We start from the raw sequence: 70,288 nt of genomic DNA, 5'->3' as shown, positions 1-70,288 counted from the left end.
ACATGTATGCGAAATGTGGGCATATAGAAAATGCCTATCATGTCTTTAAACATGTATCTCATTATAAAAACACCGGGGACTGAAACTGTAAGCATGATCTCCGGCCTTGCAATGCACGGGCTTGGTCATCAAGCTCTGGAAAATTTCCTTGACATGAAAAGGAAAGAAACCGAGCCTGATGAAATCACTTTCTTAGAATTGCTGAGTGCTTGTAGTCATGGAGGTCTAGTTAATGAGGGCAAGTTTTGTTTGAACTCATGCAGGAGAAGTACAAAATCATGCCTAGGATTCAGCACTACGGATCACTAGAAATTTTGACTTTACTGACAAAATGAATTTGTCGGTAAAGACTCTTTCACGACGAAAAAATTTGTCCACCATTTTGTCGCGCAAAGCATATTGTGCAAAACTCTATCCGACAAAATTCAACATTTCGTCGGCTATGAAGTGGTACTTTACCGACAAAACATAACCCCAACAAAAAATTTTGTCGAAAAAAGATTTTTAAGCCTACAAAATGCACCGTTTTGCCAACAAGATTTGTTCGTCGGAAAAGATATTTTGTCGGCACTACCTTACTCTACCGACAAAATTAGCTTTGTCCGGAGAGGATTTTCATTTTAAAAAAAATAATAAATGCTTGAAAACACAAAAAATAATTTCTAATAATGCTGCTTTCATTAGTAATATGTATATGTACAGTGGTTGTACAAAGTATTATATTATACAATAATCCTATCCTACTCTCATTCATCAGTATCGGTTTAGCAATAGCATTGCAATAATATCCTGCAAAAATAATACAAATGGTAATTATTATGTATGACAACATAAGAAAGAGCATCCTTAAAACCGAAACAATCAAATTGTAGCTAGGAATCTTTCTACAAGTAATAACATTATGGAGCTGCACTGAGTCACACTACATGATGAAAAAGATACATTCAATTGAAGATACTTTAGCACACAATCTATTAGAAAATGGGGATGGGCTGCAATAACACCATAGTTACACTAAACAAAGAAAACTTAACTAATTTGTCAACAAGAAAGCATGTAACCACGTAAGCAAGCATATAGTCAGACTTGAATCAAGACTTGAATTTCACTTGCATCTTGGATGATAAGGCATGTACTCATGTAATCAAGCATATAGTAAGTTTGATTAAGCAGAGGCATTTACCATACATATATTCTTAGAGGCCAAGACAACGGTTCTTCCAAACCTTGCAGTCAACATCTCAGACCACCTGCCATTTGAGAGGTGCAAATCAAAATGAATGAAAGAAGGTACAATAAGTTACGCAATAATAATTAAAAAAAAAAAAATTCAACTTTGGGATTAATTAGTAGCCCTCAAGAATACAAAGAAAATCCTCAGACTTAAAAAATTTCTCACAACTTGATCAAATTGTATTAATGACGACAGTTGTAACTCATTCGGGAATCAAAATTGCTTACACAATGCTCCTTGCTCATATCTAGCATAGACATAATCAAACTATTCGTCCATGTACTTAGAATAAACACAAGGCAGAGAAAGCAAAATATACAATATATTCCTAGCACAATCAAACTTACATGTACAAAGCTCCTTGCTCATTGTGTTCTTCACAATAGAGGGACAAAATATACAATATATTATTGGCATCAGCTAAATGGGAGAGTAACACAAGTTAGCAACCCACGAGAATACATAACAGAGGGACAATTTATACAATAAACTTGAGACAAAATTCACCATCACCAGCCTCATAAGCAAGTGCAACTACATTAACTTCAAGCACACTCACCTGGAATAAAAATAACAAGACTAATTTAATAGTATTATTATTATTATAATTTCGATGAAGACAAGAGTAAGTTAATATGGACTTGCACTTGTCAAACCAAGCTATTAGAAATCTTTCGAAAGAAGAACACTGGACTTGCACCTATTTTAGTTTATATAAAACCACATATAAGCCAAACAATGGACTTGCACACCAAAACCCCCAAAATAGTGCCAGAATTTTGCAATGTACAGGGAATCAAACAAAACTTAAACCACAGTCAAGCCCCATCTATGTAAAACAAAATAAGAACCCAATCACAACCAAAATCTCTAAAATCGATATATACCAAACCCCAAAATCCAACAATTTCAAATACTATGGCATCAATTGAGAGAGGAATTCAGAGAATATCAGATCGCAAAGAGAGATAAAAGGAAGAGCATTTCCTCTGGTGAGGTTCCCCTGAAAGCATCTATTGACCAGAAAATAAAAAAAGAAATAAACTCCAAATTACAGATTAAGCGAATATAGATGGATCGAACCTTAAAAATTGAAATTTCAAACAAGAGAAAGGCTATAGACTTACAATGATCTGGGTGTTGGCAACTGGGTTTGGATCTGGGTTTCTAAAAGGAGAGAGCATCGTATAAAGAACCAATATCAAAACTGCACCAGCAACGGAGAGCAGCTGACATAGTGGTAGACGAGAATCGTTGCCAAGATGGTCAATCCAAGAAGAGCAACTGAGAAGGGAGATAGCAATGGGATCCAAATCAAGGGTGCGGCAACATTTTTATTTTTTCTTGTTTAGATTAATTTTTTTTATATGGGTGCGATAGCCGATAAGCTTTAAAATTTTTTTTTTTTTTTTGGAGAAACTAGAAATGTATTAACCAGGGCAAGAGATGCCAAAGAGTACAACGAAAGCTGAACAACAGGCAAACAACCAAAAAACATACAAGAAGTACAAGGGGGTAGAAAACCCGACACTCGAAGCCAAGCTCAAAGTGTACCCCCTTGCACCCCGAGCACAAAATTAAGGCGGGTAAGGTAAACCATTATTATTTAGGACATGCACTCGTAAAGATGGGGGTCGATCAACCCAAAACACATCACACATCTCCACACATCTACGCGACGGCAAATGGTCAGCCTCCAAATTGGCTGATCTTGGAATCCAAGACCAGCGACAATTCTGAAAGGTTTCCCTAAGCTTCAAACACTTCACTAAAATAGGAAAAGTCTCCCATCTGCCATCAGAGATGGTTCCCCGCAAACATGAAATGGTTGCTTAAGAATCAGATTCAACAACAACATGGGTCAAACCCAACGAAAGACCCAACTCACAGCTACACTTCAAAGCCATCGCTTCAGCACTAGCAACACAAGGCGTAATAATCCTCTTTCTACAAGTAGCAAGGAAATTGTTACAAGGACCTCGAACCACAGCTCCTGCATATCCACCACTCATGGCAACATTCCAACTTGCATCAACATTTATTTTGACAAAGGGAATATTCAGCAGCATCTAACGAACCTGACCTGCACTACAAAATTGCGACGGCAATGTGCGGATGAAGGAAGCCTGCCTGGCATCAATGAAAGCAGCAACACTTGTGGAAATAGCAGATAGTACCTGGAATGGATTGACAGCTTTATGGTGGAAGATGAAACTACACCTTGTTTTCCAAATATGCCAACAAGAGAAGGCAATGAGAGATAGAACCCGCTTTAACTCAGCCTTCGAGGGAGCATTAACCTGCAAAACAGCTAGAAGCCAAGTTCCCCATGATGTAACATCTCGCCTGTTAATATGTTAAAGCACCCCCAAACCAAATAGCTTCCACCCACGGGCAGAGGAGAAACAAGTGTTCAACCGACTCCTTATGAACATGACATAAAGGGCAAAGCAGTAAAGGCGCTAATTTCCGTTTATAAAGTGCTTCCATTGTAGGTAGGGCACGATGCAAAGTCTTCCACATGAAACACCTTATCTTTGGCTAAACTGCCAATTGCCCCCTAAACTATCACTCAACTTTCGATTTCCCCCCTGAACTTTTTAATTGGAAAATTAAGGACTTCAACTAATTTTTTGGCCGATTTCCCTCCTGGCTACCGTTAGTTCTTCATAGATTTCATCCAAATTAACGTTAACTTTTATCATGTACACACCATGTAACTCTCATTTGTAATCAAATTGGGTTGTTTCCAGTGAGGCTTATGTTTTCATCAAATTAAGTTCAATCTTGTATTTAGTACCCACAACCTATGCACTGGCAAAATTTCTTGACGAAGAATTTGGCTGTCATTAAGCTTTTTCCTTCTTCTTTTTTTTTTTCATGTAAATCTTAGCTTGCTAGTAGGACTCATCTTAAATTTCTTCAAGCTTGATGGGCTATGCAGGTGCATTGTCTGTTATAGCAGCTAAAATTCTTATCAGTAGCCTGCCCTGTATCCAAGATGGTTAGAGTGTTCAAAGTCTAATCATGGGAGATAACCTCTGCATACGGTATGTGCGACATATAAACTTGGGTTGTAATTGGTTATGTGGGAATTTCAGGATCATCATGTGCTGTTTCCTCCATTGGGCATGAGTCACTGGTTAGTGGCTCATCAATTTCAACATCTTCCATCCTGGTATCGTTATTCCCCCATCGCAATGTTTGAACTATTAACATTCCTTTGAACCTTGCGGGTTTGCAATTGGTTGATTGGGAAATTTTTTTGAATTAGAATAGTTTTCTTGTTTTGGTAATTGATATAGGAGCTGCCCAATTTGCTACGCCAGATTGTCAATTGAATTTATTATATTCTGCATCTTTTAGGTGCTACTTTACATATACAACCTAATGGACTCTGCTAACTTAGCAATATGGTCCTCCGAATAAGGTTTCTGTGGTACACTAGGATGCTGAAAAAGCGTTTGGATTGCTTACCCACATAGAAGTAGGATGCTTTGCCCACCTTGGATTGCAAAATTTGTATAAGGATCATTCTTGTTTTTTGTGAGCTAATGTGCGAGCTATCCATCTTGCTCTTTAATTATCTTTACTGATGGCTTGGTAATTGGCATGCTACCAACAAATTGATTGACAAACTCTATCATTTCAACAAGTTTGTCTTCAAAAGGTCTTTGCAGTACACTTGGCTATTCAAATGGCTGTTGATTACCCATCCACATAGAACTAGGCTACTTTGTCCACCTTGGATTGTAAAATTTTGAGTAGGGATCGCACCTAGGCCTTTGAGAGTTCCTCATGTTGATGTAATTCTACCCAAATTCTGGAAAATATTTTCTTTGAAGACAAAACATAATATCATGGGTATATAAATTGCAAAGAGCACAAATTGTAGGTTCAAATCCAAAATAACCCCTTGATGTTAATGACTCTTGTAAAGGCAGTCCTGGTGGTGCTGTGAATCTAGGAAGTGCGAATCCCATCGTTAAATTGCTCTCAAAATTAACATACCATAACCTACAGAAATAAAAATAAAATCCAAAAGTAAATAAAATATATATTCACAAATAATTAACTAAGAATATGGTAAACACAAATAAATTAAAATAATCCCCGGCAGTGGCACCAATTTGTTGATGGGATTTTTACCACCTGCAAAAGTAGGGATAAAAACGTCTAAACTAGTTGCAAGAGAAACAAGGTAATCGTAGTATAGTCGGCTCAATTAAAGTCGTTTTCCACAAGGATTGAATGAATAATTTGTATTTAAAAGCAAATCTTAATTAATTATTTGAAACAAGGTTTTGGAAACAGTTGATCGTCATTCTAGCAGACCAACCAAGATGCCAAGGTTCTTGCATAACTTTCACGTAGAAGCTAATCTCCCGTCACGACCTGCACCTTCATCCATCTCCAATGTGGTCTCAAAATCAGGTACTTCACATTCCATTTCTCAATTTCTCTCTTATGACCATTTGTCCCCACAACATAAAGCTTTCACCATCTCATTATCCCTTGTCAAATAACCAACAAGTTTCATGCAGGCCATGCAAGATCCTAAGTGGCGTGAGGCTATGCATACTGAGATACAAGCTCTCCAAGCAAACAACACATGGACTCTCATGCCTCTCCCCACCGGCAAGAAGTCAATTGGTTGTAAATGGGTGTACAAACTGAAGCTAAAACCCAATGGCACCATAGAGCAATACAAAGCTCGCTTAGTGGCCAAAGGATATAAGCAAATTGAGGGCTCGATTACCATGAGACATTTGCTCCGGTTGCCAAATTAGTCACCGTTCGTGTGCTTCTTAGTGTTGTTGCTATTCAAAATTGGCATGTTCACCAACTGGATGTCAACAATGCGTTTTTGCATAGTGATCTTGACGAAGATCTGTACATGTCCTTACCTCCCGGATTCGGACAAAAGGGGGAGACTCGAGTATGCAAGCTTAACAAATCTTTGTACGGGTTGAAACAAGCCTCTAAACAATGGTTTTTGAAGCTCTCTACAGCCCTCAAAATAGCTGGTTTCAACCAATCAAAGGTGGATTATTCATTTTTCATCCAATTCCACAAAGGTAGTTTCACTACCATTCTTGTATATGTAGATGATGTAATTTTGGCAGGCAACAACATACAACACATTAAAGCAATCAAACAGTTTTTATCCAAGCAATTTAAGCTTAAGAATCTTGGTCAACTCAAGTATTTCTTAGGTATCGAGGTGGCCCGATCATCAAAGGGAATTTCACTATCTCAAAGGAAATATGCACTTGAGATACTTGAAGAATCTGGGTTTCTGGGAGCTAAACCAGCAAAGCTTCCGATGGATCAAAATCTGGCACTCACACAGACTAGTGGAGAGCTCTTGAGCGACCCATCAACATATAGCGCCTTGTGGGAAGATTGATCTACCTAACGATTACTAGACCTGACTTAGTTTATCCTATTCATGTGCTCAATCAATTTATGGACAAGCCACAAGTCCCACACCTTGAGGCAGCACACGGGGTTCTCAGGTACCTCAAACAAACATCAGGACAAGGCATTCTTCTGTCTGCCGCAAGCACAATGCAGCTAAGGGCATTTTGTCACGCGGATTGGGCTCATTGCAAAGATACAAGATGATCGGTAACAAGTTATTGTATACTGCTTGGGTAATCACTTGTTTCTTGGAAGATAAAGAAGTAAACTACAGTAGCACGTTTAACGCCCGAAGCAGAGTATCGTTCCATGGCTACCACCTGTTGTGAAATTACGTGGTTAAAGAATGTTTTGAGAGACTTGAAAATTCAACATGATCAACCTGTTACATTGTTTTGTGACAACCAAGCAGCATTACACATCGCTTCGAACCTAGTCTTTCATGAACGTACGAAGCACATTGAGATTGATTATCATTTGGTATGAGAAAAAAATCCATGAAGCCATGATACGAACAGCTCATATTCGAACCACAAATCAAACTGCAGATTTGTTCACGAAAGCACGTAATTCACCACAGTTTGGAGCTTTACTTGCCAAGTTGGGTGTCATCAATACACACTCCAACTTGAGGGGGAGTGTTGAAGATGATTCCAAGAAATAAGCTGAGGGAATATTGTAAATTGATTGACATTAGTTTCTTTCCTTTTATGTATGTATAGCAAACGTAATTATAGGAGATAGTCTAGGATCCCTATCCTATATAAAGATGTAATACTAGCATTGAGTTGATATAGAGATTTTATTTTTCACCAAATATTCTTCCTATACCTTTTGAAAAACCATATAATCTTTAAGACGTGTCGTCCATCCTAAGAAGTTACACATCTTTAGTCAATTAGGGGCAGCCCTTAGCCAAAATTGCATCAAATTACTTTTCTAAATTTCGTAGTGGTCGCGAATCACTAAGACAAATAGATAGTTTAAACCGGTGATTAACAATTCAAAACTTGCATGCATAAATTCATAAGCAAATTAAAAAGAGACAACATATTCTTGCTAAGGATCATGGCCTTACCCTAGCAGAGAAGATTAGTTATGCATATTCATAATAAAAATCACAAAGTCCTAGAATGAAAACACCTTAAAAGTATAAGTATTGAAATCTCTAAAGCTTCTCCAAAAATTGCATTAAAAACAAAAAACTAGGGCCAGCCAAAAGGCTTATTTATACTACTCTAATTAAATCCTCATAGTAAAAGGCCTTAGAATAAGACTAGGAAACCAAGTAAATTGAAATAAATTAGGATACATAATCCTAAATTGACTTCGTAAATTCGCTCAAAATTCTGCACAGCCATGTTTTGGATCTATATTAGCTCCAAAACCGGCCCAAAATAGCTGGATTAAAAGCTTGAACTATTCTGAACACTTCTCCAGAAGGCCACGAACCCATTTGAGATCATATTGGACTCTAAAAACGCAATTTAAGCCTAGAAAAGTAGCTTTCCAACACCGCGCATTGTTCTTGTATTCCATCGCCAGAAAATAACTGCTTGGTAGAAATTGCTGAAATTTTGACACTAACAAGCTAAGAAACACACAAACGTCCTCCAATTTGAATCACTCCAAAATTCATCCGTTTGATCATGTTTTTCTCCAGGGAAATCAAATGTCCTGTGTCGAAAATATAAAATAAAGTATCAAACTTCTACCAAAATAATTACCAAAACATACTAAGAATAAGGTGAAATATGTAATATTAAATTGGCTCATCAATATACATTGGAAACACATTTCCTAATAGCTTAAACTAGTAATTTGATTTATTCAGTCCAATGTAGTTCAATTTATTCAAATCTGATGTACAAAAATAATAAAAAAAATTTGTGAGAGGCTAGAAAGGATGCGTGAAAATTAGCTTCCCATAGGATTTGGATCATCTCCTGAGCCCAAGGAGAGGATCCTCCTGACCAAGCAGTGTGTGCCATTGGATTTTTATTCAACGGTTATAATTAATATAACTTTAAAGGGATCCCCCTCTTTGTAGCCGTTGAATAAAAATTCAACGGCTTACACTGCTTGATTAGGAGGATCCTCTCCTTGGGCTCAGGAAAGGATCCAAATCCCTCCCCATAATGGTAATATACTTTTAGGAAAACGTCATTGAGTAGTAGATAATTGGGACATGTCGGTGGATGACCCAGTAGTGGTTCCCTTAGAAATCATCCAATACTCCTCAACAAACGCCATGTAGAAATCATGCAGAAATTTTCGCAAGCACCTAATCCCAAGTAGAGGTACCTTTTTCTTTCCTGCCTTGCCTTGGAATAATTTCAATTTGGTTTTCTTGTAAAAGCTTACTTAATACTTAATTATTTAACTTATAAAAAAAAACAGATAATCATTTAATTTAATGATATTTAGTCCTTACTACGTTAATTGTTGACTTCAAATTTTATGGACGTTGTCAATTAAAAGTAAACAAACATAGATCCAATGAAACATTCTTGTCATGTTACCATGATACTCTAGGTAGTAAAGTAAGGTTATACAAAAATGGAGTAATTGTACTTGATTTTTTATTTTTTATTTTTTGTCAAAGTAGATAACTTTCATTAATTAAAAAAGCTAATACAAGAAATAGAAAGGCCGAAGGCAAACTAGATACAAGTATAGCCCAAATGAAAATAAAACATCAAGCCCAACGAAAATCTTCCATGTACAGAGCCAATGGAAAAGGTGAATAGTGATTTTAGTGTCACCAAGCTTCAACAAAAATAATTGGACAAAATGCCCCCAAGACCAAAAACTTCAAAAGCATTCCAAAATAATACATCAAATAAAGCAGGAGCATTTTCGTCATTTTAACAATGTTGTTTTAATAATAAATTTTTTTTTGTTTTTTTTTAATTAGTACCTCATAATAGGCTTGCAATAATGTGAATCAATCAGTTGTTCATTCAATATTATTTTCTCTATTTTTAAACACGTTCAAAACATCTTAAGAGGTGTGTAATGCCGGTTTTAAAAAAGATCTTTCGCACGCGGATAATAATGTGATTAAATTAGTTGTCAAATGATTTTTTTTTAACAAACGATATTTACACTATGGAGGAAGGAGGTGGGCTTCGCCTCACAATGGGCTAACAATAATATGATTCAATCAATTGTTTATTGAACATTATTTTCTCTATTCTTAATGTAAATTTTATAGAGACCGATTTTATTATGTGAATTCAGCTGCTTTAATTGGTTTACGAGGGGCTTCTTCTAGCATGATCTAAGATTATTCATTTACTTCAAATATTTGACTTTCTTTTTGTCAATTTGTGCATATAAATACATTTAAAACGTGTAAATCACGTATAACACGCCGTAATTTAAAAAATATTTTCTGTACGCGAATGAGCACGTGCATAAATGCTAGTACAACATAAAGCCCAAAGTGAGGTAGCCCAACAACAAAAATTCAATATATACTAAAAGTGAAAGACAACTGTATTACTGTTGATAAGCACAGTGTAGTTCCAACTTTACCCTTGCTTAGTTTGTGTTATTACAAGGCCGCCATTCATTCTGCTTGGTTCTTAGTTGTCGTTCATTCTCTTCGATAGCACAGCGAGAAAATTCAGTTTCCTCATCCATCTCTTCGTTCCTGCTCGACTTCAGTTCGAACCAAAAATTCTTTAGCAAGTCTGACTGGCTACACACTCCATCAAACCCAAAGCGGGAAAACTGTGTGCATGTGAAAATATATCTGCAGTAAATGCAGATGCACATGCAAATGCATATAAAACAAACAAAGGAAAATTTGAAATAGGTCCAATTTTATAGACTACTTTTTGAAATAGGTCCAATTTTAATGACTTTTGACTTTTGAAATAGGTCCAATTTTTAGATACTTTGAACCCATTTCAAAAAACCCCTATAAACAAATGACAGAGAACTGTTGGAAATATATCCTTGCACCATGAAAAAAAAACTGTCAAGTTGTGGATAACTTCTGTTACTTTTTGGATGATTAACTATGTTGAGCTTATGAATTCATCTTTATGAAATTAATTTACTCATGTCTTTATCAGATTGGTTTACGGTTTTTTTTTTTTTTTTTGGTAGAATTCTTCGTTCAAATTTTCAGGGTTTAGGAAAAAAAATTTCTAAAGTTATGGGTTCTTTGAATTTGATTTGATTTTATTTGAATTATTCATTCAATTTTTGATATGTTATATCAAATCTCCAGATTGACTCATAGTCATTAGGCCTTACAGATGTACGAAGTCGGAGATTACCCAAATGAAATTTGTGATTAAATTTTGTTCGATTTTTTTTTTTTAGTATTTAACTCTTATCACAAATTTCAGATTGACTCATACTCAGTCATTAATAACAAATTTCTTTGATTTATTAGTATTTAACTCTTCTCCTAATTCTTTCCTCTCCTTTTTTTTCGATTTTGATAATTACCCAGATGAAATTTGTGATTAAATTTTGTTGGATTTTTTATTTATTTAATTTTTGTAAAATATGCAAGAGGGTTCAAAGTCAAGGTGCGGCTATGCCTCTCAATCTGATTGTTTATAGATTTTGTACGATTTTTAATAAGGCTATCTATCAAATCTTTTGTATGCAAAATAGTATGTAATACACATCAAGTATTATCATTTGTATGCAAATAGTACTATATACAAACTTTTCGTACGATTTTCAATCCCGCATAATGGAGCGGGGCGTTCCTTGCTAGTCTTAAATTTGAAAAACAAATGCTCCACCATAGCAGATGCGCTGCCATCGTAGCACCACCACCAAAAGGAAGAACCCACAAAGAAACTAAATGAACAGAAAATGGGGATAAACGAGCCATAATCCTACCAAATAGTGCGATATAATATAAAACACATAAACAAGTTTTTCACTAGTGCTTGCAGGATAAGACAAAGACAGCAAAGGAGTTGATGAGTCTCTCCACAGTAGTCTAATAGTGCACTTTGGCAATTGGGAATTCGATCCCATGGACCTTAAAGATCCATTTCCTCATAATCAAGGTTCTAAAATATGCTAAGGGCTAGTCAGGCGGCGAGTTGGAGTCTAACGCCTAGGCGGTTAGGTGGGGACTAGGCAGGGACCTAGGCAGACCAGACAAATTTAAGTAAATTTATTATATATTGTATAAATAAGTGTCTATTTATACTTAAAAAACACACATAATTATACTGGTATACATAAATTACAAAAATAAAATGAGATATAGATTATTAAGTATTAGACCATATTGAAAACACGGGAAACGGGCGTATAATGAGTGTTTATCCAAGTATTCAATAAATCTCTTACATCTTATTGAAAAATTAAAATACAAAATGAAAGTTATTGATTTTATATGTCTAAGTGAGAGTCTAGATAGGCGGGTTTAGGCGGGTGTCTCAGCGGTCTAGGCGCACTTTCTTAATTTTCAAACGCCTAAAGACTAATCGGGGCTGTGGCCAACCGTCTAGCGATGAACAATGCTCGTAATAAAGGCTCTGTTCACCCATGGCAGGGTGATGAAGATAAACTGGTCCCGTATGAACGACAACGGTATGTTGTGAAGCTACCATGGATTAAGTACCATGATGTTGAAGATGGTAGTCATCTGTTGATTCAGGAGAGTGTTCTATGTGAAACCATTTTCCGGGAACTTGTGCTCGGAGAAGAACCTTTGTATGTTACATCTTTTGGTTATATTTTTGTTTTCAGGTTTCTTATGTGACTTGTGTATTTTTCATACAATTTTATATATACTGAATACTGCAAGAAAATTTCATAATATATCACATTGTAGCTTAATAATGCCAGTCACGAAATTTATTAATGAAATTTGAATAAAGTAGTACTATTTGAGCCATTATCATGTGGCACCCTTGTTTATTTTGTTGGAAGAAGTTTTGAGTTCATGAAAACAATTATTTATTTATTTTTTTAGAAATAAAGATATTCATTCAAATAACTTTGAGAATGCATAAAAGATGTTTACAAAACACAAATCTGAACGTAACTTAAAAGTAATAACACTAAATGGCTAAACTAAAAAAGACAAGATCCACGCAAACAATTAAAAACCCGTAACACTGAGTTCTAGCATAATAATAAATAAATAAATAATAGCTGTGTGTATTTGCAATGCTCCTTGTAATTAGGTCTTATCATGTGCTTAGAAATTAGAATCATGTTAAAAGTGAGGCACCAAAGTCCCACAAGCAAGAAACTATAAACGCAGGAATATTATGGTGCATGGGTAAACCATAGATTTAGGATTACTATTTAGAGGTAAAGAAAGGACGTACATTTTTTACCACTTGATATTGTCAACTGAGGGAACGAACACGAAACTTTGTGTGCAGAAGTAAATACTCTTACAACACCAATCCATTGCAAAAGTAGTTTCGGCTCTTGATGTTTTCTCGGAAAAAGTAAAGTCGCATGCTAACATCCTGCTAGAAAAATACAATAAAATGGTTTCATTTATTCGTACGAAATTATGAATTTAAGGGTGGTTCAATGATTTGTGTTTGGAAGACTGCTCCAAGTGCAGATAGGGGAGGTGGGCTCATCCTCTGTTTTCTTTTGTGTTTTAGCGGAGTTTAGAATAAGTGAACTTGTTTTGTAATTAATTTTAGAGATCCATACTTGGGTGACTTGGTAGTTAGAGTCTTCCTCTTCAACTCACGACGTCTCAGATTTAAACTCTCTATTTATTGGATTCTCGGAACTCAATCATAATTTCAGTTTGTATTAGCAGCAAGAAGAATTGCATAGAGAGAAAAATGGTGATGCAAAACTCGAATCCAAATCTCAGAGAGCATAAGTCATGCTTTCTGTGTTTGTATATTCTCATTCATCACATCAGTACAAAATGCCGTTAGACAATAGGGAATATAGGAGAGCTTATGAGCAGGGCCGGTCCTACGATTGGGGACCTGTGCAAGGCTTCGAGAGAGGCCCTTAAAAAGTATAGAATTTTGGTTGATACGTTTTCTTTTACATTTTAATTTTTATGATTATATATAAATTGAGATAAAGAAAAAAAAAATTGGTGTAGTGCTTAGGTACCAATTTGCATTCTAAGTTTTTGGGTTCGAAACTCCTTATTTTTACATACCTAAAAAAAGCCCTTAGAAGGTCTAACATTTTGGTTGCTATGTTTTCTTTTACATTTTAATTGTGATCATATATAATTGAGATGATCTATAAAAAAGAATCTTAGTGTGATGGCTACGTACCTATTTACATCTTCTATGTTTTTGGGTGTGAAACTCCATGCTTTAAATAACTAAAAAAAAAGTGAAAATAAAACACAACTCATGCTTTTAAAGACCCGAAAATTTGAAATGAAACAGAAAAGAAATTAAGATAAAACACAAAATAAACGCCATGCTTTAAATAACAAAATAAATAAAACACCACTGGGTAGTGTTAACCCCAGTTCATGGTCACACTACAAGAAGAATTTGGTTTATCATTGCAAGTTTAAATTTATATATATATATGGATAAAATAAATTGTAATCAAGGGTCCTAAATTAAAAAGCTTTATATAGTGACATCATTTGCACACCCTCAAGATCAGCTTTGCCTATGAGCTCATCCAACTATGAACAAACAAAGTCCTATGAGACCTTGCCACTTGCGCACATTTGAACTTAAGACTAAAGATCTAATCTTAACCATTAATCTCTAGCCAGCTATTGTCACATAAACAACTAAACAAATTAAAATTAATTATTCACTTTAGACCTTAACAACAAACACTCTTCACTCTCTCACTTCAGTATAAATTATTGCCGCATATCGCTCGTAATGAATAAAACGTTAACTCATTACATGATTTGAGAAATAATAATCCGAATTAGTTCTTAATTGGAAGTTTTTCTTGTATTTTGCGGTGCAGGCTGACAGCTAACATGTGCCACGTGGCTATACATCAGCTGGTTAGAATCAAATTGCCAAACTCACTAGGCGATGTGAGCTGGCATATGACAGCGCAGAAGCATCTAATTGCAGCAGAAGCAGAAGCTGCTGTTTCAATCTCACAAATGATTGGTAAATCAAAAAAATATTCTCAGCCCAATTCTTTGGGCTCTGCAAATTAGTCATTTGTATATCCTTAATATACGTTTTTATAATAATAATCACGCGGTGCATTTCAAATTTGTGTATCTAATCTTTTGTTTTGCCCTTTTAATTAATATAAGGTACCTACAAGTTTCTCATTATTTATTCGTAGGATTTTCATCATTTATAGTTTCCGAGAAGGAGATAAGGACAAGGCACCGAACATATTTTTGGTATCTCCATCTGTTATTAATAATCTCGACCTGCTTTTCCTATTCACTAGTGCAATACGTGCTACAGCAAGCAAGCCCTTTACTAGTAAGGGGCTAGTGCACAACAACTGAAAAGCCATCAACTAGTTAGGAGTAGGTTTTGGCTTGCTGCTATCCAAATATAGTGTGGGAATTAAGGTATCGTTTGGTATGCAGACGGGACGGGACGGGACAGAACGGAACGGAACGGGACGGGACGGGACAGGACGGAACGGAGCGGGAGCAAAGATGCCCTCGGATGGAAACAATGAGGAAGAAGAAGGAGACGGAAAGGTTGTAATTTTGTGTTCCACGGATGTGGAACGAGTCGTTCCAGGGGATGAGGTGGAACGAAAATTCACCCAAAAATTGTCCCGTGGAACAGCTCGTTCCACCCGTTTTAGGCGCACCAAACGTGGGACGGAACACCTTGTTCCACTCTGTTCCGTCCCGTCCCACGTACCAAACAGTACCTAAAGGATGTCAGCTTTACAATTGTTATCTAAATTAAATGCAAAAGAAATATAATAAACACAATGACTATCAAGAGCAAACCTTTTCACAAACAGAGTGACAATCAAGGTCAAGGTGGCGAGTGTGAGCAAGATGAACTGGAATAGTAGCAAGACAAGAGGCAGTGAGATTGTCGCAATGAAGCATATACCATGTAAGGGTAGTCGAATACCCAATTTATAGAGGAGGAAAAAAAAGATAAATAGTCTAAGAATAAATATTGAATAGTCTAAGGGGTGATTGATGTCGGCCAATGCGTCATCAAAGTCGTGGCTGTGGTCGCCGGAGTTAGAGCGGTTTTCGTCGGTGGTAGAGGAGAAAAAGAAAAGAAAAGAAGAGAACGAGTGAGGGGTAAAAATGGAAACTTAATGAGAAATATATAAGATGGAAACAGGGTGTAAATAGAAAATTGGTGGGGTACGTATAGAAATAAAATAATAGTAGGGGAACATTCAAAAGTATATCCAGGTAGGCTAAGAACTATAAAGTAAGGTAATTAACTTGTTCGCTGCCACTTTTCTGGATACGAAAGTAAAAGCCCATCAAGCTTCTGCAATTCCCAAAAAAAAAAAAACAAAGAAAAACGAAAAAAATGGAATTACAGTAATCACCGATTAATCTTTTGAAATCCCAGAAACCCAACAGAGAAAATCATGCCCGGTGAGTTTTCATTTTTTTGGTTTTTTTTTTCAATCGAATTTTTGGGTCCAAGAAATTAAATTAATTAGATCAAATTAATCTGCCATATTTTGGTTTTGGGTTTTCAGGGAAGATTTCAAAACCAAGCGATGTGCCTGGAGAAGCAGAAGAAGTTGCTGCAGCTTCACCAAGAATCAAGCTTGCAGATGGACGGCATCTGGCTTACAGAGAAAGTGGGGTCCCCAAGAGCAAGGCAAACTACAAGATCATCATGGTTCATGGCTTTGGAAGCTCAAAGGAAATGAGTTTCCTCGCTCCCCAAGTAACTACTCCTACTTTTGATCTCAGGGTTTTAGCAAATTCTGTGTTTAAATTCAAGTAGGAGATAGATTACAATTGAAATCAATGAAATGAGTGATGTATGCAACGGCATTACGATTCAGTTGGTTAAGAGCGTTCGTCCCTCGCTAGGTCTTTGAGTTCGATTTCCCTCTCCCCAATATCGCTTGTATCAAAAGACTATGAATCTTGATTAAGTAAGAAAGAAAATTGAATTTTTGAGTTTGGTAAAAATCTGTTCAGAATATTTGTATCTGCAAAAGTCAACGAATTGAAACATTTATGCTTGTGAATATCATTGGGTTTTCTTTGTTTATGAATTCAAATATACACTTGGTTTACAAGAAAAATTCCTAATTTTGATTATATGGTTCGGTTAAGGAAGCAGTTCTAAAGCATCAGTTTAAAGAAAAATGTCGAAATGGGTTGAGTTTTCACAATGCTTCAGTTTCCAGGAATTAATTGATGAGTTGGGGATATATTTCCTGCTCTACGATCGGGCTGGTTATGGAGAAAGTGATCCGAATCCAAAACGCTCGGTCAAGAGTGAAGCCCTTGACATCGAACAGCTAGCCGATCAGTTAGAGTTAGGGTCAAAGTTTTATGTCATTGGAGTCTCAATGGGATCATATTCCACCTGGAGTTGCATCAAACATATACCACACAGGTAAATTCACTGAGTTTTGGATTCTAGATTCATGACTTTCTGCTATTCAAGTTTCTTATATCACATTCGCTTGTGTAGGCTCGCAGGTGTGGCCTTAGTAGTTCCAGTTGTGAATTACCGGTGGCCTTCTCTTCCCGAGAAACTAATAAAGGATGATTACCGCAGGAAACTCATACATTGGGGACTCTTGTTTGCAGAATTTGCCCCGGGATTACTGCGGTGGTGGGTAACTCAGAAATGGCTCCCCTCAACGTCTGTCATGGAAAGAAACCCGGTATTCTTCAACAGCAAAGACATGGATGTCCTGAAAGTAATACCGGGGTTCCCAATGCTCACTCAGGTAAAACCAAGTCATAACGTTCACTCCATGGTGTGTGGTAGTAAAGGCTGCTTCCTATGAACCGATTTACACATTAGTCGTTTCTTTCTCATGATTACTGTAACAATATTTATGCATGCACACCTACAGGAGAAGCTACGACAACGGGTGGTTTTCGATACTCTGCATCGTGACTTCAAATTGGCTTTCACCCCGTGGGATTTTGATCCAATGGATCTCAGTAACCCATTCCCGCAAAACCAGCGCTCTGTTCACATCTGGCAAGGTTACGAAGATAAAGTTGTGCCGTTTCAACTCCAAAGATATATTTCAAGTAAGCTACCATGGATTCAGTATCATGAAGTTCCTGATGGTGGACATTTGATTGTGCATTATACTGGTTTATGTGAGGCGATTCTGAGGGCGCTTTTGCTCGGAGAAGAACATCCCCATTACAAACCTAATATACCCAAAATTGTTCCATGAGTGTGCCAAAGCTTAGTGCTGATTGTGTAAATGGTTAATTCATTGAAAGCATGTACATTACATTTGTTGATTTGTTGTTATTTGGAAGGAGACAATTTCTTTCTTTCATATATGAAAACGACACTTTCCTGTTCATAAACATATAGAAAAGGAATGATTAGATGGAATATCCTGTCAAAATACTCATTACCTTCTTGTTCTGAGTCTTCTGACTTAAATTTTGTTTTCGTGTCAAAGTGAACAACTTAATTTTTTTTTTTTCTGATACAACGATGTATGCACATGAAAGGGTGGAGGGAATAAATTGGTATCGACTAGGCGGTGATTCATGAAATTCGAGCATAAGACCCCTCAGTTGTAAGTGAAGATAAGTAATACTAGGTGGTAATACTAAGTCGCGACAACAACAAATTAAACTTTATTACTGACAATTTAGGATTGTTATTAACAACTCTAACAGCCAACAAGAGACCACATTAACATGTATAATCCCAAAGTTTCAAGTCACATTCCACAAACTACTACAAAAACTAACTTTTAATTTCTGTACGGTGGCCTCATTCTTCCAACAGCAAAGCTTGATCGAAACTGTAGAACTCGTCGTTCTCTTCACTGTACGGAAATTGTGTTAACCAGGTAACATCTGATATATCAGCAGAGTTTGCCATTCTCTCAAGTAACATCTTTTTTACCTAAGATAACCTTAGTAATGAAGCCGGTATATTGTGGTTTAACCTAGCTCCGTTACACACGGTTACTCTAAAGCTCAGACATTTTGCTAAGGTCAGTTACTACATGCGTGTAGATGATTTCTGGCCGGTGACAAAGTGTGGACTCCACATGGACCAACAGTCGGAAATCGCTCTTGCATGTGTAGGGGACTGGCCATAGCACTGTAATCTCAGATGCACCAATATAAGCTTTTAATTAGTAAACTGTTATCAGAAAGGATTCGGAGTGTGTTTAAAGCATGCTCTGTATTATGTACACAGGTGCATTAGTTACAATCATGCATAGAGAGATTGATATGTGCATCTCTTTTGGAAGTAACCACAAGTTCATACATCGAGAGATTGATCAATTTGGGTGCAACCAACATTCCACCACCAACAAAACATACCGAATTCGAATATTTGGATAATTTCAGCTGGCGGAGGGATACGAGTTTAATAGATTCTTCTGAACAAGCAAAGGATTCTATACTAACATCGTATTAGTCCAGCCGTTCAGGGCTTGGGAAGAAAAGTAACGGTAGTTTCCCTGATATTTTGGGACAAGCATGAATATCGAGCTCACGAAGATTAGGAAAAGCTCCTCCGCCTTCTTCTTACCTCCAATGTTGCCACTTCTGCATATTTCTGAATTTCAAAACCTCCAGAGATGTAAATGCAGGTTTGGTGCCTATGCCACCATAAAATTCAGAACCTACTGATTCCACTCCATTCAGCCCATCGATTTCAAGCTCTAAAGGGGACGGTAGCTGCCCTAATGCTGCAGCAATGGACAAACTACATTCACAATGCTCAAGTTGGAGAGTCTCTAGATAAGACAAAGAACCATCTTCGAACCAACTTGGAAATGTTATACCTCCATAAGAACTGACAGTAAGGTATCTTAGGTTGGTATGGGGTTGCAAGTTGTGCAGCACTTGTCGATCTTTTTGTGAGTCGTTAGTGCCCCTTCTCAATGCAAAATTAGTTCATGGAGCTGTGTCTTTTCCCCAAGTTTGGCCTTCAAAGCATCCTCCCTAACAATATTCTGTAGTCCTGAAATACGAAGCATTCGCTCCAACTGTTGAAATCCCTTCAACACTACAATGTTAGCCCGTCTTTTTGTCTAAGATAAAGTCACTTAATGTTTGGAGATCTTTCGACTTGCTCATCTGCGGGGGCAGGATATTCTTAATATTTGTACCTTGCATACCAAGATCCCGCAAATTGATTAGCCTTTTCAGATCGACTAGTAACTCGTCAAGGATGTACAAAAAGCCAGAAGTAGTGTTTGTAAATTTTTCAAAATACAGATCGTATCAGCTAGTTTTTGGGTTGGAGTCCCACTGAGGTTCAAATACCGTAGATGTTTGAAGTTTCTAATCAAATTAGGCAACTCCTAATGTTCTCCCCGGCTAATTTGAGCACCCTTAAACATTGTAGTGTTAGAAGTAGATCACAGCATACCTTAGGCAATGGGTAGAGGTTGCCTAATAAGAAGGTTCGCAAGTACTTATCTCTCCAACTTCCTTCATTGTTTTCTTCTTTTGGGGTTGTACAAGATCTTCAGCCATCCACTGCAAAACAAATTCCTGCTTGCAGAATTCGTGGTCTTTGGGGAAAACAGAACAATAGGCAAAACAACGCTTGAGATGGGGAGGCAAGTATTGGCAGCTTAGCCAAAGAGCAGGCAGAATTGTACACTCTGTATCCCAGATGTCACTCTTTGGTACAGTCTCCCATTCCTCTGCATCCTGTTCAGATCGTAAAAGACCTCCAAGCGATTTTGCAGCTAAAGGAAGGCCTCTGCACTTGCTAATGATTGGTCTTCCGATCACTTCAAGATTTGGATTTCCACTAACGTGTGCATTTTTTGAACGTATGTTTTGCAAACAACAACCAACAGTCATTCTCAGATATTTGCATCAGACGGTGGGCTTCAAAAGCACCCTTCACAGATGCAACACGTTCATTCCGGGTAGTAACAATGATCTTACTTCCACAAGTTTGTACATCAAATTCTTCCGAAACACAAACCCATGCCCGGAGCTCAAAATGTTGCCTCACTCCAACATCGTCGTATAAGAACTGAGCGAGGGTGGTCTTTCCGATCCCACCCATTCCCACAATGGGAATCACACCTATCTTGTTGTCAACATCATCGGCTAGCAATAATCTAATGAAGGTCTCCTTGTCCTCATTTCTTCCATACACATCAGAGTCTTCAACCAAAGAAGTTGAAGGTAGTGTTTGTGAGATTATGTGTCGAGGACCAGCTTCCAAGTTTAAAGAATCTTTCTGTTGTACTTCACTTGAGCTAGCCCCAGCTTGTTCTTCGGCTTCCATTTTGCATCGTAACACTTCTGTCTTGATGTAGTCCAACAAGTCCAAGGCATCAAAGACAGCCTCTTTAAGCTCATGCAACACTGCTTCACGTCTGAGTTACCCAGCTGCTTCTGCTCAGCATCACCAAAAACTGCATTAACTGACATCGGCTTGATCCTCAATTTATTTAGTAGTCAATCTGTCAGTTTATTTCCCACGGTAAAGTTCTTTACTTCGTGAGCTCCCCTAAGCATTGTTGAGCAAAAATTGAACACAATATCTTGACACAAATTCACCCCCGTTCATTTTTTCGAAGAGGGTTTTATTAATTTGAGTTCGACCCATTCTAGACTATACGTCTATTAATTACAATCCTTCGTTAAAAAGGAAAACCCCTTTGATTCTAACATGAATAAATCATAACTTAGGGATTTGGGTGTTTATTTGATTTTGCGATTGCACCTAGATGGAGCTCTAGATTGCCTATGTACCCTCGTTGAGGGATCAAGTTACTCGTAGTTCCTTATGTATTTGTTGGGGTTTGATACCTTATGCAGTTTCAGCTCGTGCAGCCTAAAAGCATTTAATGCCTTGTATAGTTTTAGCTCGTGCGAGCAAGGACTTAGAGTTATTGGAACTTTTGATGCCTCGGTGCAATTTTAGCTCGTGCGGGCGAGGACAAAACACGGCTTCGTGCCATTTGAGACTTGTCGTGGTTTCGTGCCATTTGATCACTACTACAAAAGCAGCTTATTGTGTCTATGGTTGGTGTTTGTTTTATATAATATAATGGCGGATAAGACGTTTTTGACACCTTCTTTACATGGTGTCAGAATTAATGTCGGCTATAACAGACAAAAATTGTCTATGTCGCTTATAACCGACATAGACTGTTAATATCGCTCATAACCGACATAGATTTTAATCTTTTTAAATGGTGGTGTCGTATAAAAAGAAAATCGTGTCGCTTTCAACCGATATAAAGTTAGTGTCAGTTTAAAAAAAGATCGTGTTGTTTCTAACCGACACTAACAATTATTTCTAATTTTTTTTTTAATTTCTAATTTTTTCCTACATCATTTCTCATATTTTTTTCACCATTCCATACTATCTTACCTCATTTTATTTCAATTATTCACATTCCATACTATAATCCTTTGGTCTTTGGTTGGAAACGATTTTTTGTGAAGGAACTAAAATGAGAACTAAGATCATTTGGCCATCGGTTAAAGATCGTAAGAAATACGATCATATATTATTTATTAAAATATTGATTTTTTGGAGAGTTGAAACAAGCCATCTGGCTGAAGATGACCTTAAGACTCCAACTGTTTATAATAATTTATTGCGTTAGTTTCGAGTGTTCTACCACCCCCTTGAAAAAGGTTAGAATCAAGTGCTTAAAAAAAAAAAAAAAAAAAAAAAAAACCTAGAACGTTCATAAAAAGCGGCAGAACTACAGAAGTAATATGCAACACCGAGTGACACACTGAGACAGCAAAACAATGGCGGCAGCAGCAGCAGCAGCACCACCAGACCCCAACCCATCTGTTTCCTCCATCTTCTCCCAAAAAGCCTCCAGACTCCCGGACGACACCGTCTTCTACGCCATCTTTCCCGACTCCTCCCTGACTTCCACCACAACCACCGCCTCCCTCCAATCCCTCCACCTCCAAATCCTCCAAAACCTCACTCCGCTCACTGCCGACTACATATGGCAGCACGAACCCTTCTCCCTCTCCCTATCCACGCTCCCAAAACCCTCTTGTCTCTGCTCCGCCGACCGCCACCTCCCCCACCTCCATGGCAAGCTCCGCGTCGCCGACAACTTCGAAGACGAGTGGTTCACCGTCTTTCTTCTCTTCCATATCTCCTCCACCTTCCGCGACCTCTCCATCAGAGTCTGGGATTCCGACGGCGAGTTCCTCCTCATCGAAGCCGCCTACCACCTCCCTCGGTGGCTCAACCCCCAAAACAGCCTCAATCGCGTGTTTATTCGCCAAGGCCAACTCCACATCGTCCCCAAAGCTCGAATCCCAAACCCAACCCTCACCGACTCCTTGAATTTCATTGTGAATTTCGGGCAGGAGGCAATTGCTGCTGAACCGGTTCAGCTTGCAGTGAAGAATCGGATATTGGAGTATCCGGAAAAGGCAAGGAGGAATATGCATGTGGTTAGGGTTAGGGTTCCCGCGGCGGTGGCGCAGGTGTTGAGTCAGGAACCGTGCCTGATTGCCTTGGCCGTTGAGGGTTTCTACGACCGTGATATCGATACTATGAAGTACGCGGCGAAAATGGAGAGGTTCTTAAGCAGAGGGAGGGAGGAGGAGTTGGTGTGCGTATCGGTGAAGATGTCGAGGGCAATGTACGCTCAGCTGGTGCAACAGGCGTTTCAGGCGCCCAAGTGTTATCCAATGCCGAATAGGAGCGAGGATGGGGCAGCGTTTATGGAGGCCGAATTGGGGATGAAGATTGCGTGTGGGATGGAGATGATGTATCAGCAGAGGAGAAAGGAAGGGTTGGAAGGGAAAGGCAGTAGTTGGGAGGCATTTAAGGAGACTTTGGAGAGGAGTGGGTACTTTGAAGGGTTGCTTCCCGGATCGAAAGAGTACCAGAGGTTGATGCAGAATGCAGAGGAGTATTATCGCAGTAGTGCTTTGTTTTCGAGGGCGAGGTACGCATGGTTTCATCATTGTGGTGGTAGTATAGTTGTTTTACGAATAGTGAATATGTTAGTAATGTATAAGCATTATGCTTCTGTCGATATTAGATGCAAAGACTTGGGTTGAATGTCATTTGCGTTTAGATGCCGTTCTTAATTGGATCTTCGGTGTTCTTATAGTGTTGGCAATTAACTTAGGCGTTCTCATTCTTGCAGTGAGATGATGAGTGCTCCAGTGAGACGCATAGATGAGATTCTGGCTTTACCTAATTCAGCAGATAATTTTAGGGGTCGAGAGGTTCCGCCTTCTGACGATGATTCTTGGCTTTACAATGGAGAGGATGAGTTGAACTCAGAACTTTTGGAGAGACAAAAGGAGATGGAACATTATGACTCAAAAAAGAAAAAGAAAAAGAAGTCAAAAGAGCAGGACGATGCTGGTCCATCATCCAGTTGTAACGTTGATGGTTTCAATCCGGGTGATATAGCAAAAACCATGCAGGCATTTGTCCAGAAGATGTCAAGCTACGAGGGAGCTGAGGTTCCTGAGAGCAGGTTAGTGTACTTGTGTTTCCATGTCAATTGTTCATGGGTTTGGTTCCCATTTTTTTCAGCAAACACAGAAATAAGATCACATTAACATTAATGAGCATATATTTCTAGTGGTGGCGGCTAATTTTTAAATGCTCCCATTTGCCATCATGTAGTGCAGTGACCTTAGAATGTATCACCTATCAAAGAAATAAACTCGCATCTCCTAGGTTTACAGTTGCAAAAAGTCTGCTTGCTGGATTCGATAGATTGCGTCATGAAAGTTACCTGCAAAGTTACTTAAAACTTAGTGTGGATTTTGAGCCCATGTAGCTCTTGCTTTGCTCAGTCTTACTGCTGTTGTAATCTAGAGTGAGTACGTGTAGTGACTTTCCTTGATGAACCAAGCTCAATATTAAGCTACAAGCTTGATTATGCGAATTGATTATTCCCAAGCTCTGGTTGTTCATGAATTTGATAAAGTTTCCTGGTCACTTATGAGTAGACTCTGTATTAAGTTAGTTTTTAGATGTTGGGGAGTTTATTAACTGATTCAAAGATGAGCACGCGGTTGATTGTTTTATATATTATAATCTTCTTTTGAAGGAACCTAAAAGAAGTGGACTTTGATGCGGACCGTTTCTATAAAGATCTAGAATCAATAATGAAGTTTGAAGGCAACGAGGATCCTCCTAGTGATGATGATAATGAGGAAGGGTCCTCATCCGACTTGGACTTCGGTAAGTTGTACATCTTTCTATCATTCCCTTAATAGACTTAATTTTTCAATTATTGTAATGGTCTCAAATTTGAAAACTTTGAGTAAATTGTGTGCACGCACCAAAAGGAAAAAAACAAGGAACAAAAAGAAAACCATTCCTAAGCACACAGGTTTAATTGAAAGCCTTTTGTGTTAAATTTAAACAACTATCTAATAAATGCTCAACATTTAAAATGTTCTTGAAAAGACATGCAGTCTTTTCTAGAATGCACAACAAACTGTTATAGGGCTTTCAGAAAAATCGATTTCAGCTTGTAGATGGAATTCTATTGCCCTCCCTCTAAAGGAAAGAGGCACAGCTTGCTGTCTAATTCCTTTCATGCCTCTATTTGTCTGCTCTCTATCATCTAATAAACTAAAGAAGGATGTTTGGCATAACCCTTGAAACCCCGAACAAAGAAAACCGAGTTATGTTGTTCATGCTCATGGAAATTGTGAAGCAACAACCAAGATTCTCCTTTCATCACTTGTGTAAAAACTGAAATTTCATGCAAAAAAAGAGAAGATTATAGTGATATGTCGCAAGTTTTATACCAATCTGAAGGACGACCCAACTTTGTTATCTGATGCTTTTTTTGATGGAGTGATGTTTTGATTTGAGGTTCATGATCATAATGTTGTTAAGCTGCTTGGTTTGCTATTCACAGATGAGTCCGAAGATGAAAGTGAGGATGGAGAAGATACTTTCATGCATTCTTATTCTGATGCTTTAAATGAAGAGTTGAAATCTACAACCCTCAAGAAAAGTTTTGTTCGTGCTGATGAACAAGCTCCAAAGAAAGATGAGGTATGGTTGAATTTTTTTAATTCTTATATGTTTGACCTCATATGGTTGCGTATGAATAAATAAATTTAGCTTCCCAAAGTTTTTTGTTTGTCACACGTGGTGGTCTCACTGAAAGTTTTCAGCAAGACTCTTCTTTGTGGCTATACATGTGATCTTACTGAAGTGATACGGCCTGCTTAATTCCTCGGACTAGCACTAAATCATGCACTTTTCTTCCAAAATGAACTTGGTTTTAATAGATAACCTTTTTGTTTGTGGGATGATAAATGAATTGAATTTGTGTATGCAGGGAACGTCGCATGCCACAGAAGATATGGAGGAGGATTTCACTCCTGTGGATGTGGATGTGAATCTCGTAAAGAGTCTTCTCGATTCATTTTCTAGTCAACAAGGCCTTCCTGGTCCTGCTTCCAATTTGCTTGGGCTAATGGGTTTGCAACTCCCACAAGGTGATAACAAAGATAAATGAAGGTCCCATTTCGACGTAAAACACAATTTTGTAACGTGAAGACTCATGAAGCGGGGGCCTCTGATCGAGTTCATGGGGAGATTGCCATCCTGTCTGAATGAAGTTCGTAACCTTCTGTTGGAACTTTGTAACTACTGCCCCTTTCTGCTCTTAACTCTCTTGTTGTTTTGTAGTGATTATGTAGCACGTATTTTTGTCTCTTTTTTTGGTTTCTTCGACAATGAATGGAGTTATCAGCTGTGTACCTTTCGTGAAAGAAAATGAAAAATGTTCCATGTTTTTACGTGCTATTGTTTTTCTATGTCCTATATATACAATAGATATGTAATAGAAAAAGAGAAGTAATTTTCACAAGCTTTTTTTAATTTGTTACATAACTTTGTTAATTTTGATGGTTGATTTCGTTTAAGTTATTCAATCTTATGATTATAAATAAAGTGGGGTCTTTGAAAAGGGGGTGAAAATCACCTTCTTAGAAAAGAAAAAAAATATAAAACATTTGGTTGTCTAAAATAGAATTTACGTGGAACGGGTCTATTGTTATTGTTGGGATATCATAGTGGCGATAAATCCGTTCTATGTATGTTATTCTCCTAAAATGAGCTCATGAGCCAATAAAAAAACGTGTTTGTGCCAGAGAATTTCAGTGGAAAAGAGTTTCGAGACCACAAAAACAAAGAGTTTTAAGGATAATCCTTGGGGCACAGGGCGAGTTTTGGATGAACAAGCCTTTGGGTTTGTTTTACACAATGCTTAATGTGTACGGATGAAGGGTTCTCACAATGCAATAACATGTAGAAAATTAGCATGTGAAAGATGAGATGAGTTCCTATGGTAGGGATGAAGAAGCTTTTCTCCTACCTGCCACCCCTATCACTACCATCATTGCCGTAACCGTCATCACCATCACTATAAACACAATGGTCATCGCTGCCACCACAACTATAACCATGACTGCCACCATGGTCGTTGCCGCCACCCTATCACCATTGTTATCTCTACAGCCACCATCACAACTATTGCCATGGTCACCTTCGTCGTCGTCATCACCCCCACTATCATGTCCATTTTTATTATTATGTACAATTATATCATGTTTACATTAAAATTTACCAAATGCTTTTATGCTGCTTTTCATTTTCGCAACTCTTAGTTTACCTAATACTTAGTTAATTATTCTTAAAACACAATAAAAACAGTATTAAAAAAATACAGCAATACCAAACCGGCCCTAAATGTGACGTCAATACAAAGTGTGGCGCGTGCTAGTCACCCAAATCAATCGTAAAGGCCACATGTAAAATTAGCATTTTCGAACTAAAATGTTGGCTGTTTATGGGATTAAAATGTTGATCACACCCAGGTGACTGACATGATCAAATGCTGAGCGTCTGACTCTGCCATTTTCCCCCAGAAGAAAACGGGCATGTGGCACCGAACGTGTCCAGCAACAGAACAACAATGCGGGGTCCACACAAGAAAAGGGACCCCACTTAAATATAAAAGTGGCAGTGGCAATTGCAATGGCAGTTACACTTGCAGACTCTCCTCCCTCCTCCCATTCAAGTCCCCTCCTGCCCTTCGCAGGGGATACTCTCTGCGGCTCCTTTGTAGCAGATCACCCTCAGGTACTTTTTTTCTTCTTCCTTTTTACTTACGTACTTGAAAATTCTGGTATTTGATTTCTTGAAAAAAATAATCTGGGATTTAATTTAATTTTGTGATATGAAAGGGTTCTTAGTTATTCATTTTAGCATGAAATTTTTTTTTTTGGTATTTTCTTGAATTCAATGGACTAAAAGAAGTGCATGCAGATTGCAGAGTCTTGGCTTTTACACGTCTCTGCATTTATCTTAATCGGACTCACGATCTCGGCTGTAGGGGTGAATGCTCTTAAAACAACTTTACACTCGCGCACACACAATTTAACCTTGGCCGTTGTTTCTATTTAATTTATTTAATCAAATGGCAAAACATGAAGTGGGGTGTGCAGAGGAGAAATAGGGTGTGCGGTTATCATTTCCCTGATGAAAATGCTAGCTAGAAAGAAAAAAACAACAAGAAAATGGCATAGATTTCTTGATTTATTTTTTAGTTAACTTTTGATTTATTTTTTGTTGGGGTATTAATATTATTTTGATTTGATGAAGTTGGAAATTTGTTTCCCTGAAACTCCACTGCATGCAGAGACTCAAAACTGATTTCTCTGGTTTTTTTTTTTTTTTTTTTGGGTGCAGGTGCTAATTCAGCCTTTATCGTCGTATATAAGCTTAAGATTTAAGCATCTGATCTTTAAAATAACATAACTTACATGATTTGCTCCATTTTATGATAAAATGGTGGTTTCTGATGAGTCTGGAAGCGTTGGCTATGATCACAATGGTAATGACAACATGGAACTTGATCCACCGCTAGAACAACAAGAAGGATTGTCGAAAGACAGCTCTCATCCTTCAATGAATAGTACTAAACAGAACTCAATATTCTCACTCACTCTTGATGAAATTCAATGCAAGAGTGGGAGGAATTTCGGGTCCATGAACATGGACGAGTTCCTTGCCAACATTTGGAGCGTCGAAGAAGACCAAGAACCAAGCAAAGGTGATCAAGATTCTGCCAATGAGAAGGACACAACTTTCCAGCCCAAGACTTTGTCTCGACAGGGCTCGTTCTGTATTCCCACCCCGCTTTGCAAGAAAACTGTAGATGAGGTGTGGTCCGAAATTGACCAAAGTCGACCACAATTCCATGACCCCAACGGCAGCATTGGCAATTCTGGTCCTTCTGGACCTCCACAGCGCCAGCAAACAATCGGAGAAATTACCCTAGAAGATTTCCTTGTAAAAGCCGGGGTTGTTCAAGAATCGCCATCCAAGTCCAAGCCTTCTGAGAAGAGAGTGGCAAACACCCCAATTCAACAGCATTGTGGTAACAGATTTGATGCAGATTTTGGAATTGGGGGGCAAGTGTTTGCCTCAGCATTTTTAAGCCCCCAAAACGTTATGGAAAGCGAATTATTTTCCGGAAATGGATATCCAATTGGTACTACATACCCAATGTTTGGTACACAGAGCATGGGAGAATCATCTTGTTTTAGTGACATTGAGAAATGTCATAGTTTGCCAGAATCGAGTAGCGGGGGTGGGGCAAAGAACAAGAAGAGGATCATAGACGGTCCACCAGAGGTAGTAGTGGAGCGGAGGCAACGCAGGATGATCAAGAATCGAGAGTCTGCAGCTAGGTCTCGTGCCAGGAAACAGGTACTATAGTCAATTATAGTCTTATAAAATGCATATGAAGATTGTAGATGAAACTTATGGTCGTGGCTTTACCAATATTGAATCCTTTTACAAAATAATTTGCAAGTAATATATCATGAAGAAAAATCAGAAACTTAAGATTTGCTGGAGTTACCAAGCAAAATGAACTGTCAAAGTACAAATAAAACTACAATAAAAACGAATATTAGCAAGTTAATGACACAACTAGAGCACCAAGACAGAAGGATATACTTTCCCAGGTGTGAAACACGTTGACAGTATATATGCCAAGAAGATTGATAAGGAGGATCAAACTTTGGGACATCTCTTAACAAAATGAAAAAGAGTATTCCACTAGAACAACAAGAACAATAGTTAGTCGGTACTCTTACATTGTTGTAGATGATCACTTTACAAGAGTCTAGTGGTATCCTCTCCGTTTGTAAGGGAGAGGTTCCAAGTTCAAGTCACATTGTTGCAAGTTCAATGCAGATTATGGTTGGCCCATTGTGTGGCTAACTCTACGTTGCTCCCCTTCACAAAAAGAGATGTTATTAGCACTCTAAAAAATCTTACACTTCTTACTATACATGGGGTTAGCCACATTGGCTATAGTAGATATGCTCCCCTATGCACCTTGAGTTCGGATCCCCACCATACATTGTAAATTGTTTTGGTAGATTATAGCTTGTGTATAAAAAGAAAATAAATACCTTACAATTAATCACACTATGGGGTGTAAAAATTTGTTTTGTAAAAGATCCTTGCATTATCCTTGCTATCTAGTCTAGTAGTATTACTTTTTCTAGAGTGGAAGTCTCGAGTCTCTTTCCTCCTTGACCATCTTCCATGATATGAACCTATCACTTTGAAGGTAGTGACTACAAGATCATCTTTGCAAAAATTCACTCAAATAAAAAAAAAAAGTGTAGTTTTCGAATTGTGACATCTTCAAAATGACCCAATATTGTCGATAAACAATGAAATGTTCACGACTGTAATCATATGGCTAAATGTTTCTGCTTCAAGTGAACATTTTGAAGGATGATATTTGATTGGTGACCTAAAAAAAAGAACTGTTCAGGTAGTTAATGATGGGTCCAAACGAGTAGTCAATGCCTTACTAAGTTACTAACTAGTTAGCGTTACTTTATATACACAATGAGGCCTGCTCCACATTATATATAATTAGTTTATGAGCTATCTATTTTTCAGTCTCCTTCGAAGGATCATCCGTAGAAAGAACTAGTCAAATTAAAAACCATATAGACCTCAAACTGTGATATAGATGAACGAACACAACATTTTTGTTAGTGAAACACTTAAATGATTATGATAATAATCAGACGGTTAAATGGTTTCCAAGGTGGACCGGGACCTAATAATATTGCGTACCTGAGGATCCTGTAGTAGAAGAGAAATGTATATGATTACTTGAATGGAATCCAAAATTCCTCTCTCCTTACATTAATCTGCATTATTATTACTACTTACAGGCATACACTGTGGAATTGGAAGCTGAGTTGAATCAACTTAAAGAGGAGAACACAAAGCTGAAGCAAAGTGTGGTATTATACACAAGAAAATTATTTCTCTTGCTTTGAATACAATTTTTTAAGTTCACTAATGAACCATTTTTCACCTTTATTTGGAATAGGACGAGTCTGAAAAAAGGCGCAAGCAAGAGGTAACTAGTAAAACTCTACGTTATGATTTTGGTCCCGGTAGTTTGGTGAAGTTGCACTTTGATACCTATAGTTTCAGTCCTCAGAATAATGGTAACTTAGTTTATTAATTGTTTCAATTCAAAGACAATAAGTTAGTATAAGACAATAAGTTAGTATCGTTGCAAATTTGATCAAAATTAGCATGTTAAGGGCACATTGTGTTTTTCAACTCGAAAAAAACCCAACTTATCCGCATATGTACCACCGACATGCTAATTTCGTTGAAAGCATGGATGAATTTAAGCCATTGTCTTTGAGTTGCAACAAGTAGCACAGTACAGGTTTAACATTGTGAAAATCTGAAAGGTGGAACGTCATTGAAATTACAGGACCAGAATCAACATTTAACTGTAACAAACCTTGTGTCATTTACATATGGCAGGTATTGAGGAGGAAGGAGATTAAACAATCCACAAGAGCACAAAAGTTGGCAGAAAAGTTGAAGACAATGAGGAGGGCTGTAAGCTTGCCGTAGTGAATGAAATTCACAGTGGCAAAAAGGGCACACAAGGTGGCAAAAAGTTGATCAAGAAAATATGTAAATTGTACTTGTAATATGTAGCAACAAGGGAATTGGTGTCAATTTTCATATGTAGGATATGGTTGTAGAAGTAAGTGGATGGTGCTGCAATAATAAAATGAATAAAGTGGGACTAGCCCAAATAAGTATTTATTTTTATCAAGAAATTCTATTTAAGTCGATAAATAATTTTATATTTCGTCACAGGTCGATGCATAATACATTATCTTTTTTAACAATGTTTTGAATGGGAAAAGTAGAGTCACAGTGTTGGGTTGTTTTTTATGTAAAACTAGCTATGTATATGAATAAAGTAAACCTTATGTTCAAAATTTCATGTACAAAACCGTTTAGTAAAGAAAATAAAAATGTTTAACTTGCATTTATGGTGGTTGGAGTAGTGGTGGCGACGACGATGGTAGGGAGTAGTGGTGGTGGCGACAATGATGATAAGGTGTTTGTGGTAGCAATGGTGGTGGGGTAGAGACAATCAATGTGGTGGTTCACTCTATTTATATAACCTTCAAGTTCTAGAGATGCTAAATGTGAAGGCTCTTAATTACCACATTCATCACGTCTCCCAAAATCAAACGACTAATTGACTTGCTGGGCGAGATAATGGTTTGTACTAGAAGTCTAGAACCAACGACAACATGCGACATACGCCTCTCTATGCCCATGCCCTATAGAAGGACATCCCCTTTCCCTTGTGAAATGTAACTGTTTTTTTACTGAGAAACTGTAGCTCTTGAATTCTCATTTATCAAATAAGTCTGACATAAGGATTGAAAAATAGGAAGAGAAATTAGATCACACCATACAAAATACAAAATCTTAGAGTATCTCTAAAGGAGATGTCAAATATAATATGTCAAAATTTTATTAGATGGCTGATGTGGCAAATTGAATACAAGTGCTAAATTCTCTTCTTTTCTAATGGATGTGTCAAATATTCATTTTATTATTTTATTGGGCCTAGAGTTACATTAACAATTAAAAAATAATCAAAATTAATTGTAGTTTTTATTCTATTGGTTGTTAATGGGACTCATGTATTAAAAAATTCAATTAAATATATTTGACTTCTTTTTTGTTTGCTGTAAAAAAAGGCAACTAGAAAGTAAGGAGTTAAATGACTCACATGCCACATCATATATGGCATATCCATTAGAGAAACACCTAAATGACTTTTAATCTTATTTGACATATCTAACATCTCATTTGGAGATGATCTTACGTATCTTTTTCTTTCTTGATTGCAAATACACAACAACCATTCTCCATCTTGTGTACAATTCATTTCTTAAACTAAAACTTTCCTACAAAATTACAAAAAATTTCAAAGTGAATTTTGTATTTAGTTTCTATTTTTCTGAGAATCGAAAATTGAAAACTTGTTTGATAATTACTTTTAGTTTTTCGAAAAATAAAAATTGAAAGCTAAATTTTGAAAAATCAATAAAGTAAATAGTTACCATACAAGTTTTCAGTTAAAAAAAAAAAAAAACAAAGGGTGAAGTACGGATAACTACCTAACTTTTAAGGATAATTCCAAATTGGTTTTAACCTTTTAAAAATAAGGATTCCAAATAACTACCTAACGTTTTAAAAATTCGGTATTCGTTAGGTCACAAGTGTTAGTGACGATCTGAACAAGTATTGATGTGGGATCTCACTCTATAGAGCTCTAAGTCTCCAAACTTATCTCTGTTAACTAGACAAAATTAGTGTTCAACTTTACTAAGAGGAGTTCATTTGCGAGTTTAGAAGTCAATAAATGACGTGTAAGCAAAAATTAGCTTTAGTATTTGTTCACATCATGACTTATCGAATTTGGTTAAGAAATGATTTAGTTACGAAATTTTGAAAATTGTCCAAATTTTCGACCAAGAGCTCTGGGACACTTAACGAAATTTTTAACGGAATGGCCAAAATAATGGATGATGAACAATCTCACGAACAATTTCTATTGATTTTCAATCTCGAAAACCATTTTGGCTAAAAAGCGTATTTTAAATAAAATCTAGCCCCAACCCGTGTTATTAGTTGGCAATCAGTATACGCTTTTATTATTAACGTGTGCGTATTTATATTTTATACAAAGTAAAACGTGTGTGTTTATATATATATATATATACAGCTCGACTTAATCTCTCCCGCTTTAATTACGTACTCCTCTTTCCCCGATTGCCGTGGTTTGAACTTTAATCTGGGCTTGACTTGCTTGAATCTCAGGTACTCTTCCAATCCTCCCTTTTCAATTTTTCTTCATTTCATATATTTTCCGTTTAAATTTCGCCTGAATTTAGCTCAAACCCTAGCTTTTCTATTTGTGGTCAGCTTAGGGCTCAGCATGCTGTTTGGATTTGTTAGTTTTTTATTAATTAATTCTTTCTAAGTCTCATGTATGTTTTTGCTGCTGGAAAACCCGGGAAATTAAGGGAAAATGTAAGTTTAAAATTCTGAGCCAAAGGGGCTTGGGTATAGTTGGATGGAGTTTTGTTTTATAAATTTAAATTTATTTTTTTGGAAGAATATGGAAATTTTAGAAGTTAAAATTTCGTTAAGTCGAAATGTTTGCCCTTGGAGTAATTTATGATTGTTTTTTTTTAATTTTTATTTTTTTTATAGCAAAATTTGATATTTTAATGTCAAAGATGTGATCAAAGTACAATGGGCTTTGATCCAACTAGACATCTTTCGCTTTGGTTACCCAGAGAGTTGTGGAAAAGGAAATTAAAGAACATCTGTATGTGTTTCTGATGACGTAAATTTTAACATTACCCAAATAGGCGAAAGGGTTTCGTGAGGCTCAATTGAGCTTGCATTCTTGGTTCTCTCAAGTGGGCATTTTGGATCTAGCTACCGGCATTATATGCTTGTTGAATAGAAGTTATCTTTAGGATTTTGCACTTTCATTTAGCGGATATTTTAGCATACTGCAGTGTAGTTGCTTGTTGACACAGGTAGGTACTTGATAAGATGCTAACTCCTTTTGTTGGTCATTATGTGATAACAGGTACTAATATATTCGAGTTGATTTAGGACAGGTTTAGAAGTTGCTTAGGTAAGGAACCGAGAGACTAATGCTAAATTCTGGGAATAATGTAAACCGCTGTAGTGCAACACTGTCATCAACTATGCCTTCTTTGCCCCAATGTTTGCCATTGGAGCCTATTATGTTAAGCAATCAAAAGTACACCCGCTCAGGAGAACTAAGTAGGGTTCTGGGCTTTCCTCTTGGGAGTATAACAGACGACCATTCTCTTGGAGTTGGCCATTCGAAACCTCCACCTCCGGTGGCAACTGAGGAGCTAAAGCACTTCAAAGAAAGTGTGCAAGATGCCTCTAGAAGGGCCAGGTATTGTCTGTTCACCCTACAACTACTACTCACTTTGACAGTTTTTGCAACTGAATTATACATCATGTCTCGAAAGTAATTAAGGATGTTTGCTCAATCAAAATGGTGCATTTGGTAATTGAAGTTGTGCTGCTTGATATTGTTTATATTTAAGTGTAAATTTACAGCAAACCATTTCCATTGATGTTGGTGGTAACTCATCTCCATTGATAATTACATAATTGTAGTAAATCATCTCTGTTGATATTTTGATTATCACATCGTTACATGAAATGATTATGTTCTAAGAATTTCGATAACATATATTAACAATCTTTTTTTTTCTACCAGGGACAGAGTAAAAATGTTGCGTGAATCTATTTTCAAATTGGATAAGTACAAAGAAGCTTTAAGCTCAAAGAAGAGACAGCGTAGTGATCTTTCATCAAGTGAGAGATCAAATGGAGTAAACATAGTGAAACTGGGAAGTCAGATTTATAAAAATCCTCATGAAAATATGACTCAAAGATTAGAAGACAGGACTAAGAGTGTTGGGTTCAACAAACGTGTTAGGACGTCAGTGGCTGATGTGCGGGTTAGTATTCAGATTTACTTGTGATTTTGTCCTACTTAATTAGGTCTGTGTTGCTTGCAATTTTTTATTTATTTTTTAAACGACATTGAATGCAGCAAAAGCTATATTTGATTTAGATTTCCCTTAGCAATTTTTTTTCTTAATGTTGCTCTACTTTAGCTTCGTAGTTCATAAAAAACAAACCCGCTTTAGTCTTTATATTTCAAGGAAAAAAAACCATAGACAAGTACAAAATAAGAGAAGCTTAGTTCAAGCATACTTTTAAAACCAGAATTCTATACTAGATTGATTGGCTAGTTTTCATGCATTTAATGTTTAAACTGTGGCTATACAAATTAATTGGTGAGTTTTCATGCTTTGTAGTCAGATTCCTGTCACGATTAATTGTCTTGATTGACGAGTTTTCATGCATTTAGCGGACCAGTATTCTATACTAAATTAATTCTTTTAATTTACTTTTTAGCTTCATGCTTCTTTAGGTGATGATCAGTGCAAACTTCTATATACATATCTTAAGATGTGCACATTTTCTTTATGATATCAGGCAGATGTTAGGTCAGCTGCTACCTCAAGGCAGCAGGTAGTCACAGACAAGGATGAAAAAATGCCTCAGGCTGTTAATGCGGCTTCTGTTAGGATTGAAGAAAAGACCCGTAGGTTGCTTGCTCGAGGTGAAGGGTTGGATCAAAAAGTAAAAAAGAAACGTTCGGTAGGAGCAGTGAGTCATAGAATTACAGGTGGCGAACGGGATATACAACGAGCTACGCATCCAAAGCTGAGTGGTGATCTTAAGCTACGCTCTTGTGATGTACAAGGTGTCAGGTAGACATATATGTAAAATATCAAAATAAGTTTTCTAATTTGTCATTCTGCTTGAGGTTCACAGTTTTTTACTATTTAGTATTTGAGCATAGAGAGACTTTTGGGCTGGGCAACTATTTTACTTTTCAATTTTTTGGACTAGTACGGTTGTTGCAGTTGTTCTTTATGATTATCCACATTTGGAAATGGTAAAAGGAAATGACAATGATTTTTCCTTTTTAATATTCTTTCTTTTCATATATTGCAGATTAAAAACTTCACTTGGAGTCGGGGGAATCAACAAGTCAGAACCATTTTTTGAGTCAAGTAATCTCAGCACTTGTACGGTACTCAAGAATGATCTGGAAAATGCTCCTGTTCCAAAAGACCGTTCAGTTGTGTTAGAGCAGAGGATTGTGAAAGGAGACATTAAGTATGTGTTTCGTTCTGTTATCATCCTATCATACTTTGAAGTCATTAGGAATTGTGTGATTAAAACCAGCACATAACCTTGACTCTGTTATTTGCAAGCTTCACTTTTAGAGGTTAAAATTAGGCTGTTGATTTTTTTTTTCATGGCTCTGTGCAGCAGGCTAAATATTAAGGAGGAGAACCCTGTAGGCAGTCTTAATACTGTGATAAAAGGAAAGGTTTCTAGGGCGCCACGAACTGGTTCCATCATGAATCTAGACTCATCGCCTAATGTTCACTCTCCGTCTGCACCTTGTCAAGGTTGGCAACAGCCTGCTGGTGAAAACAAAGGCAAAGTGGCAAGTGTTATGAGTAATCAAAAGCGTGCAATGTCGAGTGGTTCTTCTATACAACCTATGGCTCAGTGGGTTGGTCAGAGACCGCATAAAAACTCTCGCACAAGGAGAACAAGTTTAGTTGCTCCTACACCAAACAATGTTGAGGCTCAGATTTCCTGTCACAGCTCTGCAGCTTCTGATTTTAGTGCTAGAACTTCTTCTGTTGGGACCAACGGATCACAACTTACGAGCAGTTTAGATAATCACACCCCGAAATCTAAAAGAGAACTTACGAACGTTTCATCTCCATTTGGGTTATCTGGAAGTGAAGAATCTGCAGCTAGGGGAAACAAGTTGAAAGATAAGGGAATGGACAGCATTGACATTGCCTTAGCTGCAGATCAAAAAGTTGGGGCTCACTTATTCCCCTACAAGAAGAATAAGTCACCAACTAAAGAAATTGGGGATAGTGTGCGAAGACAAGGAAGAAGTGGAAGGGGTTCATCTTTGACAAGGCCTGGGAGTCCTCCAACTATGGAGAAATCGGAGAATTTACCAACCACGAAGTCTCTTCAAGGCCTGAAACCTATGTCCGATAAGAATAAAAGGTAACTAGAATTTGCCTTATCTGTCCCGCATGTATTGTGTTGTGTCAATGAATTTAGTATTTCGACTGAAATCTCATCGATATTTTATGGTACTCAGTAAAACAGGTCGTCCACCCTCAAAAAAGATTAAAGATCGCAAGGTGTTAACTTGTGTTGGGCCTTCAACATGCAATGGTTCGTCAGATTTCACAGGTAGCATTAAAAATGTTTTTGGTTTAAGAAAGTTGATTTTCTATTTTGTCTTTTGCATTTGAAATTCTTCAATGTACATTTGAAATCAGTATTTCAATTTTGCTTGCAAAACTAGATTTTCCCTTCGCCCCTTGATAGACTTTTTTTTTTGTTATTTTTCATTTTATGTTATTTTTTTGTTGGCATGCATGTTGCATAATTTAACTAATTCTGTATGAAATATGGTGGAAACACTTGTGTTAAATATAGAATTTGGGAATAATACCTTCTAATATGTGTTGCCATGTCCTTATCAGGTGAATCTGATGATGATCATGAAGAACTATTTTTGGCTGCCAATTCTGCTCGTAATGCTAGTAGTATGCTTCTTGACCTTTTAATACACACACAGAGAGTTCAACAGTTCTATCAAAAGCAGCATATTTGTGCTATACATTCATACTTTTGACTTAAGCTTGTGTGGTTTTTGTAGAATTTGCCTGTTCTGGTCCATTTTGGAAGAAAATGGAATTAGTTTTTGGTTCTCTCAGCTCAGAGGACATATCCTACTTGCAGCAGCAGGTATTAAATTGGCCACCTTGATGAATGTAAAATTTAATGAGTATCCTTGGGCCGGACACTTACAATTATTTTCCCTATGTATTTTGGTTGGATTGGATCAGTTAAGTTTTGCAGAGGAGCTTGGTGAGAGTTTGTCTCAGATGTTTAGTGATGAATACAATATTTTGGTAATATAATTAGCCATGGTTCTCGTGACTTTCATTTGTTTTTATGCATTTCATTGAATTTTCAGTTCTTTACAGTTTATTTACTCAACTAAAGCAAAGAAGAAAAAGGCTATAGAAATAGGTCGAACTTTTTTGTGGATATTGATTAGTTGTAAACTAATTCGTTCAGGAAGTTTTGATGCCTAGAGCAATCCCTAAGCATTCTGGGGAAAGAGAAGGGAGCCATTTTAGTCAAGATTCATTGAAGACTGATGCTTTATGTGAACAACTTGACATGAAAAGGTTGGATCCATTGTACCAAAGAGTTCTTTCTGCTTTGATTGAAGAAGGTGAAAGTGAAGAACTTTACCATCAGAGTGAAGGGAAAAATATACACCTGTGGTGTGCTACTGATGATTCTCATTGTGGTTCATGTAATCAGAATCATATTGATGTTGAACCCAAAGATTGGGACAGAATGGAATCCGAAATTGAGTCGAAAGTAGATGTTCCGACTCAGAGATTTTGCATGCTGGACAGATTTTCTTGTGATGGAAGCGCTAAAACTTGTACACTTGGTAATGGAAACACGTCCAGTTTTTTACACAGCCAGGAACAGTGGCATGGAGATGATGACCTTTCAGATTCTGATGCGGAGCAACTGCAACCTAGGAAACTAGATACTCCTAGCTTTCCTTCCTCTGACTGCCAATATCAGTTGATGTGCCTGGATGACAGGCTTTTTCTGGAGCTACAGAGCATTGGTTTATGTCCGGAGAGATTGGTAAGCATTCATTTCACGCCTTGATCTGTCTTATAAGTGTGTTGGAAAACTTTTATGCCAGTAATTTTTGGTGTTTTATCCAGATTTCTTACGTTTCTCCCTGTTTCTTCTCCTTTGGTGTGTGCCTTGCTGCAGCCTGATCTAACAGAGGGAGAAGATGTGATTAATCAAGATATAATGGGACTCGAGCAAGAGCTGCATCAACAGGTTGCCTTTTCATAGATATTCTTGTTTCAACTAGCTATGTGAATTATGAATCACTGTATTTATGCATCTTATTGACTTTCCACATTGATTTTTCTAATTATAAATCCCTTTCAATTTTTCCTTTTCTTGTTTCTTACGTTTCTTTATGTAACTAATAGATTGCGAGGAAGAAGAAAAACTTAGCAAAAATTGATAAAACTATCCAGAGAGAAAGAGCTACAGAAAGACGGTAGGATTGAGAATGCCTTGGCAGTTCTACTTATTGTACTATTTACCTTATTTTCTTAGTTCAGCCATGATTTTTTGGATTAATATGGTTTCGTATCACAGGAGAACTGAACTAGTTGCAATGGACCAGCTTATTGAGATGGCTTACAGAAAACGATTGGTAATTAGTTTCTATTTTCAGCTTTATTTATTCATTTTCAAATTATTCAACCGTTTAAGTTGTTTTTCACAAATTCACAAATATAGAACTTTGGAGCATAATCTGCGTTTATTGACAGATGTGAGCAAGGAAAGTAAAACATGAATTTTAATAAAGTTAGGCACAAATAAAATTAGGCAATGCCTACTTCTAAGTTTCAAACAAATAAGTCATTAATGTAGTAGCAATGGATACATTTGTGATCATATAGGTAGTGAACCTTGAATGTTACGGTTTCACTTTTCTCGATGTCTGCCTGTGGGCAAATTACTGCAGCATCTCGACCTATAAATGATTCATTGCACTTAACTCGTGTGCATGAAGAAAGTTCATAAAACCAATCAGCATTATGGGGAGGAGCCCAACCTTTTATAACTTATAAGCCCGTGCAAGGTTTTTCTTTTCACCAATGTGGGACTCTTTTACCTTCACATCCTCACATGCCCCTTTATGTGTGGCGAATTTTCAAGCCAAACATATAGACAACACGAATTGGGTGACGTGGAGCACGTGTGGCCGTTGGGCTTCACACGTGGACCAGCCTGCTCTGAAGCCATGACGAAAGATGGGGTTCCACCATAAAACCAATTGGCAATATGGGGAGTAGCCCGACCTCTTATAAGCCTTTGCAAGGTTTTTCCTTTTACCAATGTGAGACTCTTTTACCTTCACATCCTCATAGTGCACATGTTACATTGGTTAATTTTACCAGTCCTAGGACCCTGGATTGAGTGATTCTATTTCCACTTAGTTTTCTATTTCCCCATCCCCTTTTAATAATATTTTATTTCAAATTTGTCCTCGTAATATTAACAACAATATTGTCCACTGGGGATCACCATACTGACATCGCGGAAATCACTTGGAGTACTAACAGACAGCCCCCACAGCGATTCATGTCCTCTTTGCACTGGGCAATCCTTCTTTGTTCCCATATCAGATTAAAATCCGTAGTGCATGTGCCTGGCAATACCATCTTTCTCATTAGGCAATGGTTTAAGGTGGGTGTGGTGCTTTTTATTCTATAATTTTGTTAATGATGTGGGTACCTTGATTGATGTAGTTGGCGTGATAGATGTCTTTTAGGGTGGGGTGGCACAGGTTTGGGAAAATTTAGTGCCAACTTTATGTGAATGTTTACGAGGAATTCTAATGTCTGCCATAATTGCATGTAGAAGGTGAAATTTTAAGCAGACCAATGGTGAACCTTGGCATATGATAGATAACTGAACATTTTTTTTTATAAGAGATGGATTACTGAACATTTTCCATAAACTTAATGATTACAGGCTTCCCATGGGAATTATGGTTCAAAAAATGCTGTACGTAAGGTTTCAAAACAAGTAGCTTTGGCTTTTCTCAAACGTACACTTTCTAGATGTCGAAAATTTGAAGAAAGGGGCATTAGTTGCTTTAGTGATCCTGAACTACAGAAGGTTATGTTCTCTGAACCGTCATGCAACAGTGCTGCAAAATCTATTGATTGTGTTGGCTTTGGAACTGCTAGTAATACCTGCAATGGAGGTTCCCATCAAGCGGAAGTCAAGAGATCCGGTATGTTGACTAGACTTTTAAATACTTGTGTTATGATGTTCATAACTGCTTTTTATTTAATTTATATCCATGAAAGTTGCGAGTTTTCTTGCAGAGCATATGTTATATGTTTCTTTACCCTTTCCTTTTTTGTTCTTAGATGATTCCAGTTTTAGGGAAAAATTTATCTAACTTTATCATTCAGAAATTGAAATCAGTAATTGTTGTGGGGTACAAAGTAAATAGAAATGTAAGATGTGTTGTTCCATTTGATTTTGCAGGGGCAGCATCAAATGTGAGTGGGAGATATGATTCCCATAGTGATAATCTCGAAGGGGGTGATAATCTTGAAAGGGGTTCATCAGTGGCTCTTCCGTCTGGTCAAGCTTCTTCCAAGCATGGTTCAATGTTGAACTTGAACAAGGGGAAGAAGAGGGAAGTGCTGATTACTGACATTGGTGGAAGTGCCTCCTCAATTGTAACTTCAGCTCTTGATGACACTCATCACGAAGTAGAGGAAAAGAAAAATGAGAGAGAAAAGGGCCGACATTCAGATAATTTAAGAAAGAATTTGCCCAGTGAAGCTGGTCGCACGTCGTTGGACTCCTTTGGAAGTGAATTCAAAACACAAGGAAATTCCAAGCAAAAATATACTCAGTTACCAAGTCAATCAGTTGCTAATGCCAGCAATACAAGGAGTGGGGTGGGCCCGTCATTACCTTGTAATACTCGTACACCTTCGTCCAAAGAGGCGGATGAACCCACTGATTTTGCAAACCTGCAACTACCTGAATTAGATTCACTGGAAGAGAATCAAGATCTCAGTACTTGGTTGAACTTTGACGAAGACGGCCTACAAGATCATGATTCAATTGGCCTCGAAATACCAATGGATGATCTCTCAGAGTTGATGCTTATGTGATACAGTTTAAACTATTTGTTTCACCCTCTTCGCCTTCCTGCGGTTACACCGCAAATCCAATACTAATTCCAAGATTGAAATCATGTTAGTCTAACTACACCAGATTGTAATCGTTTAACGAATATCGAGGTAATTGAAGAATTTTGATTGTGAAACCCAGATCTGTTTTCTTTGATTGTAAAAGTTGGTGTTCTTTTCCAGAGAATGATACCAGGCATTACTCCCACTGATGTAATTTTGTGTGTGCATTTCTGGAAAGTGATTTGGTCTCACTTGTCATAATGTACGACTGAAACTAATTATAATTTGAAAGGTAGCTCTTATTTTGCATCTCTTCTTTTATGTACATACCACTGAGTTCCTCGGAAAATTAATGGTTAGATCTTGCACATAGTGATCTAATGGATCTTTACAACGGGTAGATCTCGTTTTAAACTAGAATGAATGTAACGATTGCAGACGTTAGATTGTACTTCTAGACTGATCCCAAAATAATAATGATCTGTAAATTGGATGCAATTCTTATAAACCCTAGTCTCTACTGGCAAGATTGAAGTATGGCTATTCAAATCCTTTCCAATTTTCTGAATCTCAAAAGGGAAATTCTCGGCGATGCACGTCAGACTATGACAAAAATATAGAAACATAAATACAAATATAACTTCATCTATCCACTTGTCATGCTCTAATTCATCTTTAGCTGTGGAATTTTTTTGGTGTGACAAACTAAGTTGTATTTTTCTCTAATGTAGTGTTTCGATTTAGCTGATTTCGCTAAAATATGTTATCATAGCCTTACATGTAAAAGCCCTAAATTTTATGTTGAAAATATGCAGAGTTTTGTTACGTTTGTGATACTCTACAAAAATCAGCTAAACCAAAAATCTTTAGTCACTTACTAATCAGTATCTTTCTTAAAAACTCAAACCATCATGTAAAATAGTTACATAATGGTTTTAGTACTTAATCTTTTAAGGTAGACCTTAAAAAATAGATGATTTAGATCATGGCCGTGTGAGCCCAAAAAATGACATGTACCATATTCTGTACACATGCTGAAAATGTTATTTTAGTAACCTTTGTCATGTTTTGTTAATAGACTATTAAAATTGATCGGAGCAACTAACGACCTGAAATATTATATATATTTTCATTTTCAAATAAAGTTGTGTTCACCACAAGAAAAGTGAGCACAACTTAAATTACAGTTGTAGTGAACGATCATTTTGAGTTTTTGTTGGCCATGTTCTCGATCGTTTTCATGGTATTGCTCTCTCACCCAGTTACTACGGCCACCTCCCAATTGCCCTTAAAGGATAACACTAAATTCCTTTGTAATTCCCTACATAATCAAATCAGTTGTCACGAAGGAAGGGGTTGTTGGGAATTTGCATTATTCTGTATGTTTCTTCCGGAAAGATCATTACGATAAACAAATATATGTTTGTATGATTATTAATACTTTATTAAATATAACTAAAACGATTGACCACATGTTTAAAATATATTAAATATTATACACATATAATATATAAAACCATCATCCACCAACTACAAGTCTACAAGTCAATAGCTTGTTAATTCTAGACGATAATATAAATCAATTGCAAACATTGGATTTGGTCTGCTAGACGAGCATTGTTAGTCAACATGCCAATTGCCAAAGAATCTCTAATATAAATTAACACATAAGATATATGTTTTAAAACCAAGATTAATTTATGCATAATTAATTCAAGTATTTTGAATCTGCACATTAAGTTTCATCAAGTAATTAGGTTTAATTAAGTTGGCTAGAACTATTTACTCAGCCCTCCACACTTGAGTTTTAATTTTCTTCTCCGTAGTTGAGATTAATTTAGTATATCTTTCATTTGTAATAAAAAAAAAAAAAAAACACGTATATATGTTTATGTAAATCTGCATGAATATCTAGTCTACCCTAATTGGATGAAGCACATATATATGTAATGCTTAATATTTTGCCTCCCACTTTTTTACTGAAAAGTAATGACGAATACAGCAATAAATCTTTGGTCGATCAAACCTAATCTAAAAAGACGTATGCTTTAAAGAAAGGAAGATATCTTTGACAAAAACAAAAAGCGAAGGAAGATAGGGTTAGATTTATAGCCTATGATATCCAGGGAATAACAAAGGCATGCTGATGGTGATGGATATTGCCAACCCTAGCTTGTTTATAATTTATTCCATGTCGACTGTGATGGACCGAAAAGTAGATGTAATACATAGTTTAGAATGCTTAAAACCTACTAATATGGGGCCTTAATTAGAGTAATTAATCAACTTCAACTACAGTGTACCAAATCTTCACAGAACGATTTGTAAAAGAAATGTGTCGGTATTTGCTTATTGTAAATATATAGGCTTGTTAGTATGTATGTGATCAGAGCCAGCCTTGAAATTTTTGGGACGAGCCACTAAAAAGGGTCCTTGAGTTCTCAACTCCTCCCATATGATCACATAGGGCCTTTTCTTAGGTTATTACTCAAAATATTTTTTTATATGTAATGATTGAGTAAATCGGATGTAACAAGAAAATAAAAGACCAAACAAAATTGTAAATAACGCGGAAACTTATAACTTCATCGAAACATCATACAATCAAGTTTCCTACCAAATTTTTTCCGATAACTAATCAAGTCATTCAATCCGTTCTCGTTTGGATGTGTTTTTTAAATGACTGAAAGCGCTTTTAGAGAAAATGTTTTTGAATTCCAAAAGCACTTTAAGTGCTTTTTACAAGAAACACCAGTTATGTGTTTCTTTTAGGAAGCACCTTATAACACTATGTTTGGATGAGGGAAATGAACATGGAATTTTGGTAAAAGTCAGAATTTATAAATTAATAGGCACCAATTCTTTTGTTTGGATTCATAAGCATAGAAATTTAGAATTTCCGCATGGAAAAAAAACTTGGAATTTGGGACCTCCAAATCCCAAGTTCAAATTCCATGTAAATAGGTGTCATTTCTCAATTTCAATGATTGAGGGTTTAAAAATAACAAATTCTGTATTCAATTCCATTGTTCTTTTAGGTTAACCAAACAAGAAAATTTACAAATTCTAGAAAATAAATCTCGTCATTTCAATTTCTGTCATTTTTAAATTCCTTAGTAATCTTAAATTTCTTTACCCAAACATAGTGTAAGTGATTTTCCAGGATTTATTGGCATTTTTACTAAGGATTGTTTTCAAAAATATTTTCACCAAAAGAGTTTACAGTTATTTTAAAAGCACATCCAAACGAGCTCGCTACCATTTGGCTTACCATTGCCTTGTACTGTGGTGAAAGTCGATAAGCAGATACGGAATAAGCAATAGCATACCTAATCTTCCCTTGTTGAATACCTAACTAGTGGCTTGCCACGATTCTGTCTAGGAGGCAAATAATAAGAGTTCTCAACACCAGGAGAATTAGATAAGGTATTAGTTTTCAGTCTTCCTGATACGAACTCGACGCAACTATTTACCCTTGCAACGGACTCGGTGCACTTCCGGACCAATATTTGTTTCGGCAAAGATAGCGCCTTCGGTCGTAGGTTGATGCTCCTCTCCCACTGCATGGTCCGCAACCACTGCCTCATTATCAAGATCACATCACTAAAGTTCTTCAATCGGTGTCTCACCCTGAAGAACATATAGGGGGTGTTAGCCATGGAGAAGAAAAATTCTTGCTCAAAGAATGTAACGTCCATGGTGTCATACGTATGGCGAGCAACTGGATCATAAGATCGATACCTTTTGTTGTGGTGCAAATCTAAAAAACAAACACAGTGGAGAGCACGAGGATCATAACATCAATTTACTATGTTGGTTCTTGTGAAGATGAACATAAGCTACGCACCCAAACACTCGTGGAGATAGTTGTAACATGGAAGACAAAGTAACATGGTCTGCCAAGACCGCCAAGGGAGTGCGGTAGTTATGAACACGGGAGGGCATTCGATTCACAAGGTACACTGCATATGTAACCGCATCGGCCCAATAAGACTGAGAAACCGATCGATGCTCCAATAAGTAAAGCTCGAGAAGTTTCCAAAATATGGCGATTTTTCTGTTCTGCAACGCCATTCTGTTTTGGAGTTCGAGGGCATGCAGTCTCAAGAACGATGTCGTTCTCATTAAAAAAAAATTGAGAGAGCTCTGAGTAAATATACTCACCACCATTGTCCAACCGAATGACTTTGATGGGAAGAGAAAATTGAGTGCGGATCATCTGGTAGAAATTCTGAAAAATAGAACCAACCTCACCATCATTTTTCTTCAAATAATCCCAGGTCATCCTAGTGCAGCCATCCACAAAAGTAACAAACCAATTCAAAAGGAGCATCTCTTTTATTAAAACTCAAAGGGTATGAAACATGATGACTTTTAGCTAAAGTGCAAACATAACATTTTAACTCGGAGTGTTGAATACCATAAAATAAATCAGGAACCAATTTCCTTAAATAACTAAAGAACGCATGTCCCAGACGCCTATGCTATAACCAAATCTTCTTAAGCCGATTGTTGTCACAACTGTGCGCAGCTAGTTGCCACACTATCCTTACAGTATCACGCCTTCCTCTTAGTGCCATGCCCAATAATTGCCTGAGTCTGAATATCTTAGAGCAAACAAAAAGAAGGAAACAATAGTACAATACAATCTAGTTGTTCAGTGACTTGACCAACGAAAGTGAGATTAATTGACAAGGTGGGTATGAAGAGAGTGTTCGATGCAAAGATAACGTGGGAGTAAGAGCAAACCTGCTCATGTAACAGTAACCACATAACCATTGGAAGTCACAACACTTTTTTTTTTGGAGGTGCAATCTATTACGCCCTGATCACAAGATACATCTAGGATTGACCTGTGACGTCACCAATTACCTGTATGTCTATCATGCCTCGCCTCCAAGACATGACCAAAAATAGAATGTAATGATTCGATAGCCGAGTAATTTCTATTTTCTTTCATGGCTGCATCTAACCTCTGTGTTAGACTGCCTACGTATCCTAAAATTGGATCAAGTCATTTGTAGTTTATCCTTGATTAGACTGACATTTCTCATTGTACGTACGTTTTCTAGCACAATACCGCAATCATTAACATATAACATTTCCAAGAATCAACGATGCACAATATTAATCTTTAACCACATTGATCAACTAATCTGATTGTGATAATATCATTTATAAACCATACTTTATAAAATTATAAACCATTCGCTAGAAATCTCGAATGAGTCACACCGACATTCATTTGCCTTTCTAATTCAACCACAAAGGTTCTCGAATCTATCGAATGTCCACATTAGCAATAGCATCAGCCACGAAGTTTGCCTAGACATGCTTCCATTTGATACAGAGGAAAGAGGAAGCCAACCATTGAATGTCCTCAATGATCGGTATTAGTCCCCAATTAAGGGATGCTGCACAAGTTCTATGAAATCAATGTCCTCAATGATGTAATTCATGTATTATTATAGTCAATTTAATCATATCTAATATTAAATTTTAGTATTATCATGGAGTCGGAAACAACTCATACTTAACTTGACTATGATATGTGACTAATTTGACTATTAAAAAGGAAATTGCAATCCGTGTCTGAATACGTAGTTATACAGAACGTAAACTGCAATGCATTTTCTGAAAGTCAGTTTGACATATTCCTAAACATAAAAAATTTAAGAAAGCGGCTGCTTGTCAGCTGTTACGTAATGGCATCAATTGTAATTATTGTTTATTTTAGGTACTCTAGTGTACCATAAAATTGATTAACTTAATTATAATTAGCATAAATATTGTTGATCTTTTGTAATTAATATTGTAACATTTTATTTATTTTAAAGAAAATGACCCAATAATTTATGTTGTATTCTTATATTAATAAAACATATTTCTACTAATTAATAAAACACTCATTGTTAACCAAAATCCTATGAAATTACCAATTTAACCCTCTAATTAAAAGTATTTATGAATAAGAAATATGAAGCAGAAATCTAATTTCACACAACCAAATTTTACTTTTTTTTTTTCAAAGCCGCAACTATACGTAATCCTAACATAACTCTAATTAAAATAATAAAAAAAAAACTTCTCATTCCCACAATCTCTATCACTTTCTTCCTATCTCCTTCTATTTCAAAAACAAAAATAAAAAAATTTTCTCACACACTTTGTGTGTACCCATATGCTAGTATTAATGGGAATAATTATATAACAAAATATTATTACATTTCTATTTAGATTTGGTCTCATGCCAACAATATGTTCTAATTGTATAACTATTAAAGTTCAACAGACCCGTTACGCTATCGAGTGAAAAGCTAAACACGAACTGCTAGTTAACGGATCACTAGCAAATTCACCAGTTATTCACACAGCCGGTTAAAGCTCAACCCAAATAAATATTTTTCATGCATGCTCGTTTAGTGTTATCTGTTTGTGCATAATTTTGCCAGGTATAGTTTGTATCTCAAATACGTATCATCAAATTATGGACAGACGCATTCTCTATAAATGAAGAGTAACAACCAAACTTTTCCTCTATGTATATCCAACTTTTGTACACAAACGATTAGGAAAAAGACAATCAACCCAGTTTATATTCTATCTCTACCCTCGTCGCTTCTACACTACAATACTCTTCTTCTTCACAACCACTACATATAAATGAAGTGCGTGCAACAACCATCTCCCTTTCTCTCTCTCTCTCTCTCTCTCTAAAAAATACAACCATTTTCGTTTCGAGAATTCCTTCTTTCGATAAAGATACTGGACGATGACAACATATTGAGTTCTCTCTTTGTCCTTCTCTCACTTGCCACCTTTCTCTCCTGGTCATCTATATATTATATATACATTAAAATTTCATTATGACAACAAATGAGTAAATAGTTTTAGATTGAATTGAGTCTTTTGCAAGGATGATCCATGAATAAAGACTTAAAAAATAAATGGTTTAAATTGTTGAAATTCGATGTATAAATGAGCCCCACAACTAGTCACCACATTTCTACTAAAATATGGGAATTCTTTTTTATAAAGGATAATATATATATATATATATATGTATGTATGTATATATATGCAAAAGTCGTTTAGGTCGAGATAATATTAGATATATGCTAATAGTGTGTAGATGAGGTTTAAATAAAAAACAACAAAATTTGGTTTTGTGAAATTACATGACTGGCCATAATTTTGTTGTTGTGATAGAAGATTGAATAATATTTTCACTCTTTTTTGGTTGACAAATAGGATTTTGTTAAAAGGTAGTTTAGCTATGTATGGTCGACCAATTATATATTTTGTTTCATCGTTTAATCCTTTTTTTTTCTTTGTTTACCAAGTGGAAGAACCTTCTCATGCACAGAAAATATTGAATTGCATTTACAAGATAACGTAGTTACATGAAGACATGAAAAGTAGAAAGTAGAAAATAGAAAATAAGAAAGAAAAAATTAATATGTCCTATCTCTTCTAAAGTAGCTCAATCAAGCTAGAAGCATCCAGCACCGGCAATAATGGACAAAGGACTTCTTCTAAAAAGCAGCTCTCTGCAGTCTACTGGGGTTTGATCAAAAGGATGCGAAATGATTCTGCGAAGGATGTAGCATTTGCAGGTCTGTCGTCGTTTGGCACGAGTTATCATCGCTTATCATGGTCCTGCATATGCATGGTATAACATAAACAGTAATTATATGCTATCGTTGTTAACTAGCACATTATACGTATAAAAGGAGAAAATTTTCTGATTTTATTTTATTTATTAGTCTCTATGATAAGATTTTGCATGTTAAAGATGTACTATAAGAATTTGCTAACTTTCGATTTTTCTGCAACAAAAACAATAATACTACAGTTTCCTGAAAAAAAAAAAAAAAAAAAAAAAGGAACCACAATTTTGTAGTTTTAAGTTACAATGTGTTTAAACAGAAAACAAATGAAAGAGGGGTGATAAAATACTGGCAAAAGAGAGTTGTACAGTCTCATCCTAAAGAAAAGAACAACTAATTTTCATAGAGTAATAAACCCTAGAAAATGTGCACATGACAAAGTCAACTTGAAACTGTCATGGATTTACCCAGCCAAGAAAAAGTAAACACATAATAAACAGTGATTAAAAGCTAACCCTTTGTCATTTAAGTTAAATAGAACGTGAACGGAAAGTAATGATCATGTTATGCAAATCTTACTCTCGGGGTCGAGATGCCCAAAGAGAACTAAGTGCTCTTAATCGTCCATAGTACTCTCCGATTACAAGAAAGCATCTCGCTGCCTGACGAACTGTCAATATCCGACGTAACTGATGAAGGGTTTGTTGTCTCAAATTATCAGCCTGAGCAATTGATCAACACAAATAATGAGAAACCTAATTCTTAAGAGTAAACACAATATAACAGACCCAATAATACAAAAAGAAAAGAATAAAACAAACATGTATAATAAAAAATAAAAAATAAAAGATTAAACAAGAACCATTATGTAGCCCTTCGAATGGGTCCCTAGTGCAAGGGAAGGGGCACAACCTTTAAACAATATTTTCAAAATGGTTGAAATTGGAAAACTTGTTCCTTTTATGAATTTGGACTATTCCAATCATGGTTTAGAAAAATAATAAAACCTCACTTAGTTTATTGCTTATATTTCCCATCTCAATTTTAAATTCATTCGACAGGTCTAGCTACGGTTTTCCTTTCAACAAACATCGCATTCAAACCTACTCTTGAAAGAAACATTTGGAATGGAAAAACTGCACCAAAACCCTAGCATTCAGCAACCTGATTGACACCTCAGCTAAAAATACATGTCAGTTCACCCCAAAATTATGGGTGATAATGAAATTATTGTGACCCAATGAAGCATTGCATACGTGGCAAGCACACAGGGGATGTGATCAATCTAGCTGTATAATATTATATAACACCTATGTCAAAAATTTGACCAGTAGCATGATAGTGACACCTGATTAATAGAAAGCCTAATGGTCCATTGGGATATTCATGATCATCAAGACCTTTGATAGTTGTTTATTAAAATGAATGACTTTTACACACTATTTTTAACTTTTCATATGTTACGTTCAAGAAATTTTATTGACCAGATCAGAAAAGAATATCAATGACCTAAATTAAAAGGGATATGCATAAGATGAAAAAGTGTAGAAATCACTTCCTTGACTAAGTGATAGGGTGAGAATAAAGGGATAGAAATGTAAATACAATGTCTAGTTGACTGCACTATACATGTTCCCATTTCTATTTTTAAGTAGTGCTTGAACTAAAAGTCAATTTAAATGTTAAATCAAGGTGATGTGTGAAAATGAAACCCTTAGATTCTTATCCTTCTGGCGTATATCAGAGAATGGCGGCGCAAAACAAGAAGACAGAAATAAGGAATAGAATGAAATAATTGGAGTAGATGGACAACTCAGATCAACTACCACGTTTGATGTCACCTACCAAAGTTCTATGTTTGGATCGAAAATAACACCTTTCTAACGATATAAACATATATAAAACTAAACGTAATTAACGTGATTGATTGACGTGCAGTCGTTTATAGGTGGATCCTATATTAGACCTTACCACCATCAACGATTTAAAGTCACTTATTTCCATTAATGTAATCTTAATCATATCCAAGGTGTTAGCAGATTCGTCAAGTGAGATCTAATCAATCCTTTGATAATTTTGAAAAGGGTTTCAGTTCATATGGAACTTATTGAATTGGTTTCATACATCCATATGTATTGGTCAAGTCTGGTCTGCAATATGAAATTAAGACAACTCTCAGGTCTTTTCAAAAAACACCTGAACAAGACATGTATTTTTCGATCATGACCTACTCTTATAGTCAAATTACTTCTCAAAAAGCATCAGGAAAGTTTACTAACATAAATATAAAATTCTTTCAAAAAATAGCAACTAATAACCTCCTAGGGTTCATTTAAATTATGAAGAAAACCTCCTAGGGTTTAAAAGAACAAATAACTTATATGATTAATTAATATAATCTGCAGGTTATAATGCAATTCCTAACGAAGAGAATACAGAAAATGATGAGAGAATATTGAGATTAATTACGTGAAGTGCATGCATGAATTTGCAAGATGTAAGCAAAATGGCCTTTGGTTTTTAAGCTAAGGAAATTTATGTCGGAAGTCGGATTATTTAATCGTAATTAACTACCTGGCGAACGAAGCCTTCAAGATTGGTGAGCTTGCCCAAAGCCACGGCCATCTGTTGCATGCCATCGATGACTGGCCCGCCGGCAATGGTGTCGACCAGAGACTGATGAAGCTGCTCTAGACCTTGAGTAAGAGCCTCTTCACCTTGTTGTGAGGACTGTTGCAGATTATAGATCCCCATGAATTGCTGTTCTGTTAGTGGGTCTAACTGTGCTATTAACATCTGATTAATAACAAAGAAAGAAACACATTAATAATCAATAAGGCGCAAGGATGGGAACCATGGCTAGTTGAATGTTTATTTTAAAAAAAAAATTGTAACAGGCAACTAAATTTTGTATGCGTTGATTATATCTTTCCTCTCAGAGTATGAGACTCATCACATGGTAGCATGCATATTATGAGAGAGAGAGAGAGAGAGAGAGAGAGAGAGAGAGATAACCGGCGCATACACTAAGTTTTCCGTTAAACTACTGAAGTGGTGAATTCTAAATCCTATAATAATTTCAGAATATAGAGTTGAACCTTGATGAGCTCAGAGGGTCTAAAACCACCCATCCAGAGGAAGCAACGTTCAGCTGGAGTCGTCCACATTCCAGTTATGAGGTGGAACACATCAGATTTTGCAGCCATTCCTTTCAGCTGGAAGATTTCATCGTAGTGAGCAACATAGCCGTCCACAACTAGTCGAAGATCGCTGTCCGACAAATGTGCTTGTAACCCTGTTCGGAGCTCCGACATGTGCCGGTGGTCGTCTTCTAGCCATCTTGCATATTCCATATCAAATATTGCAGCACCTACAGCAACAATAATAAACACTTTAAAATCATGCATACACATTAATTGTTTGAGATTCAAGTTACATATGATCATTTACTAGCGAGATCAATTTATTATATAGAAAGTAAAGCACACGTTTTGAGAGTACGTTTAATTTTTTTTTTTTTTTAGTTATTAGTATTTATTTGGTTTAAGAGTGCATTATTGTGCTACAAGTTGAAAAAGTTATATCCGCACGGGGGTTCAATAATGCATGCAAAGATAAAAGTTAAACCCCTGAATGGCTTTTGTGTTTTGGAAAAGGCCAAACAATGGTCAAATATATAACAAATCATTTTTTTTTTTGGGTCAAATGATAAATTTTGTTAGATTAAATGCTAGATTAACCACTAATGAGGTTCAAATTCACGGCGTTATGCAAATGCTCAACTCCTTCTCACCATTTTGGTAAAGGGCCACAAGCTAGAACAAATCATTTTATTCATGGGAAAAATCCACTCCCTTAAAATATTGCGTAAACCCTAATCCAAGCTCTCTTAATATTGAAAACTTTGGTCAAACTCCGAGATGTCTACCAAGTAAAAAGAGACTTAAATTCGTTTCCCAAAATTGACTGGAAGCTTTAATAGTACAAAAAAAGAATAATGTTAATAGATATTAAGCTAGTCAATTTTGTTTTTATAACCCCTTTTTTCTACTTCTACAAAGTCATTAATTTGTCCATAATGTTGTAGATTAATTCAAGAAACTCACCTGAGCTGATATTGCCAAGACCACCACCACAACCACCCAAGAACAAACCCTAATTAAACAATTTAAAAAGAAAAATCAATACATTTAACAAAATGAACAATAAATAAATAAAATAAATAAATAATTTTTAATAGGTTAACAATAAAACCAATGAACAATAAATCAATAAATATAATAATAATTTTTAATAGGTTAACAATAAAACCTGAGCGCGCGCTCTTTGAAGGTCTTGCTCAAGCTGTGTAAGCTTTATCCTGCTTGACTCTAGCTGGTGTACATAAGCCTATATATTGACAAGGAAACAAATGAAAAAAAATATTAGTCGGTAGTTGTGTTTTTTTTTTCTTTTTTTTTTTTAAAAAAAAAAAACAAGGGAAACATAATAATCAGTGGGTATGTGAGATAATAAAATAGCATATGCTAAACATTATAGAAAATTAATGAAATATTTTCAGTGTGAAAAATGACATCTCTATACCTTTTTTCTGAGGCGGCTTTTTCTTGCAGCTTCTCTGTTTTGAGCTAATCGTCTCAATGTCTACAAGAAAATAAAAACAAAAAAATGGTAGCTCAAAATTTGAAGTTAATAAATTGGAAAAATAATGGGGAACAAAAAATGCAAGAATATTGTCATGTTTAAAACCTTAGCATCAAGTTGTTTATTCTCTGATGTTGAACCAGCTCCCTTCCTCTGGAACATTAAAAGCATGAATTAAGAAAAGGAGGGAGAAGGAGGGGGAGAGAGAGAGAGAGTAAATCAGTTAGCAAATTGTTTCGATGTCTGAAAAAAAAGGTGGAATCTCTACTTTTGGAGGAAAAAAAAAAAGAAGTAAATGCAAGTACTTTGTGTTTAAATACATATGATTCTGTACTAAAAAAAAAAAAAAAACACATATGATTCTCAGAAAATAAATCACAATGATTAGAGAGAATATCTGACAGAGTTTCTGGAAAACATTTTTTATTCGAGGCAGGCAGGCAATCAGCAAACGTGATTTTTGCGATGTGGGTTTGGTCTGAGTCATGTGGAGTGAAGAAAGTGGGTATTTTTATTATTATAACAAAGCAATATTAATAGTGGTAGAACTACTGTGAAGATTCTTACTATTTTGCCTTTTTCTTTTAATTTTATTTATTTATACATTATTTATTTGTACGTATATACACACTTTCTCCCTTTTGTGTCAGACATTTTTATCAGAAAATCGTTCAGAAATCAGGTAACTTCTGTCTCTCTTTGATTTTCTGATGTTGTGGGGATCTGTGCCATAATATTTCATGAAGATATGCCACAGAGAGCAGAGAGAGATGAAACAGTAATAATAACAATGAAGATGCCAACTTTTTCCTCAGTTGTTGGGATATGGGAGATCTTTTGAGAAAGATATCGACTGGCTGACTGACCTAGAGAGACAGAGTACAGTTCTAATTAAAACAGTAATTAAGTTAATTAATTACCTTTTCTTGGGAGGGTTTTTGAGCTGATGGGGTTTGTGAATTAGGTCCAGTGTCACTAATTGCCATTTCTTGCTGTTGCTGTTGCTGTTGAAATTGTAGATGCTTCTGATCAAAAGCAGCTTGTGAGGAAGAAGGGTTTTTACTCATGGGAGATTCTGGTTCCAATTCCAACTGATTTGTTGTTGTTGTTGTTGTTAGAGTGTTCACTTGTGATCCTGAGTCTGTGCTTTCTTCCTCTCCTGACTTTGAACTCCCCTGCATTTTTACAAACACACAAATCAAATAAAATAAAAAAAGCCCCCAAAATTTAATCAAATTTTCATCTGGGTAAATCAAATATCAGAAGAAAAGAAAATTAAAAGGGTCAAAGGATTACTCCTGGTGTTTGGTGGAATCTCATTGGCCAAGAAGGGAACATTTCCAGAGTTGCTGCAGGCCTGCCTGCTCCTCCTCCTCCTGTAAATAAAGCTGCAAACAAAGAATCACAAAAAAGATATCTCCCAGACATCACGAAAATAAACATTTTTTTTCAAAGCATCACCTAATCTCTCTCTCTCTCTCTCTCTCTCTCTCTCTCTCTCTCTCTACTTTTCTGCAGTTATGGAGTCAGTAAAAAAAATCATGCTCTGCAGGTCAGCTTTCCAAGTTTCTAGACACATGCCATTCAACTCTCCTCTCTCAGAATCATTACTGTATTCGAAATGGAAACCCCCCATCCCCTCCGCTCTGCCCTGATCAGAAGACATATTCAAACACACACACACTCTCTCTCTCTCTCTCTCTCTCTCTCTGCTTTTTGTTAGAGTTGGTTATGCTTTATCAGACGTCACCAAAAGGAGAGAAATGATGAGAGGGGTGTAGAAAGCATACGTGCTTGAGCTTCATCATTTCTAACTTGCCGCGCAATTGCTTCTTCCAGCTCCCCAAAATCAAAGGCAGATCCTTCTTGATTACTACCAAGTACCAACCAAACAAAACAAAAACAAAAAGCAAAAAATTATCAGAAACCCGTAAAAAATAAAAAATGAACAGATCAGAGGAAGAACAACAAATTTTTTTAATGAAATTTCAGAAAATAAAATAAATCCAATCCAAAATTAGTCTTGAAATTGCAGTATCTGAAAGAAAGTTTGGAAATTGATGAGAATTTTTCGTACATAAAACTGGTGGAAGAAGCATTCATCCCATGAAGAACAGCATAAGGGACATGGTGATTGGAAGGTCCTAGTTCCGATGACAAACCAGCGGTGGTGGCAGTGGCGGTAGCGGCGGTAGCGTCTCCAACTCGATGACTCGCCGCCATGCAAGATTTTCTCAGACCATTTTCATCTTTGTACTCCAAGAAGAAGCTGGAATCAGGACATGTAGCAGAAGAAATAAAAGCCATAAACACACACACACACACACACAAAAAGTGGTTAACTTTTTCTTTTTCTTCTTTTCAGTTAGCTAGATAGAGAAGAAACAGAGGAGTTGGGGGGAATGGGAAGAAGGAAAACAATTTCCCAGAAATTATTCAGTTTGCTCTCTTTACCTCAATTTTTGGATTTAGAGATTCCTAGACCAAAGCCTATATGGAGCAAACCAAAACAACTTGAAAGAGACCAAATATCAAAGGGAAGTTAGAGAGAGAAATTACAAGAGAGAGAGAGAGAGAGAGGAGAGAGAGGGGCCAGTCATATTTATGTCTCTATCTATTTATCTCTCTGCTACTTCTCTTTCTCTCTACTTCTCTATGAAGAAAGCTTCTAAATTGATGTGTTTGTGTTTGGGTTCTCCTTTATTTCTCTGTCCCTAGTAAATATTATCGAAATTTTGGATAGAAAATCTTGTCGTTGCAGACAGGCCCCTCTCTCTCTCCCTCTTTCTCTCTCTCTCTCTCTCTCTCTGTCTGTGTGTGTGGTGTGTGGGGTGTGGGGTTTGGAAACAGGAAAAAAAAAGGACATTTTTCTTTTAAAATAAATAAATTATTCAGTATAAATAAAGTTTTAAAAGATGTTATGGGCTAGTCAGACAATGAGCTGAGTTTAGACGGATTTAAATAAATTTATTATATATTATACGAATGCGTGCCTATTTATACTTAAAAACACATAAATGTATGCATAAATTGCAAAATGAAATGACATATAGACTATAAAGTATTATACAATATTAAAAACATGGGGAACAAGCATATAACAAATGTTCATCAAGTATTCCACAAGTCTCTTACATTTTATTGAAAAAATAAAATGCAAAATGAAAGTTATCGATTTTCTATCCAAATGAGAGTGCGACCTAGGCTTAGGCAGGCCAAATGTACGCCTAAGCGGATCTAGACGCATTTTGTTAATTTTCAAACGCCCATAAGCTATCGGGATAGTGACCAACCGCCTTACTGCGGCCATACTTGATTTTTGATCAGTGAGTATAATATTAAATTACATAAAAAAAGGGAAAATCAAGTGTAGGGTCTTTGGCAGGAAGCCACTGGAATCACTGACTCCTACTCCACTCTCTCTCTCTTCTAACCGCCTGTGATGTGCCATTGGTTCTTTATATTGTGCTCCTCACGGATGCAAGTACTTGGTAGATAAAAAATAAAAAGTGGATATATTCAACATTTTATAATAGATGAGACAAGGTTTTCTTTCACAAAGATGGTAAAAGCTGAGGACTCTGGAGAAAAAGAAAAGTTGCAGAGGCTTCTTTTTATTTGCTTAAGAAAGGGGTTGAGTTTATTTTTCACAGCTAGGAAGGTTGAGGAAGAAGAGAATTTTTTTATAAATATTTTTGTAAAGTTGTTCTGCTTAATTATATAGACCATTTCAACTAAAAAATTAGAATAACATAATCTACAAGCAAAACCCCAATTATATATATTTAATCAGTGCCTTGTGAGATAGGTTTGTTTGGTCTTATCAGGCTTTGTTGATGGGTCAACATCCATTCCCTGTCATTACCTAAAACAATGGCACATTAAGATTCCTTACTGCTAATAGTAATATGTTTATCTGAGTTCTAATTATAATTAACCAGTAGCCTCCATGGGGTGTGTGTGTATATATATATATATGTGTATGTTTCATTATTTGTGTTTGATTTGATTCACATAGTACTCCTACTTCCGGCATTAGCTGTTTTTTTGTTTGTTTCAGTTTGTACCAAACCCTAGTGTCATTTAGGAGAAACCCAATTAAAACTGTCATTAGTTTATACATAAATATAGAAAAAATAAAACAAATTTAGACTAATAATAATAGAAGTTTATCACAACAAAAATAAAGGAAAATGAGCTAGCCTTTCGAACGATTTCCTTTGGTCGCTATCCCCACAGGGTGATTAAAAACACATTAATATAAGGTTTTTAGATAATATATATCCTCAACAAGCATTATTGAGGTAAAAATATAAATTTATAGTGCACATATATAATATATATAGGGGGAGAGAGAGAGAGAGAGAGAGAGAGAGAGAGAGAGAGAGAGAGAGTTTGTAAATGGACCCATTATCTCTTTTTAATTTAAGAAATTAAGAGATTGATATGTAAATTGATAAATAAAGTTGTGCTCATCTACTACCTTTGTAGGTAAATATGCCTTCTACCAATTATTCCTTTATATGATATATATATATATATATATATATATATATATATGCCAATGATTGAATTTAAAAAGGTGCATGGTTTGGTTCAAATTAACAAGTGTTTACATGGATTAGGTAAATATGTATTTAATCATACTTTTGTTCCCAACAAACCTTACAACACCTTCTCCACATGAAACATCTCCAAACTTTGCCAGATTATTATGTATATTGCATGCACACAGAGAGAGAGAGAGAGAGAGAGAGAGAGAGAGAGAGAGAGAGAGAAAGAGAGAGAGAGAGAGAGAGAAAGATCTTACATTCCTTCCAACTGCAGTTGTTTATATGTTCTTTTGCTTGTTTAATTATGCATGTGTATAGGGTTTTATATGTTAATTAAATGGATTTAGTCATAATTGCTTGTCACCTAAGCAATCTGGCCTAAATAATTACAATATAGAAATTGACGTAGTCTTAGTTTATAAATAGTATTGGCTTAAACAAGACCAACTTGCATTTTATATTAACAAGGTAATTTGAATGCGAGTCAAGTTCGTAAGGATACATGCATATGAATCTGCTTCTTTTTATAGGTAATAGTGTAACTCAAAAATATAAGAAGGGGATGTCATGAAGGGTACGTATTATAGGTGTGTTTAGGATAGGGGTGTGATATCCACACACCTCATTTTACTTCTCACACACCCTTTGATAATTTCTGTTCGTTGATCTTCTTCAATTCATTCGATTTGACGGCCGAAAATTAAAAAAGTGTGTGAGAAGGGGTGTGTGGATATCACACCCCTTAGGATATACATAGATCATGGCGTTGACCCTACACCAATTAATGGCAACGGGATTATGTTGGCCAATGATTAGCAATGGACCCATATTATTAGATAGTAATAATGAAGATCGTGATTAACAAAACTGATCAAATCTAACAAATCAACTAGTTCTTGGTTGCAACATGTGACAAATATTTGGGGTTCAAGATGTACTACTCAACGGCGAAGCCAGAAAGTTTTAGTGGGTTACCAAATTGTTTTACTAGCGGAATTGCGCTTCGATACTCCTTGTATACGATGATTGAGTTTAGCTCAAGTAACTTTGCGACTTAGTATTACGGTTATTCACTTGTAAATGAGAAATTTTAGGTTCGATTTTTACTAAAGACGAATTTAACCACATTATTGTAAGTCCATTATGAGGCTGAACTCAAGTAACCTTGTATGTGACTCCGTCATGATGATACTTGAAATGGCTTATAATATAGCTCAAATAGTTACGACTATTTAATTATACAATTGATTTTTTATGTTTGTTTCTCTCATCCTTCAATATTTGTTATGTATATTGAAAAATTTGTTAGTTCTTATCCGATATGTAAGTGGATGCATGGTGCAATGCGAAGCATTTGAAAGTCTAAAGTCGTCAGCAAGCGCAGCGGTGGCATATGCATAAGCCAAATTTGCAGACCAGAAAAGAGAGAAAATACGCAAACGGTTTTGTATTTATTGCCCAGGGGCACATAGCCTTTGAATTCTAAAATTATTTGCATCCGTATACATTCACACTGGTCGGAGAGAGATCTTGACCCACGCAATTCACACATTCACATTGTGATATGGCATGATTTTATTTTTCTTTTTCCTTTGAAGAGCAAGATAACTTTCATATCATTTATTCTCAAGAGAACAAAATAAGGCATGTTCTCTCCAATCCAAAACTCAATTTTTGCTCATATATTCTTATATTTGAGTTAAAAAAATGGTGCGTTTGAGTGTTTTAATGTTCTCATCCCATACAAAAACTAAGTGCATGTTCGTTAACGTTTTCTAAATTAGTTTTTAATTTTGCAGATACAAAAACGAGTGAAAATAAACTTACAAAATGAAACACATAGAAAAAAAAAAATATAGGAAACTTCATTCTAATTCTTGGAAAAGATGACTTTTAGACTAAAACCATGAGTAAGATCAAAATCTAATTTTAGTCCCTTGATACATTATTGATAGGAGCATATTTATGCGACTTAATTGGCTTGTTCTTATGCATTTACGTTGTGTTTCTTTAGTTATTTTAGTCCTTTATGCCATTTTCGTGTGTTTCTAGGTTCATATGGCTAAGGAAGCAAAAAGGTGCATTTTAGAGCACTTTGGAACAAAATTGGGCTTGGAATGGATAGCATATGCTTGGAGCAAAAGGATTGGACGAAATTGAAGGCCTTGTATGCACTTTAGGACATACAACAAAGGGCCTAGCCCATTCTCTTCCCAAAAATCCATCCAAGCCATGCATAACCTACCCATTTCAGCCACATTCTCCCTTTGCCGTGCCTCCCATTCAACTTTCCAGCATTCCCACTGCATCATTGCACCACATTCTCCTCCATATTCCCTCTTTAATCCACATGCATTCTTCATCATTCACCTTAGCTTTAATTCACATGCAAACACATTCATTTCCAGCCACATTCTCCCTTCATTGCCGTGCATAACATTCAACATTTCCAGCATTCCATTTCATTATTGTAGCCACCATTCACTCTTTAATCCACATGCATTCATCATCATTCACCCTAGCTGTTTTTCACATGCATTCCCTTCATTAATTCAGCCAACACATGCACCCATCACCTAACACAAATCCTTTGCCGTGCACCCCCTTGCAATTCCAGCTTTCCACCAACCAACCTAGCTGCCATTCCACATGCATTCCATCTTTAATCATTCTTCTCCTAGCTGTTTTTCCATCATTATTTTAGCCACATGCACTCTTAATCATAAGAGCCACATGCATTCTTAAACAAACAGCCACATATTCTCCCATTCCTCCTATAAAAACCCATGCATTCACACAAACAAAAACACACAAGAAAACACAACAAGCTTGCCGTGCACCCCAACTTCATTTCCAGCATTCTTCTCTTCCATTTCTGATAGGAGCATATTTAGGCGACTTACTTAGCTTGTTTTCGTGCATTTATATTGTTAATTCCTAGTTGTTTTAGTAGTTTAAGCCATTTTTGTGTGTTTTTAGGTTCATATGGCTAAGGAAGCAAAAATATGCATTTTGGAGCATTTTGGAGCAAAATTGAGCTTGGAATGGATAGCTTATGCTTGGAGCCAAAGTGTTGGACGAAATTGAAGGCCTTGTATGCACTTTAGGACATACAACAAAGGGCCTAGCCCATTCTCTCTTAAACCAACCCCAAGGCCATGCCTTCCCTTCCAAATCCAACATCCACAATCACTTCAAAGCCATGCAAAACCTTTCAACACCCTAAACTACAACCTTGCAGCCGCACATTCTCATTCATTCACATGTTTTCATTCAGCCACATGCACTCATCATCATTCAACATAGTTGTCACTCACATGCTTCCCCATTTCATTATTCATTCACCCTAATCACTCATATACACAACCTGCCATCATTCACAAAAATAATCCCTTGCCGTGCATTACATGCATTTCCAGCATTCCCCCTTTGCAATTCCACCTTCCCACTTCATCATTGCACCACATTCTCTTCCATATTCCCTCTTTAATCCACATGCATTCATCATCATTCACCCTAGCTTCAATTCACATGCAAACACATGCATTTCCAGCACCAAAAATCCCATTGCCATGCCTTCCACACCAATTCCAGCTTTTCCCCTACCAATTCCAGCACATCCATTCACTCTTCATGATGGCAGCCACATTCTCTCCTAGCTGCCATATTCCTTATTTTAATCATTCATCTACCTATAAATAAGCATCCATTGTAGCCACAAAACATCATTCAATTGTCATTCTTTCCACACCTCCATTCATACACAACACAACAACAAACACAACAAGCTTGCCGTGCACCCCAACTTCATTTCCAGCATTCTTCTCTTCCATTTCCACCATTCCCCAACCCTCCAAAACACTACCCAACCATTCCCATTCATACACAATACACACCAACAATATCCTTAGGCCTTGTACTACAACAAAGAGGAGGAGAAAGACCTAAACGTTCATACAATTCAAGTTTGAGTTGTTGGAATTTTTAGGTGTTTTCTTTTCCTTGATTCCAAGTGATTAACAATCCCTCCTAATCCCCGGTCCAGAACGATCCCTACCTACATACTTACTACAATTGACAAAAAGAGGGTAAATTTGTGTGCGTATAATGTTCGCATCAAATTTTGGCGCCGTTGCCGGGGATTAGCAACTTTGCTAATCTCTTGGATTGTTTTATTTTCTTTTGTTTTTATTTTATTCCAGATTCTTAATCTTGTTTTGTTTCTTGTTTTAGGTACTAGTTTATGACTCGGAGTTCTCATCCAATTCGTGAACATATCTCGGACTTTGACGCCGATTTCGAGCGAGAATTGAGACGAAAGAGAAAGAACCCAGAACCTAGCGAATCAAGTGAAAGCTCCGAGTATGTTTCTAAATCTGAAGAAGAGAAACCCAAGACAACAGTGGGTGAAGTAGACATAGCAGCGGACAACCGAACAATCAAGGAGCTTTCCGCTTCGGGATTGGACAATGCCGCACCCCTATGTATTCAATATCCTAGGGCGGCTCTAGGCAAGACTGATGAGTTTGAATTGAAGTCTAGCTTGCTGCATCATATTCCTAAGTACCATGGGCTGTCCATGGAAGATCCAAACAAGCATTTGAAGGAGTATGAAGTTGTATGCTCAAGCATGACACCCATTAATGTTGATGGGAATATTTTGAAGATGAAAGCTTTTCCATTCTCTCTTGTGGAAAAGGCTAAGGATTGGCTTTATGAATTGGCACCCGGGACAGTGACTTCTTGGAAAAGCATGAAGAGAGCGTTCTTGGAGAAGTTCTTCCCTACTTCAAGAGTCATTCTCTTAAGGAAGAAAATTAGCGGAATCCAACAAAGTCAAGGAGAATCTTTTCCCGCATACTATGAGCGTTTTAAAGCCCTGGTTGCATCATGTCCTCAACATCAAATGAAGGAGGAGCTTCTCCTTCAATACTTCTATGAGGGCCTTCTTCCCATTGAAAGGCAAATGCTCGATGCTTCAGCGGGAGGTGCATTGGTGGACAAAACTCCTATGGCAGCCAAGACCCTAATTGCAAACCGTGCTCTAAATGCACAACAATATGAAGGACTTGGACAAAGAGACCCCCCACGGCCACAAGTGAATGAGGTAAGTTCTATGCCCGAAATTCAATCCCAATTAGCTAACCTTACTTCTATTGTTTCTCAGTTGGCCGAGGGAATGAAGATTCATGGACCAAGTGTGTGTGGCGTGTGCTCTATGCAAGGACATGCCAACGATCAATGCCCTAAATTAATCGAGAATGGAGGGTGGGAGACACTCAATGCCGTGGGATATGGCAACCAATACCAATCACGTGGTGATCCGTTTTCTAATACTTACAATCCCGGTTGGCGTGATCATCCGAATTTTAAATGGCGAGACCCCCAACAAGGTCAACAACAAAGCGGATTTAGGCAACAACCCCTGGGTTTCTATCAAAAGCCGTTGGCACCACCACAAGCCCAAGCACAACCTGCCCAAAGCAATGTAGGTAATTCAAGTGATAATGATAAGATTTTTCAATTACTTACTGCTTTGACGCAGGAAGTCCAAACTCAAAACAAAGAGAGGCAAATCCAAGACAAGAGGGTGGACAATTTGGAGAAGCAAATGGGTCAAATTGCCGAATTTATGGGGCAAATTAGAGAACAAGGCAGATTGCCTAGTTCAACCGTTATGAACCCAAAGGGAGGATTTGAAACCGCTAAAGCCATCATGTTGAGAAGTGGTACACAGGTTGGAACGAACTCAAATACGTCCAAATCAAGTCAAGACGAGGAGGACAAGTTGCTGCAAGAAGAAGCACAGGGAGCAAAGCCCACGGCCAAGGATGACCAAACCTTGCCGAATTCATCTAGTCCTCCTAAACCGTCCCAAACCACCAAGGTAAGTCCCAATTCGACTTTTTCTAGTTCTATTCCACTAAATGTGCCCTTTCCTGGCAGGTTTAGGCAATCAAAGAAGGAAGAAGCCGAGAAGGACATTCTAGAGACCTTTCGGAAAGTTCAAGTCAATATCCCGCTCCTTGATGCGATCAAGCAAGTCCCGAGGTATGCTAAGTTTTTAAAAGAACTTTGTACAACAAGGAGAAGGATCTCGAACAAAGAGGTGGTTCAAGTAAGTGAAAATGTCTCTGCTGTGTTACAAAGGAAATTACCCCCTAAATGCAAAGATCCGGGTAGTTTTACAATTCCGTGCGTTATTGATAATACTAAGTTTGAACAATGCATGTTAGATTTAGGTGCTTCTATTAATGTCATGCCATATTCCATTTATGCATCTATGAATCTTGGTGAGTTAAAACAAGATGGTGTTATAATTCAATTGGCCGATCGTTCTAATGTTTATCCCAAGGGAGTTCTTGAGGATGTTTTAGTGCAGGTCAATCATCTCATCTTTCCTGCAGATTTTTATGTCTTAGAAATGGAGGATTCGAGCCATGCTCCATCATTGCCACTCTTGCTAGGCCGTCCGTTCATGAAAACAGCTCAAACAAAGATTGATGTGGCTAAGGGAGCATTAACAATGGAGTTTGGTGGTGAAATAATTAAATTCAGTGTTTATAACTCTATTAAGAATTCCAACGATAATCATTCTTGTTTTGTCGTAAGTGTGCATAAGGACAAAGGGCCGAAAGGATCCACACTTACCATGAAGGATGTATCAAGCACCACCATGGGAGAAGAACTTGGAGTGATTGCCCTACAACCACCTAATATGGCCGAAACTTCAAATGGGGACATTGTTGATAGGGCTGCCGATTTTGAACCTTCACTACAATATGCTAGTAAGTCTCCAATCCCAATTCCGATTCCCATTTCAACTAATAGGTTGTTACCTTGTTTGGTGCAGGTACCCAATCAATTTCAAGGTGGTGGGAGCTTTTATAGGGACTTTAGGAATCCAAACGCCAGAATCAGGGAGGATCACTATCCCCTCCCATTCATTGAGCCGTACCACGAGGACTTGATTGAGCATGTTGTGGAGGAGATCCCATTGCATGCTGTGGGTCCTAAGTGAGAAAAGAAGGTCTCGTCCGGCTGCAAAACGTAAAAGAAAGCGCTACTTGGGAGGCAACCCAATACACTGAATAAAAGAAAGCATGTTCATTGATTTCTGAGAAATTACAAGTGCGTGAAAGAAAAAAAAAATGTATCTAACAAAGAAAGAGAAAGATGGAGCCTTCACAAAGGTTGTTTACGTGAAGCCCCACTACGTGGCAAAACTCTAGGAGCGGGAGGCATCGGAGCAAGAGGCATAGGAGCGGAAGGCATCGGAGCAGGAGGCATCAAAGATAGATCATTCGAGGCCCCAATACTTGGTGGAACGCTAGATGATGCAGGAAAAAGGTGCCTCTGGAAGAAAGCCGCAAGCCTTTGACGGTCACTTTGAATTCGACCTTCAGATTCTTGCAGCTCATCAAGCTTCCTCTTCATGCCTGTCGAATAATTATTGGCAAGCACGTGCAAACTTCTATTCTCGTACTTAAGCTATTTGATCTCTTGCTTAAGACTTTCCACCTCCGCCATCAATGATTCAACTTGACAAGATCGAGCAAGTAGGCGTTGGCCCATGTTGGAAACAGAGCCCGCACATTGAACACTAAGAGCTAGGGACTCTTGAACGGCCAACTCATCGGACCGTCCTGAAAGCAGCCTACTGTCTTTAGGAGTGAGGAGGTTCCTAGCTACTATCGTAGCGGTTGTTGCATCCGTCATGACGGAGTCTTCATCTGTCAGAGGGCCATTAAAAGATAAGAAAGACGGGCACCATACCTGACCCTGGCACGGCGCAACCGGATCACTGCTGAGACTCAAATCTAAGCAAATGTTAGACGGGTTAGATGGGTTAGCCATTTTTCAAGAAGTTAAAAGAGAAGGGTTGGATGGAGTAAAATCTCAACGGCCGGAGACAATTTTCACGGATGGGCAATATTCAAAGTATGCATGTTAGAGGTGATCGATCACCTCTATAAAAGGAGAGGCGACACAATCACCGATTCAGAATTGAAGAGACACCACTCTTCAAAGCCGGATTTTCCTGCATAAAGTTCGCCAGCTTTTCAGACGCAATACCGGCTTTTCAGATAAAGTGTTCAACTTTGTCAAAAGATTTCTGACAAAGTTGAAGACGCGTGGAGGCCGAGAAAGCAGCTACACACTTTTGCCGACAAGCGTGGGTGACAAAGCCGAAATCCTGGCTTTTCAGAAAACGCGTGCAACTTTGTCAAAAGATCTCTGACAAAGTTGAAGACGCGTGGAGGTCATTGCCACATCCGCACTGCTACTTGCCATTACAATTCCTATATACATCAACATTCATGGCAAGGCATACACCCAAAAACACATGACTTTCCTTCTCGGCTGAGAATGTAGCTGCAACCAAACCTCTAAACATGCTCAGTTTTCTTCTTCTCTTGAGAACACATATTCAACCATTGATGTATCCCCCAAAGAAGATACCAGATGCCTGGAGTACAGACGAGGCACGAGGAAACGGTGGATCGAAGCATGTGGAGACAAGCGCAACAAATATATGTGCTGATTCATTCGTTGCTTCTGCAAAAGCAAAAGTATCTCATATCATCAAGGGCGAAAACAAAGGTATCTCATATCATGATCTTTCCCTGTCCTTTCCTTTGTCCTTGTTATTACTCGCATGGCAAAGTAAAGTGAGCAATCAGCCAGCACTTGGAGTCAGTCTTCCGATCTGGAACCGACTACCTGGAATCTATTCCCTGGTTGCTTACCTAGCTTTGCTCTCGAGTAGTCATCTTCAAAGGTTGATACACTTCCAGAGAAGGGACCGCATCTGCTTGGAGAACAGCTAAGACGAGTGACGAGGAAACATCAATCTTGTGGATAGTCAGCAAACGCAACAACTGCATATGCTGAGTTATCCTCTAACCCTCTTCAATACGAATTGGAAAGATTGAACAAAGAAACAGGTCATCACCTCCACCTCGTGCTTGCCTGCCACGTGTCAGAATCCTCCAGCTCAGTTCAAGATTAGCCTGTGGAAAAACTCAAGATCAAGCCTCAATGCAATCACCAAGGAGAAGATGGAATTTACACTCCATAACCAGATTTGCATCCCTAAACTCTTCTCTTTGTTAGATACATTCTGCCATGTTTAATGAGTTTAGTTGCTGTTTTTGTGTTTGCTTGTGTTTAAGTGTGGTTTTAAGCTTAAAACATTGAGGAAAATGTTTGATTGAAGTGTGGGGGGGGGGGGGGGTAACTAAGTATGTTGATGCAAATTCGTTGGATTTTATCACCCATAACTTCAAGTATTGTTCCTTGCTGTTTTAAAATGTTTTTAAGCTGATTTGGAGTGTTTTAGTGTGTTTTGTTTTATAACTCCGAAAATCACATAAAAATTTGAAAAACATGTTTTGAAAAGCCTAAAAAGAGTGTTTTGAGTCGTGTTTGTGTCTTAGGGTACCTTCCAACGCAATGATGAGGATTTGGTTTTTAATTGCATGACTGTTAAAAAGAGTTATAAACATGGAGAAAAGTGTGATTTACTCTTGGTATATGCTTGGTTATGGTTATAATGTATGACTTCACATGCAATCATAAAAGAAAAATTAGTTTTTGTAACATGCTTGAAGGAAGGAACTCAAACAAACGTTACAACCTTGTGAGACTTGAGCCTGAACGTTATTTGGAGAGTTAAAATCTGTGCATTATTGTTTTCTAAAGTCGTTGCATGATCTCATTATTCTTTGCTTGGTTACTACTTAGAAGGCGTTTCATCATATAGTTCCAAATGTTAGAACTCATGCCCATTTCTTTCAAAGCATGTTATTGATTTGCATAACACATATTCAAGAAGAAGTTGTGTAGTGACCACCACCAAAGCCAAATTGCCGTGTATCCTACTTCATTATATGTTTAAGTTAACCCCATTGAGCCTTGTTAAGCTTACATTCTTTGTTAACCCACACTATCCTCACCTAGCCTAGTTTAGGACAGTCCACACCCTTGTTCTTAAAAGATAGTGAGCATGACTTAAATGAATTCCTTTTGAGTTACATTATGAAAGAAAATGAGTGTGGGGGAGAGAATATTTGTTCTTAAGTGTTTATGTATGTTTTGAGATTCAAAAGAAAAGAAAAACAGAAAAGAAAAGAAAGAAAGAAAAAGAGCTTGGAAAAAAAAAATGAAAGAATGAGTGATTAAGTGTTGAATGTTGAAGAAAGGGTCCAAAACACCAATTCTGGCCCTAAATTGTCTAAATTCTCCCTTTTTGTTCAAAAGTTGAGTTTTCATTCGAAAGTGAATTCTAAGTTGATTCAAGTGCTTTGCTCACTATTTCTTTAAGAACCTTTGTTTTCCATATCCCTTCTTTGTTATCCACACGCCCCAAGCCCCATTACAACCCGTGACTTCAATCTTGAGTGTTATGTGTTTCAATTTGTGGAGTTTGAACCTGGTATGAGCATATGGTGTCACAGGTTCTCGCATCTAAGTAGTAGCATTCCATTCATGAGATCATACCTAAACATGCTTATTAACTCCAGAAATTGCTTCCTTTGAGATACATATATGTGAGTGTTCGTTTTCATGTTTACATCAATCTTCTCACATGTAACTAGATTAGGGTGTGTAGTTAGAAAACTAGTATGTGGTGACTATGATTAACAATGTACTTAAGTGTGAAGATGACTAAAATCTGTGGGAATGATGATTTTTAACATGTCATGTGCATTGGAAATCCCTGAGGCAAATGTTGGAAGGTGTAGGTTGTGTTTTGTTCGTTTTGTCTAGTTTCTGATAGGAGCATATTTAGGCGACTTACTTAGCTTGTTTTCGTGCATCTATGTTGTTAATTCATAGTTGTTTTAGTAGTTTAAGC

At 36.9% G+C, this 70,288-nt stretch overlaps 6 protein-coding genes across 13 annotated transcripts; 4 read left to right on the top strand and 2 right to left on the bottom strand.

Moving 5' to 3' along the window:
• Positions 1-16,012: 16,012 nt before the first annotated feature.
• LOC103954229 lies at positions 16,013-18,070 on the top strand. Of its 2 annotated transcripts, XM_009366033.3 has the most exons (5): positions 16,013-16,172; positions 16,280-16,473; positions 16,946-17,157; positions 17,236-17,497; positions 17,627-18,070. In XM_009366033.3, exons 1-5 carry the CDS (start codon positions 16,166-16,168, stop codon positions 17,960-17,962), a joined length of 1,011 nt encoding a protein of 336 aa, XP_009364308.2. In that variant the 5' UTR covers positions 16,013-16,165; the 3' UTR covers positions 17,963-18,070. The 2 variants fall into 2 exon arrangements, with proteins under 2 accessions (XP_009364308.2, XP_048424833.1); XM_048568876.1 differs by having other exon boundaries at positions 16,025-16,473; positions 16,939-17,157.
• Positions 18,071-18,519: 449 nt separating this feature from the next.
• On the bottom strand, positions 18,520-21,018 carry LOC108868223 (putative disease resistance RPP13-like protein 1). The gene is made up of 4 exons (XM_048569124.1): positions 20,577-21,018; positions 20,186-20,509; positions 19,294-19,453; positions 18,520-18,574 (listed from the first exon to the last, which is right to left on the bottom strand). Exons 1-4 carry the CDS (start codon positions 21,016-21,018, stop codon positions 18,520-18,522), a joined length of 981 nt encoding a protein of 326 aa, XP_048425081.1.
• Positions 21,019-22,410: 1,392 nt separating this feature from the next.
• LOC103954248 (protein ecdysoneless homolog) lies at positions 22,411-26,510 on the top strand. Its single transcript, XM_048569300.1, has 5 exons — positions 22,411-23,671; positions 23,876-24,214; positions 24,797-24,930; positions 25,619-25,758; positions 26,048-26,510. Exons 1-5 carry the CDS (start codon positions 22,503-22,505, stop codon positions 26,225-26,227), a joined length of 1,962 nt encoding a protein of 653 aa, XP_048425257.1. The 5' UTR covers positions 22,411-22,502; the 3' UTR covers positions 26,228-26,510.
• Positions 26,511-27,767: 1,257 nt separating this feature from the next.
• LOC103961121 (ABSCISIC ACID-INSENSITIVE 5-like protein 1) lies at positions 27,768-31,888 on the top strand. Of its 2 annotated transcripts, none has more exons than XM_009373643.3 (5): positions 27,768-27,855; positions 28,465-29,487; positions 30,984-31,055; positions 31,145-31,174; positions 31,597-31,888. In XM_009373643.3, the coding sequence occupies exons 2-5, from the start codon at positions 28,564-28,566 to the stop codon at positions 31,687-31,689; spliced, it is 1,119 nt and encodes a 372-aa protein (XP_009371918.2). In that variant the 5' UTR covers positions 27,768-27,855; positions 28,465-28,563; the 3' UTR covers positions 31,690-31,888. The 2 variants fall into 2 exon arrangements, with proteins under 2 accessions (XP_009371918.2, XP_048425025.1); XM_048569068.1 differs by lacking the exon at positions 27,768-27,855 and adding an exon at positions 27,871-28,110.
• A 1,934-nt stretch (positions 31,889-33,822) lies between these two features.
• Positions 33,823-42,929, top strand: LOC103954230. 2 transcript variants are annotated; one of them, XM_009366036.2, is made up of 16 exons: positions 33,823-33,969; positions 34,754-35,095; positions 35,426-35,669; positions 36,214-36,491; positions 36,739-36,903; positions 37,063-37,827; positions 37,925-38,019; positions 38,316-38,378; positions 38,492-38,580; positions 38,682-38,747; positions 38,917-39,510; positions 39,646-39,717; positions 39,876-39,946; positions 40,048-40,105; positions 41,434-41,698; positions 41,959-42,929. In XM_009366036.2, the coding sequence occupies exons 2-16, from the start codon at positions 34,821-34,823 to the stop codon at positions 42,597-42,599; spliced, it is 3,741 nt and encodes a 1,246-aa protein (XP_009364311.2). In that variant the 5' UTR covers positions 33,823-33,969; positions 34,754-34,820; the 3' UTR covers positions 42,600-42,929. The 2 variants fall into 2 exon arrangements, with proteins under 2 accessions (XP_009364311.2, XP_048425024.1); XM_048569067.1 differs by having other exon boundaries at positions 37,060-37,827.
• A 7,050-nt stretch (positions 42,930-49,979) lies between these two features.
• On the bottom strand, positions 49,980-57,674 carry LOC103961124 (transcription factor TGA9-like). Of its 5 annotated transcripts, none has more exons than XM_048568925.1 (13): positions 57,329-57,673; positions 56,952-57,143; positions 56,665-56,747; positions 56,171-56,262; positions 55,795-56,049; positions 54,980-55,027; positions 54,815-54,874; positions 54,542-54,619; positions 54,337-54,385; positions 53,329-53,600; positions 52,805-53,026; positions 50,810-50,952; positions 49,980-50,279 (listed from the first exon to the last, which is right to left on the bottom strand). In XM_048568925.1, the coding sequence occupies exons 2-13, from the start codon at positions 57,095-57,097 to the stop codon at positions 50,192-50,194; spliced, it is 1,536 nt and encodes a 511-aa protein (XP_048424882.1). In that variant the 5' UTR covers positions 57,098-57,143; positions 57,329-57,673; the 3' UTR covers positions 49,980-50,191. The 5 variants fall into 5 exon arrangements, with proteins under 5 accessions (XP_048424882.1, XP_048424881.1, XP_048424879.1 ...); XM_048568924.1 differs by having other exon boundaries at positions 56,952-57,123; XM_048568922.1 differs by having other exon boundaries at positions 56,171-56,250; positions 56,952-57,674.
• Between the last annotated feature and the right edge of the window lie 12,614 nt (positions 57,675-70,288).

Source organism: the organism of the source record quoted next, unplaced genomic scaffold (genome assembly GCF_019419815.1).
Source record: "Pyrus x bretschneideri cultivar Hongxiangsu unplaced genomic scaffold, Pyrus_bretschneideri_v1 Contig5, whole genome shotgun sequence".
Lineage (NCBI taxonomy): Eukaryota > Viridiplantae > Streptophyta > Magnoliopsida > Rosales > Rosaceae > Pyrus > Pyrus x bretschneideri.
This window is presented reverse-complemented; position numbering and strand designations above follow the sequence as displayed.

What these genes read in the sequence shown, in the direction of transcription:
- LOC103954229 (XM_009366033.3), top strand. An exon ending in TGAGTTTCCTCGCTCCCCAA is followed by an intron (nt 16,474 to 16,945) that starts GTAACTACTCCT and finishes TTCAGTTTCCAG; the next exon opens with GAATTAATTGATGAGTTGGG. An exon ending in ATCAAACATATACCACACAG is followed by an intron (nt 17,158 to 17,235) that starts GTAAATTCACTG and finishes TCGCTTGTGTAG; the next exon opens with GCTCGCAGGTGTGGCCTTAG.
- LOC103961124 (XM_048568921.1), bottom strand. Translation starts at nt 57,181, where the DNA reads ATGGCTTTTATTTCTTCTGCTACATGTCCTGATTCCAGCTTCTTCTTG. An exon ending in GCTTCTTCCACCAGTTTTAT is followed by an intron (nt 56,748 to 56,951) that starts GTACGAAAAATT and finishes GGTACTTGGTAG; the next exon opens with TAATCAAGAAGGATCTGCCT. An exon ending in GACCCTCTGAGCTCATCAAG is followed by an intron (nt 53,027 to 53,328) that starts GTTCAACTCTAT and finishes GTTATTAATCAG; the next exon opens with ATGTTAATAGCACAGTTAGA.
- LOC103961121 (XM_009373643.3), top strand. Translation starts at nt 28,564, where the DNA reads ATGGTGGTTTCTGATGAGTCTGGAAGCGTTGGCTATGATCACAATGGT. An exon ending in CAAAGCTGAAGCAAAGTGTG is followed by an intron (nt 31,056 to 31,144) that starts GTATTATACACA and finishes TATTTGGAATAG; the next exon opens with GACGAGTCTGAAAAAAGGCG. An exon ending in AAAAAAGGCGCAAGCAAGAG is followed by an intron (nt 31,175 to 31,596) that starts GTAACTAGTAAA and finishes TACATATGGCAG; the next exon opens with GTATTGAGGAGGAAGGAGAT.
- LOC103954230 (XM_048569067.1), top strand. Translation starts at nt 34,821, where the DNA reads ATGCTAAATTCTGGGAATAATGTAAACCGCTGTAGTGCAACACTGTCA. An exon ending in TGGTTCGTCAGATTTCACAG is followed by an intron (nt 38,020 to 38,315) that starts GTAGCATTAAAA and finishes TGTCCTTATCAG; the next exon opens with GTGAATCTGATGATGATCAT. An exon ending in TATCCTACTTGCAGCAGCAG is followed by an intron (nt 38,581 to 38,681) that starts GTATTAAATTGG and finishes GGATTGGATCAG; the next exon opens with TTAAGTTTTGCAGAGGAGCT.
- LOC103954248 (XM_048569300.1), top strand. Translation starts at nt 22,503, where the DNA reads ATGGCGGCAGCAGCAGCAGCAGCACCACCAGACCCCAACCCATCTGTT. An exon ending in GCTTTGTTTTCGAGGGCGAG is followed by an intron (nt 23,672 to 23,875) that starts GTACGCATGGTT and finishes TCATTCTTGCAG; the next exon opens with TGAGATGATGAGTGCTCCAG. An exon ending in GCTGAGGTTCCTGAGAGCAG is followed by an intron (nt 24,215 to 24,796) that starts GTTAGTGTACTT and finishes CTTCTTTTGAAG; the next exon opens with GAACCTAAAAGAAGTGGACT.
- LOC108868223 (XM_048569124.1), bottom strand. Translation starts at nt 21,018, where the DNA reads ATGGAAGCCGAAGAACAAGCTGGGGCTAGCTCAAGTGAAGTACAACAG. An exon ending in GCAAATATCTGAGAATGACT is followed by an intron (nt 20,510 to 20,576) that starts GTTGGTTGTTGT and finishes CAAATCTTGAAG; the next exon opens with TGATCGGAAGACCAATCATT. An exon ending in CAGAAGTGGCAACATTGGAG is followed by an intron (nt 18,575 to 19,293) that starts GTAAGAAGAAGG and finishes ATTTCCGTACAG; the next exon opens with TGAAGAGAACGACGAGTTCT.